Raw genomic sequence first — 72,089 nt, 5'->3', positions numbered from 1 at the left:
CCGTCTTCAGTCCCAGCTCCTGCCAACCTAGCAGGTGGAAAGCAAGAAATTGCAAGTAGATAAATAGGTACCGCCTCGGCGGGAAAGGTAACAGCGTTCCGTGCACCTCGGTGTTCAGTCATGCCGGCCACATGACCACGGAAGCGTCTTTGGACAGCGCTGGCTCTTCGGCTTAGAAACGGGGATGAACACCACACCCTAGAGTCGGACATGACTGGCTGGGGACACCTTTACCTTTATTAACTCTAGTGGGGAAATGGCTGAACAATAATTCTACAAGTCTGAGCTAAAATGACCAAAATACACCCCTCTCACCTTTTTGCCATCTTTTACCACCTACCTTGGTAAAATATACCTCCCCCAAAAAATGCTGAATGGTGCCTGTTCATAACCTGTAAAAAGCTGGGGTATTTCAGCAGAGCTGGATTGATGCATGAACAGCAAAGATTGGATTGACTCAGAAAATAAGCCAAGGTATTCCCAAGGGTTTGGGAAGTTAACTCTGCTTATTTATGGAGCCAATCCAACATGAACCAGGGGCAGTGGGTCATGTGTTTTTTTTTTGGTTCATCTCTATCCTAAACAGACCAGTGCCATCAGCTTCTCATTCAAGCAGGCATAGCAATATTTCAATGGCAGTTCATGCACAAGCACAAGATCAGCAAAATTGCTTACTTGTGAATTCAACTGATTAAAACCAGGGGTGCATCTAAATTCATGTGGGTTTTGAATCAAACACATTTTCTTAAAACACACACTGAAGGACCTTCCAGCCTGGTTTTATATTTAGTTTTAAAAGAAATGAAGTCTTTAACAACTGCAGAAGTTCTCTTTTAATCATTTCTCTAGGGTCAGCAGAAAAGGGAATTTTGAACAATTGACTTTTGCTCATTCGATATTGTTCCTTATGAAGCAATCTCAAATAAGATTTCTAAATGGACAAACTTTTCACTGGTTCACAGTAATTCCTCCTCCTCCTCCCAAAATGGAAGGCAGCCAACTTCATATTAAAAGGAGCTCTCTATTAGTTTGTAGCTTGCTACATGAATACGTCTGCTTTCTGTGGAAGGCATCCAGAGGATTTTAAAAAAGGGTTTTATTACATCATTTCATTTGTGGGTTCTACTCCACTGAAAATGTGTAATTGTCACTATTAACTCCAGTAAAATTTAGAAATCAAGCATATGAAGTTCAAGACATTTCATGAAACTTATATAGGTTCTTGTAACTTACCTTGAAATAATATGTACAAATGTTTCATCATAGTTAGACTCTCATGGGCTCCCCTGACAAGGGGACATCACCTACCACCACCACTTCCATCACCCAGTCCACTCCAAAAGGCAACAGTTAACAGGTAAATTCATAAAATAAGATTTCTTAGTTCCCCGAGTTACATCTCTGGGTAGTTTCAGGATAACCATACTTAGCTCCAATCCCATCAGAGCAAAGAGTCTCTCCTGATCCCTGGGGATATAGTCCGGAGCTGAGGGTTCCAACCTGGACAGGCAATGTCTCATCAGTCTAAGTTCCTTCTCCACTGGTTCCTGTTCCTGTTTGCCTAGTAAATGGCAAGAGTGTGTGCATTCCACAGCCTCCCTCACCCAGGGCGCCACCTCTGCCATGAAAGGAGAGTCACAAGCTGTTGAGGTTTTGAACCACCGAAGAACAACAGGTCCCTGGACATTGGGTTTTGACTCAGGGATGGGTTTGATAAAGTCAGATAGAATGGTGACTGGTTCCATCCTTGTAAGTAGGAGTTGCAGATTCCTGCATTCATTTGACTCCCCTGTTCTATCCTTGGGGTGTGTATAAACCCCACCTCCAAGGCTACCCACTCCAGGGACAGAGCCTGGGCCTCCCTGCTCTAGATCCTACCTCAAACATGGCTGTTTCTCCTCTGTGTTGGAGGTCTGCCTCCTTTTGTCTTGCCTCCATGCCTCTTCCATCTCTGAACCTTCCTTCACCCCTGCCCCATTGCACATGTCCGGGTCATTTAAATGGCCCAGGGTCCCTGATAGGCCCTGCCCCCTCTCCTCTGTGAACTTTTCCCTTGGCTCCAGCTAAGCATTAGGGGGGCTAGTGAACACTCAGAACCTATGCAAGTCATCAAGAGTGGGGAGAAACTCACAGCAGATAAGGAAGGAGGGGATAAGCCAGTGTACCCAGATATTTTTCTACAAGGACTTAAAAGAAACACACCTCACCTTAATTATTTTTAGGTGACTTTCTCTGGCAACTGGAGGGTTGGCCATAATCACTTGCTTTCTCTTTACTTGATAATTCACTTCTGACTGTTTCAAGTGACTCCAATGGAAAGCCTTAGGTTCAAGGTGATATGAGGTCTGCCTGTGGTATCACTTTTTTTCACACATGCAAGCCATTGCCTGGTGTTACAGCTGATAAAGCATGTATGAGTGAACCAACCTTCAGAGATGTGTATGCTCCCCAAGAAATCCCTGATGCATGTCACCAGGCTTCCATTCTAACTTGATATTTTATAGGACTTTCCAAATTCATCCCATATTTTGATTTGAGCAAACTTTTGTGGTAATCCACCACCACAACTGTCATGGTAAAATGGATGTAGTAACAATGAACACAACAAAAAATGAAATAAGAATTGATTTTGAGATTAATCTCTTTCATATCAATCCACAGCAAAACTGTTAGATTGTGGAACTGGAATCAAGCATGGAATCAAGGCATTTCTGATATCCAAAATATTTTATCCACCTGTATAATATGGACATTAATGAGGAAAATTGTTCAAGCTGCTTTAAAGTGGCAGAGCCTGGGATATTTATGTGCAAAATCAAATATTCATTTTTACATTCTGTGTTCCTTATTCACACAAAATCTACAGTGTAGGTGCTCAGCTAAGCATCTGCAGGCAAACCCCTTAATCAATACCTTTAAATAGCATTTGGTGGGGTCACTTTGACACCTAGCACCTTATGTACATGTTTTTTTCAGCAGTCATGACAGTCATTCCAACAGGGGTAGAAATGACCATCAGAGCCATCAAGGGAGGGGTAATATAAGTTTTCCCTCATATGGTACTTTATGAGGAAACTATATTTTAGCAAAGGCTGCCGTGATACAATTCCCGCTACTTCCTTTGATGGATGAGGTAAGTTTCCTTTGAAAATTCCAAGTCTCTATTAAGCCAAGATGTTCATCGGGGACATGGTTCTTATTACTGCAGCTTAGCGCTGATGATGTTTGTTGTGGACCAATAATACAGTTCTATCACTGTCTCCTTAAACATTGGCCTGACCATAATTTATGGGCAGCAAGTGAGCAATTCATCCTTGAGACTTAAGGATTTGATACATGCCTGTTAAATGTTTCTTAGCAACCTCTACAGCACATTTCCACAGTGTTAAATCACAGGAGCTGCTAGACCTTCATTAAAAGGCTTCCTTTCAATCAATACATCACCATCTACAACCAGTCACACAGAGAGGGACTGAGTTATTTATAGTTTTGTGTGTGTGTGTTTTTATTATTATTGTACCTCTCTTTCTAAAGCCTAGCATATAAAGGATCAGTGTGTGTGTGTGTGTGTGTGTGTGCATGTTTGTGTGTGTGTGTGTGTGTGCATATATCTATATCTATATACTGTATATATGGATATATGGGCAGTCAATGCCTACTTGTGGTGCTCAGACCCTGTGTTATTTATTTATTTATATTATTTAGACTTGCACGGAAAGGCCACAGTATCAACAGAAAAAAAGATACAGATGGGAAAAATAATAACCCAATCAAATAAATGCAAAAAGCACAGCAGCCAGAGGAGACAGCTTCAAACAGCAGGAGCTAATAATAGTAACGCCAAATGGAATACAAAGGTGTCTTGAAAAGAGGTATCTTGACAGATCTCCTTGGGGAGATAAATCCAGAACAGTGGTGTCCCCACCAAGATGTTCTCTCTGTTGTTCCCTTAATCAGTACTTACAATGATGAGCCAGATACGAGGTCTGAATCTACACATAGCAGTTATACTGTTTTCATACCCTTGTCATAACTATTGGTGCCCACTGATGTCATGTGTACCAATAGTTATGATAGGGTATGATAACGATATAACTGCTATGTGTAGATTCAGCCAAGAGCTGATCTCAGGGCTCAGGCAGGTTCATATGGGTGGAAGTAGTCCTTAAGGACTGGCACTACCATTAGGCAGAGTAAGGCCCAGGATAGGGAAAGGTGCTTGTCTGAGTTTTGGTCTTAGATGCCAAAATACCTTGTCTGGCCTTGAGTACTACCAATTGGAAAGTCTGGTGTGACTTACAACAGAGTTGCTTTATATAGAGAAAGTGTGGCAACACAGCATTTAATATCGGAGGCAATAAACACAGGCTAGAGCTAGTTTAAAAAGAAGTTCACATCAGTTTAGTGCTTTTTATACACATTGTCAGAGAAAGCTTTCTAACACTATTTAACTACAACCACCCCCAAAGCTGGGTGTTTGAGTGTAAGTGAGTGAAGGCATAGGATATGGTCCCTTGCTCCCTCTCTGTCCTTGCTGTAGACACAAGAGGAAAAAAAGGGAAGAAAGAAGAGGAAGGGAGGAAGCAAGAAACAGGAATTGATCAAGTTACGGGGCATTCTCTATTGCCCCCTAGGGCGTGGATGCATGCGGAGATATTCCTATTATCCAACACTACACACCTTGATTTGGAGGTGGAGGAGGGACACTATCTGCAGCTGGGCCTGAGGCAAGAAAATGTCTTGGACTGGCACTGAATCTGGCCCTAGGCTGTTTAGGATTTCAAAGGTTAATATCAGCCTATTGAGCTGAGTCAAGACACTACCAATGCAATTGGTATAGGATTGGTGTAATGTGCTCTCACTGCTGTGCTCCTACCATCATCCTGGCAGCCACACATTGAGCCTGTTCCACTTCTTCTGATTCCTCCTCGGAGGTACCTGTATTTCTGGCTATTATGTGGCCTTAAAAAGCTAACTACAGTGGATTAGGGATCCTGCAAGCATCTAGTTGGGGCTCTGGTCTCAGCAATTTCTCGCTGGCTTGGCCCCCTGGATGCCATTCCACAGACCCCTGTGCTTGCCTGACTCAGTGCATGCCAAACCGAAGTGTGGCAGTCCCCACTGGTCTGCCGAGCCACCATTTTCCATAAGAATGGCAGCTCACCCTTTTTGGAAATACCCATTCATGGAAATGGCAGCTGTAAAGTGGCCATTTATGAAAGATTACAGTCATGTATTTATGAAATGCCTGTAATCTTGCATAAATGGCCGCTTTACGGCCACCATTCCATTAATGGGGATTTAGGGAAAAGGCTGAGCCACCATTCCTACACAAAATGGTGGCTCTGCGAGGGATCCGGTGGCCACGCACCAGTTGTCGGGTGCCTGCAGACTGCCCAGCAGCTCGCCACATGCGGAGAACAGGGTCGGGTGGTAGGGAAGTGTCCAGCAAGCGCCATGAGGCAAGGACTGGGGCAAGTTCACCTATCCCTATAGTAAATTCTCCCCAAAAGCACTACTTTTGGGGTTATTATTAGTATTGTACTGTATTGTTCTGTATTTGTTCCGTGAACTGCCCAGAGAGCTTTGGCTAAAGAGTGGAATAGAAATGTGATAAATAAATACAAATAAAGTAGTATATGTATATATATATATATATATATATATATTCTCACAAAATATGCACTCATACATTTATCTCAAAAACTGATTTCTAAATGTATTTTATACCAAAATACACATTTTGAAATGCATTTCAGTACTACTTTTTTTGTTTTTGCTGTTTTTGAGGTGAGAACTGCATTGCAAAATTTGGAGAAGTGTGAAATCCAAAGGATAATTATGTTCTGATCTGACAATTAGTCCAGGAGGGTTGTATCAGGTTGGTTCACATCATATTTCATGACGTCTGAATTCTTCAAGCATCCCTAATATAGCTGTTATAATGAAGTCCCATGTGATCTAATAATGAAAGTGTGTATGAGCTATTTCCTGACCCACTCTACAAACTGTTATTCCGTGATTAACTATATTACTTATTCTTAAAGCAAGTGAAACAGGATCAGGGCAAACACTTTCCATTATCAGATGTTTTGCACTGGAGAACACATTTTTGGCACACATTAAAAAAAAAGTGCATTTCACATTGACTTCCTTTGCACGACTACGATGCCTGCGTGTATTTTATTGCAGAAGAGATGAGATTCTTCGAAAAGAAAATGTTCCCTGTTATCCTTAAGACTTCTCTGGCACTGAGAATAGAAAAGAAATCACTTTGATTATTTGATCCAAGCTATTTTTCGCAGATAGAGATTGGGTTTTTCATTAGCTTTGGAAAACAAGCAAATTAGAAGTGTTTAATGGTAGGGAAGGGGGGAAAAAAACCCAGTTCAATCCTGTGCTTGTCTACTCAGAAAGAATTAAGTTCCATTGGGTTCAAAGGGACTTTCTCCCAGGTAAATGTGATAGGATTAGGGATGTGGAAATTAGCAAAGTCCAAGTTCACCGAGGTTCTCTGAGTTCCACCTTGAAGTCTGGACTGACTCATATCTGTACCGGATTGTGACCTCTTCTCTTTCATGTGAAAATCACAGAATTCTTGGGTACATGCTTTAGCAGGGTGTTTGGCAGGGGCTCTGGAAGAAGGACCCCTGAAGATGATCTTAGTGTCTGGGCAGATGTATATGGGAAGAGATGATCCTTTATGTAACCTGGTCCCAAGCCATTTCGGGTGTTGTATATAGGGGTGGATGAAAGTCATTTACCTGTCCTCGAAGCTTGTTCACGGTGGGGGGGAGGCGCTTAGCTGCTCCCCCCGCAAAGTTCAGGCCGGGGGGGGAGGCTTCCCACCTCGCCCGGCTGAAATTCAGGCCGGGGGGGAGGCTTCCCACCTCGCTCGGCTGAAATTCAGGCCGGGGAGGAGGCTTCCTGCCTCGCCCGGCCGCGAACTCAAAAGTTTTTTTAAAAAAACAAAAACGCCCCCGTGATAGGCTACGTGACGATTAACGTAGCCTATCATGGCTAGATCTGCAAAGTCAGCCATGATAGGCTATGTTAATCGTCACGTAGCCTATCACAGGTGACTTTAAAAAAAAAAAAAAGTGCGTACGCAAATGGCGGCCCCCATAGGGAGCCACCATTCGCGTTCCTTATTTGGTCGCTGTAGTCTACGTAAATCTTTACGTAGACTACAGCAACCAAATAAGGAATGGGAATGGTGGCTCCCTATGGGGGCTGCCATTAGCCGTACGCGCTTTTTTTTTTTTTAAGTCACCCGTGATAGGCTTCGTGACGATTTACGTAGCCTATCACGGCTGACTTTGCAGATCTAGCCATGATAGGCTATGTTAATCGTCACGTAGCCTATCAAGGGGGCGTTTTTTTTTCTTTTATTGCAATGGCGGCGGCGGCAGCCGGTCAAAAGACCGGCTGCCGCTCCCGCCCCGGACGAACACCCACCGAACCGCCAGCCGGACCCGCCGCCGGGAGGGACATTCGGCAAAGGTAAGTCCTGTCCCGGGGGGGTGCGGGGTGTGGGGGGGTGCGGAGAATTTCTCCCCGAAACTTGTTCAGGGGGCCGAACACGTTGGCACTCGGCCCCTCAAAGTTTCGGGGAGAAATTCTCCGCCATCCCTCGACTTGTATATAATACCAGCACTTTGAACCAGGCCTGGAAATGGACTCGCAGCCAGTGCTGATGGGAAAGTATGGCATAATATTGGTGATGGCGGAGAATTCCGCCATGGACTCCAGTGAGGCCAGATTCTTTGGAATCCACCCCCCCCGGAGTCCGTGGCAGAACGGAGCAATCCCCCCCCGCCACCCCACAAAGTCTGCACAGACCGGATCCTACCTACCTCTGGCGGGTCGGGATCCGGCTGCTGCTAGCCACTGTCCAGGCTGCGGCCGCAAATGGCATCCTGCGTAGCGGACGTCATTAGTATGCCTCCCTTTGGCCATGATAGACTACATAAAGATTTACATAGCCTATCATGGCCAAAGGGAAGGACGCAAATGGCGTCCACTACGCCATTTGCGTGCCTCCTTTTTTGCTGTGATAGGCTATGTAAATCTTTACGTAGCCTATCTCGGCAAAGCAGGGACACAAATGGCATCCCCTATGTGGGACGCCATTTACGGCCGCAGCCTGGCTGCGGCCCGAAGTTAGGCTGTGGCGGGCAGCCCCGGCTAGCGGCTCCGGGGACTTGCTGCGGAGCGGAGCCGGCCAGGGAGGATTCCAGCGTGGAGGAATGGATCGCCTCCCCCCCGTCGAGGATTCCAGGGGGAGGAATGGATTGCCTCCCCCACCCGTTGAGGATTCCGGGGGGAGGAACGGATCACCTTCCCCCCCCGGCAGACCACCGTGGATGCAGGTAAGTAGGATCATACACCCCTACATAATATGATCACATTGGCCAGTCCCTGTTAACAATCTTACTGCCCTATTTTGGACCAAGTGATTTTTTCCCCCCACATGTTGTTTCTTTAAAAATGTATACAACAGGCAAACAAAGGTGCAATCCTATTCACGTTTAGACAGAAAGAAGTCCTATAACTCCCAGAATTCTCCAGCCAGCCATGCTGGCTAGCAACTGCTGGAAGTTGTAGAATATTTTCTGCCTAAACCTGTGTAGGATTGCACCCTAAAGAGCTTCTGCACAAGCCTCTGTCTGGATCTGCTGAAAACTTCTTGACTCTTCCCCTGTTCCAGAAGTATCAGAAATTTATTTTTTAAATCTTGTAATACAGTTTCAAAAACATAAACAACTACTGCTAACAATAACCCTATAAACATCATCATAAATTCATACCTTTCACAACAGATAATTTTCACAAGTACATTAGGATATATCTCAACTTTTTTCCAACTCAAGTGTTTTACTCTAATTGTCATTAAAAGTGATACTCTATCTAAAGGGATGAATGATCACTGAAAAATATCATTTCTTAGTGGGTCCTGTCTCCTTTGGGCATATGTTGTTAATTTCATTAATGTGGCTGTGCATTAATTGCACTATTCCATTATTAAAAAGGTGATCTGACCTCATTTCCATTTAGAAGCAATTAAGATCTTTTGTTAACCACATAGTCACAGCTAAAAGCTGATTTGAATTTTGCACATGTTTCCACGTAATATGATTTCAGGATTTAGACAAATGACAATAAGCTTTATTCTGGGAGGTGTGGATCAGGTCAGTTCATACTGGAATCCACAAATTCCTCAAGCATCCCTAATGTGCTTGCAGATGGCTAGGTTCTTGTATTTTCATGCACAGTTTCCCAAATGTATGCATCAATTGTGCACATTGTTGAAATGGACACATTTTACCCCCATTGACTAAAGAGTGTTTGACTGCAATTTTCAAATGGAGACATCCCCCCCCCCCGCATGTGCATTTTTGAAATAAACACATTTATCGAAGACATTGTTTTTTGGGTGTGTGAATTGTGTTGTGCAAGCTTGGAATGGTATAGACGTCAGACTCTGTTCAGGTCCACATTTGGTTCTGGGAGGTACGAATTCAATAAATTGTGGTCACAAATGGACTGAAACAAATTTCTCACCCATCCCTAAACTCAGGAAAGCCTGGTTTACTATCAACCTTTGTGGGCTTAAAATGGTTGCTAGCTAGCAGCTGTTGTTTCTTTAATTGATTGTTGACTTGTTTCTAAGTCTTCACATTGGTTATATTATATGTAAACCTTGGTTGACATTTTAATTAAATAAGGAAACAAATAAATACAGAAATAAACAGTTGAATGGCACTGCTTGTCATAGGCAAAAGAAAGCAATGCACAGCGAGAGCAATTAGCTTTCTCAAGGTCATGCAGCATGGCAGCTAAAGAGAGCCACAGAGAGAAATTCAGCCCTCTTACTTACTAGTGCAAAATATCTGATTCACTTGAACTGCTCTTTGTCCCTGAAACCAGCATAGCTGATTCAGCTAAGTTCTGATGAATTGCCACACTAAATCAAACCAGCCTTTTATCTCACCCAATATCCTATCTCTGGCAGTATCCAGTGCTAGCTACTTCAAAGAATGAAATCCTGCAGAAAACTATTTGAGGATAACTTGCCCTCTGGGCCTTTTTAACCTGCATTAGGAGGTTCTCTCATATCCTGAAGTGTAAGGATTTATATCTGTTCCAAATTTTTCATTTGCCATAACTCCTTTTATTGATAAACCTATGTATGGGCTTTAATCCACATAAGTATTCAGTCTTTTTTTTTTAGATCCTCTTAAGCTCTCTGATTACACAAACATTGTTTACAATACCTTGAGACTACTGAGTTTCCTTATTGCAATCTTGGAAACAACTGAGAATTCTGATATTTACTTATTTACTTCCACTATAGTCAAAGGGACTTACTCACAGGTAAGTATGTATAGGACAGAGGCTATACTTGCTTAAGCTGCAATCCTATACACACTTACATGGGAGTAAGTCCCTTTGACTGTAGTGGGATTTATTTCCAAGTAGATGCGTAGGATTGGACTGCTACTTAAGTATTTAGAGACCAATTCCATGGTCCTTGGGAGAACGTCCCAGGGACCATGGGATGGTGCAGGAAACCCCTCTGAGGTCAGTGATAGAACTCCAACCTCAGAAAGGGGAGTCAGTGATCCAACCACAGACATCTTCCCCTTGCAGTCAGCATGGAAAAAAATGCACCTTGGAAGATCCTTGGAGGAGGAGGGAAGGGGGCGTTCCAGTAGGCTGGGAGGGGAGGAAATTGGAGAGGCCAGGATCTGAGTTATCTTGAGCCTCCTCCAGCCTCCTTCCTCCACTTCTGAAGCACCCTTGCTAGATGGGCTAAAAAGCCTGTCTAGCAAAAATACAGGCATTCAGAGAATAGGGAGGTGAAGATCACCTCTGCTACTCCTCCAGCCCTGCTGGCTTCAGTCCAGCAGGACACATAAGAATCTCAGAAGCCCCCACCACCCCCAAGTTCAGGGACTTCTGAGTGGCAAGGGCACAGTCTATAAAAACAGGAAAGCATAAGAAGAGCCATTCTGGATCACTCCAGCATTCTGTTCACACAGTGGCCAACCAGCTGTCAACCAGGAAACCACAAGCAGGACACAAGTGGAACAGCACCCTCCTGCCCATGTTCTCCAACAACTGGTGTACATAGGCACACTGCTCTGATACTGGAGGTAGCACATGGCCATCAGCACTAGAAGCCATTGATAGCCTTAGTAGTGAAGGAGGGGTACCTGCATCAAAATCTAAACCATGCCCCCTTTTCAAAAGTGACAGCTGCCCTGCCCGCTTTGGAGACTGGAAGTCCTGCCCTAGCAGGAAGTCCCCTTTGGAGACCAGAAGTCCCACCCTAGAAAGAAGTCTCACCTCTGGAAGTCCTGCCCCAGAAGGGGCAATCAGCTAGTCAGGTCATATGACATTCAGAGTCATCTGACAGAGGTCATGTGACCCCTCTATGAACTCATCATGCCATCGTGGACCAATTGGATGAGATTTTAAAGCCATAAGAGGAACGGGTGTGGAAATGGCCCAAAGGGCCATTTCCAAACCCTTCCCGGATTGGCCCAGAGGAGACATGTGACCCCTCTAAAAACTCATCATGCCACTGTAGACCAATAGGAAGAGGTTTTAGAACCCTAACAGGTACGAGTGCAGAAATGCGTTGTCCTTATTTTCACCGTAGTCTACGTAAAGATTTACGTAGACTACAGCGACCAAATAAGGAATGCGAATGGCGGCTCCCTATGGGGGCCGCCATTTGCGTACGCACTTTTTTTTTTTTTAAAGTCACCCGTGATAGGCTACGTGACGATTATCATAGCCTATCATGGTTGACTTTGTAGATCTAGCCGTGATAGGCTACATAAATCATCACGTAGCCTATCACGGGGGCGGTTTTTTTAAAACTTTTTATTTTGCGGCTGGGCGAGGCGAGGCGCCTCCTCCCCGGCCTGAATTTCGGCCGGGCGAGGCAGGAAGCCTCCCCTCCAGCCTGAATTTCGGCTGGGCAAGGAAATAAGCCTCCCCCCCCGGCCTGAACTTTGGGGGGAGCAGCAAAGCACCTTGCGTTGGGAATTTGCGTTCCCCTTATTTTTGCTGTCTTAGTCTACGTAAATGTTTACGTAGACTAAGATGGCGAAAATAAGGAACGCAAATGGCGGTGCCCATGGGCGCTTTTTTTTTTCTTTTAAATCAGCCATGATAGGCTACATAAACTTTTAAACTTAAAGTTAAAAGTCAAAACAGCATTTTTATGTTAAGCTGTCTAGCAGCACCCCACCCTTTTTTATTTCTTTCTTCCTGCAGAACACTTGTTTTTATGTTTAAAACTTACTACAAGCTTACCTGCAATCTGGTCCTTCACCCTAGACACATTTAAAATGGTGTCAGGGTTTCCCAAAATCTATGCTCACCCCTGTAAAGTGACTTTTGAGATGACAAAGTCGAAGACACAGATCAAGCAAAGGAGTCCACAGAATATCAGGATCCAACCATGACGTTCCCCTTTGTTGTTAGAAAGTTTTATGCTCTTTTTATATTTAAAACCTACTATAAGCTTACCTGCAGTCTGGTCCATCGCCCTAGACTCATTTAAAATGCTGCTAGGGTTTCCCAAAAACTATGCTTGCTCCCCTGCAAAGTGACTTTGTATCATTAATTCCCATTTTGAGATGTAGAAGCCACCCCCACAGATCATCAGGGTTATATTATTCAAAGTGTAACAGCCTTTTATTTTCCCCACTGAGAAAAGAAGGAAGCATTTTATAAAAAGCAGGAAAACAAAAGTTGCAGCATTTCAGATCTGAAGCAAAACAACTCTGTAAGGAAAAAGTTGTAAAACAACTTGTTGTAAAACAACTTTTGCAACAACTGTGTAAGGAAGACAAAATTAATCATTTTGTAAAATCCATAAAAATAAAAGTCACAGGGGTTACAACAGCCCCTCAAGGTAGACATGCTCTAAATACAGCTAAGATTTTGTAAATAAAAAAAAATGAAATATCGGGGGTGGGGGTGGGAGGAGGGCAGAATCAAGAGGTGCTGTTTAGCAAGAGTTGGAGTAGGGGGACTATACTTTAAAATGGAAATAACTTCTAATTTTTAAATGTGCTTTGCCTGTTTTGCTTGTACTAGCTGTTAGCAGCATGGTAAATTTAGTAATCCAAGCATCCAGTCCTGGAGATTGTGGAGACAAAGGTATCTCCAGTAGCTATGCCTTAAACCTATCAACTGTATTCATGGATGCTTGGGAGGTGGATATGGTGGTAAAGTTGAAATAAAGCATTTTTGTAAGAATCACAAGGGTTGCAACAACTCTGTAAGGTAGACACAATTAAAGGCTGCCAAGTAAAGTCTATTACAAACATCCTGTGCTGGAATCCAATCATCACCCCCTGTCTATTCCAAAAGGTGGGGGTATATGCTGGTAGAGTTGAAGGGGAAAAACTATTTTTTTCTTTCTTTCCTTAAGAATCATTTTGAAAGAATCGACTTTTTTATCACTAATTCCCAAAGTGGAACTAGATCCCAAAGGGTGGTAGAGTTGAAGGGGAAAAGTAAGCTTTTTTATAGGATCATTTTGAAAGAATCATTAAACATAGAAATCACAGGGGTTGCAAGTAAAACCTTCAAGGGTCTTTAAAAAGTAAATAATTCTTGAAGCGCCACTTAGATTTTGTAAAAATCCTACATGGGGAGCTAAAAAACAGGGGGTGCCCTTTAGAAAAGAGTAGGGGTCGATGGTCTAGACTTCTAAACGGAAATACATTCTCACATTTGCTGTTAGCAGCTTGGTAAAATGTATTAATCTGAACATCTGATCTTGGAGAACATGGGGTGCCCTAATTCTTGAGAGACAGAAGATTTTGCAATAGCAGCAGCCTTTTAAGCTGCTATGTACACAGGAAACAAAAGTGAAATTTTAATTTAAAAAATAGACTGTTTGCATCCTATCTAGGCAGGGGGAAATTGTACTGCTAGTTGTAGATGTTAACAGCAGTCTTGTAAAGTAGGAGTGCAGTCCCCATTGTGGGGCACCTTCTGTTTTTAACTCTAGAAGTAACCCCACAGATCACCAGTGTTATATTTAGGGATGGCAGAGAATTCCGCCATGGATCTCAGTGAGGCCGAATGCCAGTGCATTCGGCCCCCTGAAATCCGTGGCAGAATAACCCCCCCCCGCGAAATATGCGCAAAATGGAACACCTACCTGGTGCCGTTCGCGCTGCTTTGCGAATGGCAGCCATGTCTGCGGCCGCCATTCGCTTGACGATTTTTGCCGTGATAGGCTACGTAAGTATTTACGTAGCCTATCACAACTAACGCAGGCAAAAAAAACACACTGGCGTATGCAAATAGTGGTGGCTACGGCAGCCGCCCTTTGCGTTCCCTATTTTTTGCCGTTTTAGCCTACGTAAATATTTATCTAGGCTATTATGGCAAAAAAAAGGGGGAACGCAAATAGCGTAGTGGGCGCTATTTGCGTTCCTTTTTTTCCCACCGTAATAGCTTACGTAAATATTTACATAGGCTAAATCGGCGAAAAATAGGGAACGCAAATGGCAGCTGCCATAGCCTCCGCCATTTGCGTACACTGTTTTTTTGTGTGTGTTTTTGCTTGGCTTGCCGTGATAGGCTACATAAATACTTACGTAGCCTATCACGGCAAAGACCAGGATGCAAATGGTGGCTGCGGTAGCCGGTTGGAAGACCAGCCACCGCCGGAGCCGCCACCACCTGGAACATCTTCCCCAGGTAAGCTTCGTCCCAGGGGGAATCTGCGGGAGGTGCAGGGGGTGGCATTCCATTCCGCCATGGATTTCGGGGGGGCAAATTCCAGTGGATGCCATTTGCGGAGGCCATGATAGGCTACGTATTTATTTATGTAGCCTATCACGGGAAACAAAAGGGAAAGCAAATGGACATGTTTTTAAACACCACCAAGATTTTGTAAAAATCCTCTGTCTGTTTTTCTTTCTAAGCCAGCTGTTAGCAGATTGGTAAAAGTATTGATCCAAACTCCTATTATTGGAGAGTGTGGGATGTCCTAATTCCTGAGAGACAGAAAATTTCACAGTAACAGCCTTTAAGTTGTAAGGTACGAAGTAACCATTAAAGATGTATGTAGAAAGTGCTGGCAGCCCCCAGCACATTTATACATAGGGGAAATATACGGTTGTAGCCCTTAACAAGAATGTTGTAAAAGTTCACTTGCAGTTTCCGGTGGTACTTAAAATAGGGTTCTTAATAGTTTTTAAATGTAGAAGCCACCCCATAGATCATCAAAGTTATATTATTGAAAGTATAGCAGATTTTATTTTCTGTAGGGAAAAGTAAGCATTTTGTAAAAAAGTATAGAACAAAGATTTCAAGGGTCAGCAACGTTTTAGGTCTAAAGCAAGAGGCGTCCTTTACAGCAAACCTGTAAGGTAGACATACACTTCATTTATCTTGTAAAACACAAGGAACATAGAACTGAGAGTATGCATAAAGCTAGTTTTGGGCCCCAGAAAGCCATGTGCTTTGAAATGGCCAAGAAAGAGGAAGGTGTGGTGGTAATTAAGCTCTTGCATAATTTCCCTGCAAGTGGATAACACAAAACATCCTCGGAGCTGGAGAATCCCTGGCTGTATCCGATCACGGCCCCAGAGCTCATGCAACAGGATTTGGAGATATAAAAGAAAAGTGCGAAGCCAGCTCCTTTCTCCCCTGCCCCAGACAGGCAGTCACACTTTCTCTTAAAAGTTAAGTATATTTATCTTTCTCTCTTTCCAGAGTCAGCCCAGTGATAGGGCATGGAAATGGCGGCCGGCCGTTTCGCCAGCGATGCGGACCCGGTGGCAGGCTCTGCAGGATCGATGCATGGAGGAGTCGGCCCAGACAGATTCTGGGGGGAGGCAGAGGTGAGTGCCCTGTTCTGCCACAGACTCCAGAGGCTGGGGTCCGTGGTGGAATTCTCCACCATCCCTAGTTTTTTCCCCAAAATGTGTTCCTGACATTCTTGCAGTTCTGCCAGAAGGAAAGTAGCTTTTTTCTCTTTTGAGGAGATTTTGTATTTTGCTAAAAGGGTGAGAGAAATTCTTAGTTCTAAGGGTTTTTAGATGGAGGATTTGAGGAGGGTGGTGGTTGGGCCTTTGTAGAAACCTAAGTATTTGCAGAAGCTTTGTTAGTTTGTTTTGCTTTGATTCAGCCTCTAATCATGCAGCCTTTTTGACAGGGCTATAGATTTTTAATCCTCCCTCCCCCCCAATCTCAGAATTTTCAACTATTGAGAGATCTGGGTAACTAAAAAAAATAAATAAATCCACAGACCCTGATACCACTCTTGCTGTGTATCACAAGATAGAAACTCATGAGACCTTTGGCCTGAGTAATTTTTAATCTACAGGCCATCAATTCAACCCCAGCCTTGCAGTGTAAAACAGCAATTAGGGATGTACGAAACACTTACCTGGTTTCATCCAGGGACATCTGCGGTGGGGGGAGGCGCTCCGTCCCTCACCTCGAAATTCTCCACGGCCGGCTCCACTCTGCTGCGACTCTGCGGAGCTGCCAGCTGGGGTTGCCCGCAGCCAGACATCCAGCCGCTGGGCTGCGCAGGGATGCAAATGGTGGCTGCCATAGCGGCCGCCATTTGCATCCCTTTTTTCGCCGTGATAGGCTATGTAAGTATTTGCGTAGCCTATCACAGCAATAATGAAGAAGCAAATGGCGGCCGCAGATGTGGCCGCCATTCACAAAGCGGCACGAACGGCACCAGGTAAGTGCTGTTTCACATGCCTTTCGTGGGGTGGGGTGGCAGGGGGCTTCATTCTGCCATGGATTTCGGGGGGCCGAATGCACTGGCATTCGGCCTCACTGAGATCTGTGGCGGAATTCTCCAACATCCCTGAACAGCATTGGCCCTTTTGGCCAGGCATTCGTACTTCCACAGAGTTCTGTTTTGAAAGGTGTGATTTGTAATCATTCTCTGGAAATTAGGCTTTTAAGACTTTGTACAGGCATAGTTAGCATCTAAATGCTATCAGTCTTACAATTTTTACTTTTGACCCCTCATCCGAGAGAGGAATTTAACTTTTCTTTTTACAATGATGCTTTGAAACCTTTAAGTTTTAACACTGAGCCCCGATTATCTGCGGGACAGGTTTTTAATAGTGTAACTTGCTTTTACACATGTAGCCCTCCTGATTTCAAATGTGCCATGTGCTTTGTCAATTAACCCCCTCTGTCAAAACATTATAGTTATACTGGGGTTGCCTGCAATCAATTACTTTGCCCAGAGGTTTGGAGGCTACTTCCTGTAGAGATTTTGCAAAAAGCACCCCCACCATTATATATGGCCCACAACCAAGAACCCCCTACCCCAACCAGCCACAAATAAATTGAGGCTCATATAGATAAAATGTCCCATGGATTATAATAAAGTCTTTTAAAGTAATTGATTACTTTAAACTTCAGGAGCTCTTAATTCTGCCCTCCCCCACCCCACTTATTATTATTATTATTATTATTATTATTATTATTATTATTATTATTTTACAAAATCTTAGCTGTGTTTAGAGCATGTCTACCTTGAGGGGCTGTTCTAACCCCTGTGACTTTTATTTTTATGGATTTTACAAAATGCTTAATTTTATCTTCCTTACAGAGTTGTTGTAAAAGGATCCTTTTGCTTCATATCTGAAATGTTGCAACCTTTGTTTTCCTGCTTTTTATAAAATGCTTCCTTCTTTTCTCAGTGGGAAAATAAAAGGCTGCTACACTTTGAATAATATAACCCTGATGATCTGTGGGGGTGGCTTCTACATCTCAAAATGGGAATTAATGATACAAAGTCACTTAACAGGGGAGTGAACATAGTTTTTGGGAAACCCTAGCAGCATTTTAAATGTGTCTAGGGCGAAGGACCAGACTGCAGGTAAGCTTATAGTAGGTTTTAAATATAAAAAGAGCATAAAACTTTCTAACAACAACAAGGAATTTTGTGGTTGGATCCTGATATTCTGTGGACTCCTTTGCTTGATCTGTGTCTTTGACTTTGTCATTTCAAAAGTCACTTTACAGGGGTGAGCATAGTTTTTGGGAAACCCCGACACCATTTTAAATGCGTCTAGGGTGAAGGACCAGATTGCAGGTAAGCTTGTAGTAAGTTTTAAACATAAAAACAAGTGTTCTGCAGGAAGAAAGAAATAAAAAAGGGTGGGGTGCTGCTAGATAGCTTAACATAAAATGCTTTTTTGACTTTTAATTTTTTTAACTTTTGTGGCAGTACATCTGTATAGATGTAAAGTTCCTTTCTTCCTTAAAATTTTATTGAACTGCTTATTGTGGATGGTCTTCATTGTTTTAACAGGCAGCTTACAGCCTCCTTAAATTTTCCAGGGATTCTGTAAAAATGTCTACAGGTATGTTCTCTGCCACAACTGCATCTTTCCTTCTTACATTCACAGGAGCTATAGCAGGCTCTCCCTTTCTAGTTCTTTTTAAAGGTATGTAGACATGACTCAGCTTACAGCCTTTCTGGGGTTCAGTATTCAAGGGTACCTGGCATCTCCATGTTCTCTATGCAGGAAACATGGACAAGCTAAATGGCTACTTTGATCAAGTCTGGCTACACCCCTTCTGACTGGCTGATGGGGTAGGAAAGGTTGTTTTTCTGGGGGAAAAACTGTCCCTATTGGTCAGTGGGGTGGGGAGTGACCTTACAGGGCCAGGTGGGCCCTACCGGGCCAATCCGGGGAGAATTTGGAAATGGCCCTGCAGGCCAATTCTGCACCTGTACCTGTTAGGGTTCTAAAACCTCATTCAATTGGTACACGATGGCATAACGAGCTTGTAGAGGGGTCACATGACCCCCATCACTTGACCCTGAATGTCATATGACCTTACCAGCTGATTGCCCCTTCCGGGGCAGGACTTCCGGAGGTGGGACTTCCTGCTAGGGTGAGACTTCTGGTCTCCAAAGCGGATGGGGCACCTGTCACTTTGAAAAAGGGGTGTGGTTTAGAGTTTGATGTGGGTACCTCTCTTTCACAGCTAGTCTTCCCCTCCAGGAATTGGTCTAAATCCCATATTATGCCATCCAAGTTGGTGGTCATCACTACATTTAGTGGCAGCAAATTCCATAGTTTAACTATGTGCTGGGTGAAAGAGTACTTCCTTTTATCTGTCCTGAATCTCCCACCAATCAGCTTCAGGGGATGACTTTGAGGTCTAGTATTATGTGAGAGGGAGAAAAAGGTCTCCCTATCCACATTCTCCACACTATGCATAATTTTGAATGCCTCTATCATGTCTCCCTTTACCCTTCTTTTTTCAAAGCTAAAAAAGGTCTGCACCCTTAATTTAGGACTGCACCATAGGACTGCACCCTTACTTTTTATTTATTTATTTACAGTATTTCTAGGCTGCCCTATTACAAAGTTATCAAGGTGGCCCACATCAATAAATGAAATAATTACAAATTAAAATAACATTTATTTAAAGTAAAATGTAAAATAAAAGTTAAAATATCAATAAGATTATAAATACATCATAAAAAGCACAAGTCATGGAGCAGGGGTGGGTAAACTTTTCTCCCCTGTGGGCTATGAGTGGCAGCCACACACCATGTGCACATATATATATGCACACTTTCAGCTGTGCACATGCACACATGTATCGTGTGTGCACATACAGAAAGACACCCTCTCTCCCCACCCCAGCAATCTTCATTGGGATCACACTGGGGGAAGGGAAGAGGACTTGAACTTCACTACCTCTTCAGCGACCCTTCTCAAGATCATTCATTGCTTCCCTGCTGCTATTGGCAGTGCAGAAACAGCTATCATGATGAGGGATCACTGGAGGGGGCAGGGAGAAAAGTTAGAGCCACTCTCCCCACCAAAATCCTGATCAGGATTAGCTGTTTTCCTGCTGCTAATAGCAGCAGGGAAACAAGGATCTGTGTCCTACTGTCCAAATGCGTGTGGGCCACAGGTTGCCCACATGTGCTGTAAAGAGTAAAAATAGCTGAAAGTTAAGATCGATTAAAATGCCTGGTGGGGGAGTGTAGAGAAGGTTTTCCCCTGCTGACAAATTACACTAAAGTAGATGCCAGGAGAGCTGCCCCTTAATACAGGAATGGAGATGTAGGAGACATGTGTCATGTCTGGATTTTTGTACAAACTTACCAAATTTGGATCTGCCAAATGTATATGTGAAGTGGGATACATTGGCAGGCCAAATAATCACTTTTTGGAATGTTGCAATCTGGTTCATAACTCAAAAAATTAGCAGAAGAAGGTTTACATTAAGGAAATGTGTACACTAAATGCATATATTAGAACTTACGCAGAAATATGTATTATATTCAGGGGAAATGCTTGCAAAAGGTGTGCACACTAGGAAAAGTGTGTACAAAATTGTGTATATCAGGAATGTTTTAGAACACACAACATTTTGTGTGCACAGCAATGCATACACTGACTTTATGCTGACTTTTTAAAAAAATGATTTTGCCATATTTGCAAACTGATCTGAGTGCGGGATGAGATAAATTTGCAATTGGTAAAATGAGAAATTTGGCAAAACCAAACATCGTAGATTCACACATGCCTAGACAGGAGGCCTCTCCAAAGTTGACTTTGGCATTGTTCTTTGCAGTGGCTGTGGAAATATTTTGAAGATGTTAAGAGCACGATCCTACAGTATTAATACTTGATAGACAAAGGGATTGGATCTTGGAGTCCTCAGTCTATCCTAACCCTGCTGGTAAGAGCCAGTCAGGGTGGGAGAAATGACAGAGGCCTTTTGCCTCCCACCTATTCCTCCTTTGTGCTATTTTGAGGTAGCACCCATCTAAGCCCATCTAGCTTGCTTAGCTTCCTGGGGGTGGGGATGGGAACACAGAGGCTTATGGAACTGGTGCATCAATAGCCTCTATTCCCCCCTTCCCACACCCTACCCGGAACAGCTGGGATGGGTGGGGAGGGAAAATTCGAGTGAGGTTTTCCACCCTAAGACCATAGCTCTGTCTATGACCTCAAGGGTAGGGAGGAATCCACCATATCCTATGGATGGGATGTTAGAGAAATCTCAAATGGATTCAAATGGGTTCAGATTTTTATGAATCTAATCTCTGGATTCCACAGAGGACCAGCTTTTTCCAAGTCATGAGGATTCCATGGACTTGACTTGCAGACTGTTTTTTCACTGGGGGGGGGGATTTCCACTAATGTACACTTGCACTAATGCACACTTGTGCAAATGCACTAATGCTCATTAGTTAATGTGAATTAGTGCTAATGAACATTAAGCAGTCACAGTAGCATTTGTTTGCGTAAGTGCACATTAGCACTAATGCAAATTATTGCAAGTAGGACAAAATTCTGGTAAAAAAAAATCCTATCCCATCTGTGAGCAGATGACAGAATGAAAGATGCCTGACAATCTCCAAAACACAGACAGATATCCCTATCCTATGTCCCCTGGGATATTCTTCCAGGGACCATGGGATTTCTCTCTAAGGCTTCAGTGTTATATTCACCTACCAGAGTGAGCCCCATCAAACTCAATAGGCTGTACTTCAGAGTAGAGATGTGTAGGATTACATTATAAATTGTTTCGCAGGGAATGGGATGGAGAACAGCCAGAACACCACTGTGACTAGGATACAATGCTGTGCAATGTTGACTAGGTCTCTTATTGGGAGGGGGGTATTTACAGTATTCTAATGAATGTGTTATTAAAATTCTGTCACTGATGTACTCAGACCACTTTAATTAAAGTGTTCAGAATAAGAAAATCAGAAGGTGCACTTTAAATGGAAATCACCTTCCAGAACCTGGCTTTATAAAATTAACTTTATGAGAAATATTGTCTTCTGCACATCCCTCTAACTAAAATTAGACTCTAGTGTCACTGTGTCCTGTGTTGCAGGAATCAATTAACAAACTGTCAACAGAACTAATCCTGCCCTCCTGTAGTTGAAACATTTCACATTATTAATTGACTCATGTACAGTGGGTGAGACACATAATCTTCAATAGGCTTGAAGTGCCAATTCCTCAGAAAGCTGAACCTTAAGCCATCTAATGGCCCTCATAACACTAGCACATAATGAAAATGTTTCCCTTTTTGGAACATAGCCAGAATAAAAGCTTTGAGAACATACCATTTGCACGATAAGGAGCAAACTGGTGAGGAAGGATTTATATTACATTTCACATCTAGCGTGTATGTTCTCCTGGAGTTGTGCTGCCATTTGGAAGCATTAAGAAATTAGTTGTTGGAAGATATCCATGAAAGGAGACCTTTTGTCCCCTTTTGAAGAGAGGTCAAAATTAAAACAGAAATGAATTTGTGAAATGGCAAAGCAAAGATCATACAAGTTGTTTTGTTTTAAACCAAAAGACTCTCTAATCCAACAGTCTGTCTCTGACAGTGGCCAACCAGATACTCTCAAGCTCACTCTCAAGTCTTGAAGGTGATGCCTGTAAAGGTGATAGCCCTAAGTTATGGGAATGTGTTGTTGTGGGAAGATGTATTGTGGTAGAGCACATCCTTTGTATGCAAAAGGTCTCAGATTCAACTCCCAACATACCCCTGTCTGAAATCCTGGAGAGTTACTGCTAGTCAATGTAAACTAGCAACTTGTGGCCCTACAGATGTTTTGGCCTACAGCTCCCATCAGCCCTAGACAGCATAGCCAATGGTGATGGGTCATGGGAACTGTAATCCAAAATGTCTGGAGGACCACAAATCACCCACCCCTGGTGTAGACCATCCTGAGCTAGATGAACCAATGGTCTAATTCAACATTAGACAGATTCCTATCTAAGAAGTACTTCATTCTTCTTATCCTGATCAATCTGATTTCTAGTATTGACTGTAAGAGATCATAATTTCTCTATATTCTTCATATTTTCTTGTTGTTGTTCACCACCACCACCACCACCACCACCACCGTCATCATCACCACATCATTGTTCAGGGTGTGGCATAAAGGCACATGATGCACCAACATTGCTTAACCTGAACAACTCTGAATCCAGTCAGCAGCTGGTAGCGATGGACACAATCTCTCAATTTCACTTTCTCCTGAAATATATTTTGTTTTTACTTCTTCCTGTTCTGCTGATGAAGAGAGTTGTGAATTTTGGTAAGTTCTTATTAAACAATGAACCGAATGAAATCGTTTGTTACAGGAAAATGGCTCTCTTAGTGAAAGAACAGTGTTCCATCTTTAGAGGTAATAGTATATTTGTTAATTGTTTTAAATAGGGCTGCAACTGTCTCCTCTGATACCCAGGTAATATTCAGCAATGAAAATCACCCATGGCTGCATCTCTGCCCTTTATTCAGCATAGTACTCCTATATCCTATTTTCATCTTGGTTCATTCATTCATTCCCCAGCCCAGCCCACTTCCTATCCCTCATGAAGAATGGCACATTTCCTCTAGGTCTCAGCAATCTGTCAGAAGGAAGCTTTTATTTGGACCCCGTGGCTGGGGAAAGAGATAAGAAGCAGACACAAGTCAACTGAAGTGGTTTTAAGGGGATGCAGAAGGTGACAGCAGTCATGCTCATGCAGAGCTCTTGAAACAGGAGGCAGTGGCCGTTTGCAATACAATATCCAGGCACTATTAATAGAGTAGCATTTGTCAAGCTCTGTTCTAGAAGTTAACTCTGGGATCTGACATTAACCCCAATCCATACCATAGGAGCCACTATTAGTTCGTTGTTGTTGTTGTTGTTGTCATTATCCACACATCTCCATTGTTCCCCTTTTCATTTTACCTATTTTTCCTCAACCTTTTTCCTGCTGTCAAAACAGAATGCAAAGAGCAAAAAGAAAACAGTGGTAGTGATGCTGGCATTAATCCACCTGTGTTGATTACACACTTGGTACACCCCCCCCCCTGAAAATCAGTGCTCTATTCTGGCACATATTTGGGGGTCACTGTACAGATGATCAATAATATTCTGGTGAAATACTTCAGGGTAAGAGCAAAGAAATTCTGTGTTCATGGCAACACGGAGGTTCCCCAAACCTATTAATCAACCCATTAAGTGATCATTATGATGATCATTAGAAAAAAATGACAGCACAAATTGGCAGATAGAATTCCAGCAGAACTGCTGAACAAATAGAACAAGGAAGATATATGTCCATACATTTCCGATAACATCTTTGTAATAATATTTCACGGTTCAGTCTGTGAAACAGCCTCGAACTCTTCCAACGTGAGCTGGTAGTATGTGATAGAGAGGAGTGCATTTTCACTAGGGTTGGCTTGAATGTTTGTGCACTGGATGTGTGCGCAATCTTCTTAGCATCAAAGGGCATTCTTTTATTGGGGATAAACATTTTCTCAAAAAGATAAACACTTAGAGCTAAATTACGCATTACACTAATTGCATAGTGTGTCACTTAAGGTTACCTTTTTATTTACTCTAGTGTACGTGTGCATGGCCCCAATTTGGACTGGGACCACTGTGCACTGAGTGGGGAGGATTAAACCTTCTCCTGCTACATTTTTTCCAGAATTCTAGACACACCCTACCCCTTGTCACCAATGGAACCTTCTCCCCCCACCCTTTTTAACTTAAACTTTCCTTTCAGGGGGAGAGGGAAACATGGAGAGAGGTTTAATGCTCCCTTCCTAGAACACGGTGGTCCCAATCCAAATCAGAGCCACATGCACGTACACCAGCATAAATAAAAAGCTAACTTCCAACTACACACTACACAATTAGGATAATATGTAGTTTGGCTTTTAGATACATAAAGCTGGATTTGTTCAGGGTATTTAATTGGCAGCTTCCCAGTCTTGCAGCTGTGACATGCTTGAGCAAGCTGCAAGGGGACATTCCATAGAAGCTCTGCAGCCTCAGTTTACCAAGCTGTACATTTCTGAAAAACTGGTTAAAAAGAGAAGTCCATCCTGTGAGGCAGAATCACATGTTGCACTTGGCATGAGGCTGCCACTTAAACTGGCATCTCTGTGTTGACCTCAATCTGTTTCTCCTGACATCATCACCTCATATGACCCTTATGTTCAACACCAGCAGCCAATGATGTGTGTGTGGGTGGGGAGAAATCCACATGGTAATGATGTAAGAACATGGGCGTAAAATTTAGGGATGGACGAAAGTCCCTTACCTGTCCTCGAAGCTTGCTTCGCGGTGGGGGGGGAGGCGCTTCGCTTCTCCCCCCGAAGTTCATGCGAGGGGGGGAGGCGCCCCGCCTCGCCCGGCTGAAATTCAGGCCGGGCGGGAGGCACCCCATCCCTCGCCGGTGAAATTCAGGCCAGGTAAAAGCGCCCCGTCTACCCGGCCGCGAAATAACAAAACAAAACAAAACCACCCCCGTGATAGGCTACGTAACGATTAACATAGCCTATCACGGCTAGATTTCCAAAGTCAGCCATGATAGGCTACATAAATCGTTACGTAGCCTATCACGGGTGACTTTGGAAAAAAAAAAAAGCACGTACGCAAATAGCGTTCCCTTATTTTCGCCATAGTCTACGTAAATCTTTACGTAGACTACAGGGACCAAATAAGGAATGCAAATGGCGGCTCCCTATGGGGGCCGCCATTTGCGTACGCACTTTTTTTTTTTCCAAAGTCAGCCGTGATAGGCTACGTGATGATTAACGTAGCCTATCACGGCTGACTTTGGAGATCTAGCTGTGATAGGCTACGTTAATTGTTACGTAGCCTATCACGGGGTTTTGTTTTGTTTTTTACTGCACTTGTAATGGCAGCGGTGGCAGCCGGTTGAAAGACCAGCTGCCACCCCCACCCCTGTCGAAGACCCGACGAACCGCCGGCGGGACCCGCCGCCGGGAGGGACATTCGTGAAAGTTAAGTCCCATCCCGGGGGGGGTGACGGGGGCGGAGAATTTCACCGCCGATTTCGGGGGGCCGAATGCGTTGCCACTTGGCCCCCTGAAGTTTCGGGGAGAAATTCTCCGCCATCCCTAGCGTAAATGATACTCTAGGGAGAGAGGAAGGAATGCCATTTCAGCAGCAAATGCTTGCTGAATGTAATGTGTTTCTCTGCTCAGAAACGGAGTCATTTTTGGGAGGTCAGCACTAATTTTAATAACTAAGTTTATTGCCAGACCTCAAGACCATGTGATTTACCTATTTGTTTGCAATTCCCCTTAAAGGAACATCAGCATGAGTTTCTAATAAGGAAAAGAAGCCACCTTCATTTAGTGCTGCACATTGTGAAGAATGTCTCCTCTCTGGTCCAATTACACCACCTAATACAACATTATCTGCAATCAGAAACAAGCTGGTAATACTTACTCAGATTCTGTTAACAAGCCTTCAGACTTTCCCTTCTTTCCTCTGCTTACCTTCAGGCAAAGATGGGTTAGAAAACACATCTGATCTGGTTAGTAATAACTCTGTGCTTTAATAGTGAATGTAACACAGTGAATTTAATAGTGAATGTAACTCTGCTCACCGATCCCCTGCCAGCTGCCCACCCCTGTTCAGCTTCCTGGATGAGCTGCCACATTATTTGTGGGAGTCTGGCAAGCAGCACATGGGCACCCAACCCCTCCATGAGCCACTATTTTGCATAAAAATGGACCATTTACACATGCAATCTTGTGCAAATGGCTGCTTTGCAGCTGCCATTTATGTAAAAGTCCTTTTACAAAACAAACAAACAAACCCCAAGCTGCCATTTTTGCACAAAATGGTAGGTGGCCATGCAGCACTCACGGGGCACCCACAGACTGTGCAGCAGCTCACCTTGGGAGCTGAACAGGGGCAGGTAAGTGGCACTGTCAATGGACTGGAGTCTAGCTAGGATGTTGAGCAGGGTGGAGTCCACCAGACTCCACCCCGCTCTCAGACTCCCATGACATCCCTAGTTCTATTTGCCTTGAGTAGTATCTTGGTCAATTGTAGCTTGACAATGCCACCCAGTATCTTGAGCTATTGGTTGGGGCATTAACTGAGGTCTGCACCACTGCTGGCCCTCAAGCTAAAGTCCACCAAGTCCACTATCCACAAGAACATTTATTTTTTTATGTATTTATTTAATTTATTAATCATCCATCTGGCTGGTCACCCAGCCACTCTGGGTGATGTACAATAATAGGAACATCAATAGGAACAGTTTAAAACAATAAAATTCTACATTAAAAACATCATATTTCTAAAAATACCCTAATCCATCCCAAATGCCTGCCTGAACAACCACGTTTTTAATACGTGGCAGAGGCTCATTAAAGAGGGGGCGTGGCGGAGTTCCCTTGGGAGGGAGCTCCACAGAGTGGGGGCCACCACAGAGAAGGCCCTCTCCCTCACCTTCACCAGTTTCCCTGTCCTGGCTGATGGGACAGAGAGAAGGCCATGCAACATAAGAAGACCCCTGCTGGATCAGACCAAAGGCCTATCTAGTTCAGCATTCTGTTCCCTCAATGGCCAACCAGATGCCCATGGGAAGCCCACAAACAGGACATGAGTTCAATAGCGCCCTCCCACTCATCTTGCCTAGTAACTGGTATTCCTAGGCCTCCGGTATGACAGCCCATCAGGGGCTTGATAAATGTTGTAATTTTCCTGCTTGACTGAGACTGCAAAAATGGGAAGGGAAGCCAAATACATGGCCACACCACAGTACATGGCTAATGGCTTATGTTGAGTTTGGTGAATTATAAATTGTGCAGGACTGAACTAAACACTAGGGATGCTTGTGTGGCATATGATCTTTGCAAATACCAAATTGAACTGACCTGATCTGATCCACAACTCCCAGACTGTAGTGTGGGTAGGGATGGGGAAGAATTTCTCCCCGAAACTTTTGGGGGCTGAGTGCCAATGCATTCGGTCCTCCGAAGGTTGTTCGGGGAGAAATTCTCTGCGCCCCCTGCCCCCCCCCCCGGGATGGGACTTACCTTTCACGAATGTCCCTCCCAGGAGCGGGTCCCGGTGGCAGTTCGGGAGGTCTTCGTCAGGGGTGGGGGCGGCAGCCGGTCTTTCGACCGGCTGCCGCCGCCGCCATTACAAGAAAAGTAAAAAAAAAAAAAAACGCCCCTGTGATAAGCTACATAACGATTAACGTAGCCTATCATGACTAGATTTGCAAAGTCAGCCGTGATAGGCTACGTTAATCGTCACATAGCCTATCACGGGTGACTTTGAAAAAAAAAAAAAAGCGCGTATGGCTAATGGCGGCCCCCATAGGGAGCCGCCATTCCCGTTCCTTATTTGGTCCCTGTAGTCTATGTAAAGACTTACGTAGACTACGGCGTTGCCCTTATTTTCGCCGTAGTCCACGTAAATCTTTACGTAGACTACAGCGACCAAATAAGGAACGGGAATGGCGGCTCCCTATGGGGGCCGCCATTAGCGTACGCGCTTTTTTTTTTTTAAGTCACCCGTGATAGGCTACGTGATGATTGACGTAGCCTATCATGGCTGACTTTGCAAATCTAGCTGTGATAGGCTACGTTAATCATCACGTAGCCTATCAGGGGGCGTTAGTTTGTTTGTTTTTTAAACTTTCGCGTTCGCGGCCGGGCAAGGCGGGAAGCCTCCCCCCGGCCTGAATTTCAGCCGGGGTGAGGCGGGAAGCCTCCCCCCCGGCCTGAACTTCACAGGGGGGGCAGCAAAGCACCTCCCCCCCACCGCGAACAACCTTCGACGAAAGGTAAGTGACTTTCGTCCACCCCTAGGAGCCGGGGCGCTTCTCCCCGGCCTGAATTTCGGCCGGGCGAGGCGGGAAGCCTCCCCCCCGGCCTGAATTTCGGCCGGGCAAGGAGGGAAGCCTCCCCCCCGGCCTGAACTTCAGGGGGAGCAGCGAAGCGCCTCCCCCCCACCACCAAGCAAGCTGCGAGACCAGGTAAGTGACTTTCGTGCATCCCTAAGTGTGGGATCAGAGCTTAGTTATCCACTAGCATTTGCACTTCCTGGCTGTTCCAATGCAGTTCACAATTTTTTTAAAACAACAACAACAACCTTATCAAAACACATTTTAAAATGTGTATCAGAAATCTGTATTCTGATAGACAAAAAGGGATGTAACCCAATGCCCCTGCCATGGTCTTGATTTATGGCTGCTATTTGCATCAGGAGGAAAAGTCCCAATCCAGATCAGGTCCATGACAGAGGCAAAGGGTGAACTTTCCTTTCATATATATTAAGGTAAACGCTCAATGATTAATTGGGTGATTATCATCACATCTATTTTGGCCCTTAAATGCAAATCATTTTAGGTGGTTGGGGGCCTTCCAATGAAAAGAGACAAAATATAATTATTTTTAAGGTATATGGTTTCTTGGGGTTGTGACACTTTAGGCCAGCCTTCCCGTAATCCCAAGCTAACATGATGGGATTTGTAGTCTAACATATCTGGGGGAGGATACCAGCTCAGGAAAGGCTACCTTAGGTTAAAAAAAGGTGTTTTCAAATAAGAGACATCTGGCAAACCATATATGTTGAAGCAATGTGCATAAACTTCAGTGTAATCTATACCAAGAGCATTCATTATGACTTTATTAACAGATTGAGTAAAATTGTTATTCAAAATCATATATACAATACTTGGGGGATTCTGCCAATTTGTATTTCCCCCAAAAGCATACTGCTTACAATTTAATTACTTTTTTTCCTCTGCCCAAGGACCATTTCTTTGACTAAGAAGCTAATACTGCTCCCATATGGCTTGTAAGACTTAACCTAATTTAACTTTTAAGACTTTTGCAGCTCCTTAATATTCCACCACTCGATAAACAGAAAATGTTTACCTAATTTTTACTTCCATACCTTGTGACACAAAACTTTCATTGTTGTTGTGGGAGGTTAGGTTATTCCCTTTCAAAATCACTTATCACGGAAAAGTCGAACATCAGGGTTGGCAGCAGATTGTATCATGTGCAAGCAGAGATGGGTTAAAGAAGACGCAGACAACAAGCTTGGGTTGAAAATTGGGCCACATTTATTGAAATAGCTGCAAAGGGGTAACTAGGATGGGCATCTAACTGTGTCAGTGGCTATCTGGCACTTCTTGGGCGAAAACTCACCCAGCCTGAGGGGTGGCGGTGATCTCGCCATCCCTCCGGACTGCCCCTTCTGGGGAGGTAGACCTTCCGGTGTCACCCCCAACCCCGTGCCGCACAACACCTGGGTGAGTGAGTAGGGTTGGTCTCCCAGGCAACCCTTATCCCCCCGCCGAGCCACACAACCCATTCAGGGGGCCTCAGGCGTCACCTGTCACCATAAGGTGCCTCTGCATGCACACCATCCCTGCTTTTCTTTTTTTTCCCATCCTAGCCGCCACAGGAGTCACAAGCCTAGAGCTTGTGAAACTCCCCCCACCTGCGCAGAAGAACATCCCGCAGGCCCCTTTGCAGATCAGACAGAAATATGTTATACACAACATGAGATAGGCGGACACCGTCCATCCTGTAACACTCCCTCCATGTCCACAGAATTTCCTAGCGGGTGGTGCATCCATCACCTCATTCGCATAGGCCATAAGCCATTTCTCTGTGCACTTTCGGACGTGCCCTGCCACTGGCAACGTCATTCCATTCCTTCCCATTGATCCATGGGAGCAGTGAGGGCTGCAATAGGCTACTTCCAGCCAGGTATGCCGGACCACCTGTGTCTCAACCAAGGCCTGTTCGATCATGTACTCGCCTGGCTTACAGCCAAAGTCATTCCTTTCAATGTGCAGCACCTGGACCTGCGGAGGAAGATTGACAAACTTTGGTAGAACAGAGTGAGGAGAGGACTCCCACCGTGTGCCACATCTGTGAAGCCACTGAATCTTAATGTGATGGGGTGACAGAAGCTGAAGTCTGAAGATGACTTAAAAGCCCTTCATGCAGCTCCATACATCATAACGTGCCCATGTAAGAGCACCCGTACCGGTGTATGATGAGTCTGCTGGTCTAAGGAATAAGCACATTAGGGCAAGCAAAGCAAAAATTGTGTCAGGAAGAAGCGGACAACTCATGAACGCAGGCCAGAACGCTGTGAAGCCCCCATTTTCAAAATGCCATAACATGCCTGAGAGAGAAACCTCCAGTGGCTACCATGGAGACTGCTTCAATGTAACAACAGTGGGTTCTGAACTGCAAATTACCTAGGCCTAGCGGGGTAGAGCTAATGTAGAAACTGCCCAAATTGCCTTTATGTCAACAGTAAGCCGTTGAAGTGATAAAACGGAGGCCCCTCCTCAGACCCGCGGCATTCCATAAAACCCATAAGGTGCCGATGGGGCATAACCCATTGACTTGCATTTGGCCATGGGCCACTGCCGTGCCCTTGGCATACCGATCAGTTTGATCACCAAATATGTAAATGGGTTACATTGGACCAGACCTGTACCTTGAAGCATATCAAGGCCCTCCGGGACAAGTCGGCCTTGGGAGCCCAGACAACCCTGAATTCCTAAGGGGGGAGGGGTTGAAGAAGGCCGTTAAGGCTGCTACGTGGAACAGGGAAACGTCTTACTGGAAAGCTCAAATGGAGGGCCATTACCCCCAGAGCCTGAAAGGGGTATCTGGAGACAGAGGGTGGCTAATTTACTAAATCAGGCAACATCTAGGGATGTCAGAGAATTTCTCCACGAATCTCGGGGAGGCCGAATGCCAGCGCATTTGGCCGTCCGAAATTGGTGGAGAAACGGTCCCCCCCCGGGATGGGACTTAACTTGCTCAAATCTCCCTGGCAGCGGAGGCTCCGCCAGCGGTTCGGCGGCAGTTCAGCGGCGGTGGCGGCCAGTCTTCCGACCGGCTGCCACCACCGCCATTTCCAAGTAAAAAAAAAAAAAAGTGATAGGCTACATAATGGGCGCCGCCATTTGCATACGCGCTTTTTTTTTTCTTCAAAGTCAGCTGTGATAGGCTACGTAAACTTTTATCATGTTTACCTATCATGGCTGACTGCAGGGATGCAAACGGCGGTGGCTACGGCCGCCACCATTTGCGTCCCGGCAGGACTAGAGGATTCACGTCCAGAGGGATGGGGCTCCTCCCCCCCGGCCAGAATTTCAGTGAGGAGGGACGGGGTGCCTCCCCCCTGGCAAGAATTTCAGAGGGGAGGGACAGAGCGCCTCTTTGTCCCTCTCTTCCATTTCTCTGGAATTCTCCACCGAACCAAAATAAACGTTGCTTCCACATATTATTGTAGATTTAATCAGCAATCTGCAATTGATAACAAATGCTTTCTCCAAGGTCCTTGTGACTGGTTAATTGGGCTGCTCATGCCAATTTGAAGTCATAAGAAACTTTCCAGCAAAAAACAACACTGCTATTAGGTTACATTGCAGAAGCAGGACTGTTCTCAAAGAAAATGCATATGAGGATCAGATATTTATTTGGCAACAAGAATCTAAGAACTGGCTCCATGTAATCCAGTCCTCTATAAGCTTACAAGCAGGGCATAAAGGTGAGAACTTTTTCTGATCATGTGTAGGGGATGGATGGATCTCACTGAGATTGTTGGGTTTTTGAGTTCAAGCTCATTTAATCTCATTTCTGCATGAGCTTGTGATTTTTGTAAGAAAGAAGAAAAAGAAAAACCCACATGGAAAATGCCTTAACCCTGGCTCCAGCTTGTCTTGCAAAAGGGGGGCATTGCAGGTGGGTGGGGTGAGAAGAGGTGGCTGGTGCCTATTTGGTACCCCCCATGGCACCACCAGGCAGGGGAGGGGCGAGCAGACCCTCTTAAGCTCTGTGCCCCTCCCAAACCAACTCTCTCACTCTCGCGGCTCCCGCCCACCCTCCCTCCAGCAGAGATGGTCATCGCTTCAGGGGCAGCAGCACTTGCCTCGTGCAGCATGCATCTCCTGAGCCCCTTCTCCTTCAGCGCTGCTGCTTCCTCTACGCTGTGGTGGCCGTGGTGGCCGGCTTCGGCTGCTCCTTGCCTGCGCTTGCGGGCAGGGCTTGCGGCCACCTCTGGGGGTGGCAGCGATCGCACTGGGTGGCGCGCGGATCCTGCACCCCTCCTTCTCCCTCCACACCGCCACTGGCTCTCGCACTGCATTGGGCAGGGCAGCCAGATCCTGCTGGTCCCCCTCACCTGCGGGCTGGGGATTGCAGCCACCTCTGGGAAGAGAACCTCTCTTCCCCAAAGGCCAGTCTGTTAAAGACGACATCCCTGATCATCTGTGCTCAGTGTGATTAGGGATGGCGGAGAATTTCTCCCTGAATCTTCGGGAGGCCAAGTGCCGACGCATTTGGCCCCCCGAAGTTGGTTGGGAAATTCTCCTCCGGCCTCCCTCCCCCCCCCCGAGACAGGACTTACCTTCAGCGAATGTCCCTCTCGGCGGCGGGTCCCGGTGGCGGTTCGGCGGCGGTTCGGCGCGGGCGGGAGCAGCAGCCGGTCTCCCGACCGGCTGCCACCGCCGCCATTGCAAAAAAAAAAAAAGTAAAGTAAAAAAAAAACACCCATGAGAGGCTACGTAACGATTTACGTAGCCTATCACGGCTAGATTTCCAAAGTCAGCCATGATAGGCTACGTAAATCGTCACGTAGCCTATCATGGGTGACTTTGAAAAAAAAAAAAAGTGCATACGCAAATGGCGGCGCCCATGGGGCGCCGCCATTTGCATTCCTTATTTTGGCACATCTAGTCTACGTAAAGACTTACATAGACTACGGCGAAAATAAGGGCACGCTATTTGCGTTGCCCTTATTTTTGCCGTAGTCTACGTAAATCTTTACGTAGACTAGACATGCCAAAATAAGGAACGCAAATGGCGGCGCCCCATAGGGAGCCGCCATTTGCGTTCCTTATTTGGTCCCTGTAGTCTACGTAAAGATTTACGTAGACTATGGCGAAAATAAGGGAACGCTATTTGCGTACGTGCTTTTTTTTTTTTTTCCAAAGTCACCCGTGATAGGCTACGTGACGATTTATGTAGCCTATCACGGCTGACTTTGGAAATCTAGCCGTGATAGGCTACGTAAATCGTCATGTAGCCTATCACGGGGTCTTTTTTGTTTTTTTTACTTTTTGTTTCGCGGCCGGGGAGATGAGGCACTTCTCCCCGGCCTGAATTTCGGCCGGGCGAGGCGGGGCGCCTCCCCCCCGGCCTGAATTTCGGCCAGGCGAGGCAGGACGCCTCCCCCCGCTAGCCTGAACTTTGGGGGGAGAAGCGAAGCACCTCCCCCCCACCGCGAAGCCAAGCTGCGAAAAGGTAAGTGACTTTCGTACATCCCTAAGTGTGATGCACCTCTTTCAATGAGACAGTTGTCTCAGTCCAGGATCCCGGCCATGGGTCCCTGATGGGCATGTGCTACACAGAGTCCAAAGTAGGGATGGTGGAGAATTCCATCACGGATTTCAGTAAGGCTGAATGCACTGGAATTTGGCCCCCCGAAATCCGTGGCAGAATGGCCTGCCACCCCCCACACCCCCCATGGATTCCCCCTGGGACGAAGCTTACCTGGGGAAGATGTTCCGGACGGCGGTGACTCCGGAGGCGGCTGGTCTTCCAACCAGCTGCCGCAGCCGCCATTTGCATCCTAGTCTTTGCCGTAATAGGCTAGATATGCCATGATAGGTAGCCTATCATGGCAAGCCAAGCAAAAACACACACACAAAAATGGCATACGCAAATGGTGGCAGCTACGGTGGCCGCCATTTGCGTTCCCTTTTTTTCGCCATTTTAGCCTATGTAAATATTTACATAAGCTATTATGGCGGGGAAAAAAGGAACTCAAATAGCACCCACTACGCTATTTCCATTCCCCTTTTTTTTTTGCCATAATAGCCTACATAAATATTTACATAAATACTTATGTAGCCTATCACGGCAGCCTAGCTGGATGCAAATGGTGGCCAATTCTGCCAATTTGTGCCATTTCCCCCATTTGCGTCCGCACCAGCCAGTCCGCGGCCGGAACTCCGGCTGCAGATGGCCTTGGCCAGCTGCTCTGCGGAGCCGCCGCGGAGTGGAGCCGGCTGGGCAGGATTCCGGGGGGGAGGACCAGATCAGCTCCCTCCCCATCAAGGATTCCGGATCGCCTCCCCCCATCACGTATCAATCCGCGAAAAGGTAAGTGACTTTCATACATCCCTAGTCCAAAAATGGTAGTCAAAGTTCTGACTTAATGCAAGCATTTGTTTCCCTTTCCTTTGACCTCGGTGTCCCTTTGGCTCACGAAAAGACAGACAGCACGTCTACTACGTCAAGATTCCAGGAAATCGAGTTAGATACCCTTAAGCAATGTCATCGCCTTCTCAGGACAAATTTCTGGTCCTTCAGGCACAGCCACCACAGGTGGCTTCACATCTTCCTAGGGTCTCCCTTGTGGGCCCTGCAAGAAGTTGTCGGGCATTTTCAATTCCCATGCAGGGTAGTGGCCCCTGGCTGTGCCTTCCTGTGCCAGCTCTGTTGGGTGATGCAGGGACTGCAGCTGCCACATCATCAAACCAGGGTCATTTCTGCTGTGCGCAGGGATCTGCGGGTATGGCTTCAAGTTTTCAGGACTTTAATGGCGTCTCCTTCTGGAGGCGTGAGCTGCTCCTCAAAGATAACCTGCAGATTCACTCGGATGCTGCCGTTACCCTGGGTTTCGGAATCATATGGCAGGTTCTGTCGTGCTTCACAGAGTGGGCTGAGAGTCGAGCTGCTGCTGGAATTTGCCAGGACCTTACCTTTTTGGAGTTCTTCCCTATTTACCTAACCATACACATTTGGCCAACCTCATAGCATCACAACATCTGGGTCTGGGCCCACCATGGGCCGGGTGTGGCAAACCCAATTGCCGATGCTTTGTCACGAAATCCGATTGACAGGTTCTGGGCTTCAACCCCATGGGTGCGTCCGTTACCTGATCCCATCCTTGGGGAGACTGGTGTACTGAAGCCGAGCATGCCATCCTGAATTCCATAGCTCCCATTACTGGAGCCGCCTATGACTGATGGCCCTTACCTATAGATCATTTGCCACAATTTTGCATCTCCCTAAGGAACAAGGGGCTATCTGCCAGGACCATAAGTGGCAAGCTGGCCGTTTTAGCCCTCTGGGCCACAATGATGGGAGTTACTGACTCCACGTCAGATTTCAAGGTTAGGCATGCAGTGTAGGGTTGTGGCTCAGATGTCACCTGCTTTAGCAGATTCTAGGCACCCTCTCTCTCCGGATACCCTTCTTGGGCTCCGGAGATTATGGCCCTCCATTTGTGCTTCCCATTATGACATTTCCCTGTTCCACGCAGCAGCCTTAACAGCCTTCTTCGGAGCCCTTGGGATTTCAGGGTTGGTTCAGGCTCCCGAGTCTAACTTGTCTAGGAGGGCCTTGAGATACTCCGATGTACAAGTCTGTCCCAATGTAATCCACCTACTCATTCAGAGGTCAAAAACTGATCGCTACAGCAAGGGCATGGCAGTGGCCCATGGCCGAGCGCAAGTCGATGTGTTATGCCCCGTCTGGGCCTTACGGGTTTTTGCTGGAATGCCACTAAAAAAAATTTTATTGGTCTGGGGAGGGACCCCTGTTTTGTCCCTCTGATGGTTCACCATTGACAAAATTTCAGTCTGGGCAGTCACCGCATCAACTCTATCATGCTGGGCCTAGGTAATTTTTGATTTGGAACCCACTCTTTTCGCGTTGGAGTAGTCTCCACGGCAGTTGCTTTAGGTTTCTCTCACAGGCACATTATGGCGGTGGGAAGATGGCACTTTGAAGCATTCCAGCCTTGCATTCACAATTTGTCTGCTTCTTCCTGATACAATTTTCCCTTTGCTTGCCCTAATGTTCTTATTCCTTAGACCGTCGGACTCGACGTGTGCCAGTACGGGTGCTCTTATGTGGGCACAGTATGGTGTTTTGGGCTGCACAAAGGGCTTCTACGTCAGCCTTCAGATCTCAGCTTCAGTTACACCGACACGTTACGACCCACCCAGTTCCACCAAAGTTTGGTCTGTCTTCCTCCGCAGGTCCAGGTGCTGCACGTTGGAGGGAACGACTCAGGCTGTAAGCCAGGCAAAGACCTGATTGAACAGGCCTTGGTTAATTTGCAGGTGGTCCGGCATACCTGGGTGGGAGTAGCCATATTGTGGTCCTTGACGTTCCCGCGGATCAATTGGAAGGCTTGGAATAACACTGCCATTGGCAGGGCATGACAGAAAGTTGACAGAGAAATGGCCTGGGGGCTACGTGAATGTAATGATGGATGCACTACCCACAAGGAAATTCTGTGGACAAGGAGGGAGCTCTACAGGCAGGATGGTGTCCACCTGTCTAATGCAGGGAATGACATATTTCTGTCTGATCTGCAAAGGGGCCTGAGGGAAGTCCTTCAACGCAGGGGTGTGGGGGGGGGCTTACAAGCTATAGGCTTGTTCCTCCTGGTGGCGGCTAGGATGGGCAAAAGCAGAAAGAGATTCGGGATGGTGTGCATGCAGAGGCACCTTATGGTGACAGGTGATGCCTGAGGCACCCTGAATGGATTGTGTGGCTCAGCGAGGGGATAAGGGTTGCCTGGGAGATCAACCCTCCTCACTCACCCAGGTGTTTGGTGGCACCAGGAGGGGGTGACAGGGGAAGGTCTACTAGGGATGTATGAAAGTCACTTACCTTGAATGAAATTTGATTCGTGGGGGGGGGGAAGCGCTCCGTCCCTCCCTCGAAATTCTGGCGGGAGGGAGGCGCTCTGTCCCTCCCCCCCCACATTCTGGCTGGGCGGGAGGCGCTCCGTCCCTCCACCCCCGAATCCTGGCCGGCCAGGCCGCAAATGGCGGCGGCCATAGTCACCGCCATTTGTGTCCCTGCAGTTAGCCATGATAGGCTACGTAAATGTTTACGTAGCCTATCACGGCTGAGTGAAAAAAAAAAAACAACAACCGCGTGTATGCAAATGGCAGTGCCCATGGGGGCCGCCATTTGCATTCCTTATTTTGGAAAGTCTAGTCTACATAAACATTTACGTAGACTACGACAAAAATAAGGGGAACGCAAATAGTGTAGCTGGCATTCGGCCTCCCCGAGATCCGTGGCGGAACTTTCGTACATCCCTAGTCCTAGGTAACCCTTTGCAGATATTTTCAATAAATGTGGCCCAATTTTCAACCTAAGCCTTATTGTTTGACTCTTCTTTGACCCATCTCCACTCGCAATGTGTACCTTTTGTACACATTTTCCCTAACATACACATCAATGTACGCATTTTTGTGTGCATTTTTAAACATTCACTTTTTTCCAAAGTGCTTTGCATTGCTGAAATGCTGTTCTGAAATATAAACACTTGGTGTGCACTGTTCCCTAAAATGCACATTAAACGTTAAATATAAACACTTGGTGTGCACTGTTCCCTAAAATGCACATTTTTGGTGTGCCTTTTTCTTGAGACAAGCTGCATTCGGAAGTTCGCAAAATTGCAGGTTTTGGAACACAACTCTGTCTCAGCTTGCTGAAAGGCTGGGGGGGGGGCAAATCAGGTAAATCTTTAAAAACAACAACAACACCTCAATAGAACTAATTTCTCACCCAACCCTATTTGTTTGTCCCAGGCAATACAGGAGGGAAATTATGACTTGATAGGCATAACTGAGACATGGTGGGATGACTCCCATGACTAGAATACAGCAATTGAAGGATACAACTTGTTCAAAAAGAAAAGGAGGAACAGAAAGGGAGGTGGGGTTGCACTATATATTAAAAATGCATATCTCTGCAGAGAAATACAGGAGGGTGGGCTTGGTAGCCCCATCGAGAGCATCTGGGTTAAAATAAATAGAGCAAAGAATAAAAGGGACCTGGTGGTCAGAGTCTACTACTGGCCACCCAATCAAGGACAAGATGAGGATGAAACTTTTGAAATAGCAAATAGCCAATGTTTCAAGGAAGCATGATGTAGTAGTAATGGGGGACTTCAATTTCCCCAGTATTTGTTGGGAGACAAATTCTGCAAAACATGGCCCCTCCAGGAAATTCCTGACTTGTGTGGCAGATAACTTCCTCCTACAGAATGTAGAGGTAGGAACTAGAGGATTGGCTATCCTTGACTTGATCTTCTTAACCAACAGAGATGGACTTAGTGGGTAAAGTAGCAGTTACACAAACTCTGGGGGAAAGTGACCATGTTATACTCGAGTTCTTGGGTCTAAACTCTAAAGGAAACAAAAGCCTAGTGTAGCCAAACGTGTACCCTGGATTTGAGGAAAGCCAATTTTAATAAACTCAGAACAATGATCAATAAGGTCCCATGGTGAGTGACTCTAATGAGAAAAGGAGTCCAAGATGGGTGGGAGTTTTTTAAAAAAGGAAATTCTAAAGGCAGAATTATGTATGACAGTCACTTACCTTTTTGATGGGCTGATTTGTGTGTGGGGGGAGGCACTCCGCACCTCCCCCCGAAATCCTAATCTGGCCAGCTCTGCTCTGCGGAGATTCCGTGGAGCCTCCGGCCGGGGCCACCCACAGCCAGACATCCAGCTGCTGGGCAGCCTGCAAGGAAAAAAAAAACAGTGTACACAAATGGTGGCGGCTTCAGCGGCCGCCATTTGCGTTCCCTTTTTTTCGCTGTTTTAGCCTACGTAAATATTTACGTAAACTATTACAGTGAAAAAAAGGGAACGCAAATAGCATAGTGGGCGCTATTTGCGTTCCTTTTTTTTTTTTGCCGTAATAGCTTACGTAAATATTTACGTAGGCTAAAACAGCGAAAAAAAGGGAACACAAATGGTGGCTGCCGTAGCCGCCGTCATTTGAGTAAGCTGATTTGTTTTTTTTTAGCTTGCCGTGATAGGCCACGTAAATACTTACGTAGCCTATCACGGCCTCCGCAGGGATGCAAATAGCATCCCTGCGTTAGCTGTGATAGGCTACGTAATTATTTACATAGCCTATCACAGCTATGATGAGGAAGCGAATAGCGGCCACAGAGCGGCCACCATTCACAAGTCAGTGCAGACGGCAGCAGGTGAGTGCTCCAGGGGGCAGGGACTTTGTTCCGCCACAGATTTCAGGGGGCTGCATGCACTGTCATTCGGCCTCACAGAGATCCATGGCGGAATTCTCTGACATCCCTAAGAATTACAAAAAATTCCAACAAGAAAAAAAAGGTAGAAGACAACAGAAGAAGCTAATGTGGATTCACAAAAAGCTTAGATATGACCTGAAAACAAGAAAGCAAACATATACAAAGTGGATGGAAGGCAAAGCAACAAAGGAAGAGTACACACAGATAGCACAGAATTGCAGGGATGGTGTCAGGAAGGCTAAAGCTGAGAACAAGCTGAGGTTAGCAAGGGAGACTAAAAGTAGGGGTGAGCGGATCACTCACCTGGTTCCACTCTGGGCCATCTGCTGGGGGGGGGAGGCGATCTGTCCCTCCCCCTGGAATCCTCCCCAGCTGGCTCCGCTCCATGGCCTGTGATAGGCTACATAAGTACCATTTGCGTCCCTGCTCTTTGCCATCATAGGCTACATAAGTATTTATGAAAAGAGTAGCAACGCCAATGGCTTAGCAGATGCCATTTGCATCCCTGCTCTTTGCCAGGATAGGCTATGTAAATACTTACATAGCCTATCACGGATAAATCAGGGATGCTCATGCTTTTGCTGCACTGCCACCTTCTCCATTGCTCTGTCCTAAGGAGACAGCAGCCATTTTCCTCTGCAGACAGAGCAGCGGATGGCTGAGCACAGACCAGACCAGCCGATGACCAGGTAGGGTCCATCCTGGGGGGGATTCCACGGGGTGGTGTTGGGGCTAGTCTGTTCCGCCATGGACTCTGGGGGGCTGGATCCTAAAGAATCTGGCCTCATTGGAGTCCATGGTGGATTTCTCCGCCATCCCTAATCAGAACCACTGTCTATTATCTTTGTGAAATCATGGAGGATGGGTGAAGTGTCAGATGACTGGAGGAGGGCTAATGTTGTCCCTATCTTCAAAAAGGGCAAAAAGGAGGAACCTGGGAACTACAGACAACTACAGACCAGTCTGACATCAATCCCTGGGAAAATTCTGGAGCAGATGACAAAGCGATCCTTCTGTAAGCACCTTGAAAACAATGCAGTGATTCCTCGAAGCCAACATGGATTCATCAAGAACAAATCCTGCCAGACTCATCTGATCTCCTTTTTTTTAATCAGGTAATATCCATTGTGGACTGTGGGAATGTTGTGGACATAACATACCTCGATTTCAGCAAAGCTTTTGACAGAGATATCCTGATTAGTAAAGTAGCTCAAAGTGGGCTAGATGAAATAATGATCCGGTGGATCCACAGTTGGCTACAGAATCAGACCCAAAGAGTGCTTATCAATGGGATCTTCTCAAACTGGGGAGAGGTAATGAGCGTGGTACCGCAGGGCTCAGTCCTGGGCCCAGTGCTCTTCAACATTTTTATTAATGACTTGGAGGAGGAGGTGCAGGGAATGCTGATCAGATTGGCAGATGACACAAAATTGGGCAGGATAGTACCCTGGAAGACAGAAACAAAATTCAAAGTGATCTGGATAGACTGGAGCGCTGGGCAGAAAACAACAGAATGACATTTAATAGGGATAAATGCCAAGTTCTGCACCTAGGAAAAAGAAACCAAATGCACAGTTACAAGATGGGCGATACTTGGCTCAACAATACTACATGCAAGAAGGATTTTGTAATTGTTGTAGATCACAAGCTGAATATGAGCCAACAATGTGATGTGGCTGCAAAAAAGGCAAATGCTTTTTTTTTGGGGGGGGGTGCATTAATAGAAGTATAGCTTCCAAATCCCGGGAAGTACTAGTTTCTCTCTACTCAGCACTGGTTAGGCCTCATCTGGAGTACTGTGTCCAGTTCTGGGCACCACACTTTAGGAAGGATGTAGACAAACTGGAGAGGGCTCAGAGGAGGGCAACAAAGATGGTCAAGGGACTGGAAACAAAGCCCTATGAGGAGAGACTGAAAGAACAGGGCATGTTTAGTCTTGAGAAGACTGAGAGGAGATATGATAGTGCTCTTCAAGTACATGCAAGTTTGTCACAGATAGGAAGGCCAGGATCTCTTCTCAATCATCCCAGAGTGCAGGACATGTAATAATGGGCTCAAGTTACACTAAGCCAGACTCCAGCTGAATATCAGGAAAAACTTCCTGACTAAAGCAGTACAACAATGGAACCAATTATATAGGAGGTAGTGGGCTCTCCCACACTGGAGGCATTCAAGATGAAGCTGGACAGCCATCTGTCAGGGATGCTCTGACTATGGATGGCAGAGAATTTCTCCACGAATCTCCAGGAGGCCGAATGCCAACGCATTCGGCCCCCCGAAATTGGTGGGGAAATTCTCCGCCGGCCCCCCGCCCCCCCCAGGATGGGACTTACCGTGGCCAAATGTCCCTCTCGGTAGCGGGTCCCAGCGGCAGTTCGGTGGAATTTCGTCGGGGGCAGGGGCGGGGGCCGGTCTCCCGATCGGCTGCCACCGCTGCCATTGCAAAAAAAAAAAAACACAAGTAAAAAAAAACAACAACACACCCGTAATAGGTTACATAATGATTTACGTAGCCTATCACGGCTAGATTTCCAAAGTCAGCTGTGATAGGCTATGTAAATCGTCACGTAGCCTATCACGGGTGACTTTGAAAAGAATGCCCTTATTTTCGCTGTAGTCTACGTAAATCTTTATGTAGACTAGACATGCCAAAATAAGGAATGCAAATGGCGGTCACCATGGGAGCCGCCATTTGCGTACGCGCTATTTTTTTTTCAAAGTCACCCGTGATAGGCTACGTGACGATTTACATAGCCTATCACAGCTGACTTTGGAAATCTAGCCGTGATAGGCTACGTAAATCGTTACGTAGCCTATCACGGGTATGTGCGTGTTTTGTTTTCTTTTACTTTACTTTTTTTTTCGTGGCCAGGTAGACAGGGCTCTCCTAATGGCCTGAATTTCTCCAGCGAGGGATGGGGTGCCTCCCCCCCACCGTGAAGCAAGCTTCAAGAACAGGTAAGGGACTTTCGTCCATCCCTAGCTCTGACTTGGATTCCTGCATTGAGCAGGGGGTTGGACTGGATGGTCTTGTAGGCCCCTTCCAATCCTACTATTCTATGATTCTGTGATTCTCTGAAATACACTACCATTGAAAATGGAGGCTCCATTTAGCTATTAGAAGGAAATGTTCCATGGACAATTGAAATACTGAACCACTGTTAAGACCACCTCAGACTTTCCAACTTTTTTGTAGGGATGGACGAAAGGGACTTACCTCATCCTGCAGCTTGCTTCGCGGTGGAGGGGAGGAGCTTCACTTGTCCCCCCGAAGTTCAGGTGAGGGGGGGAGGCGCCCCGCCTTGCCTGGCCGAAATTCAGGCTGGGGGGAGGCGCCCCATCCCTCACTGGTGAAATTCAGGCCGGGTAGGATCGCCCCGTCTACCCGGCTGCGAAAAAAAAAGTAAACACACACACACACACACCCGTGATAGGCTGCATAACGATTTACGTAGCCTATCATGGCTAGATTTCCAAAGTCAGCCGTGATAGGCTATGTAAATCGTCACGTAGCCTATCACGGGTGACTTTGGAAAAAAAAAAAAAGCGTGTACGCAAATGGCATCTCCCATGGGGACCGCCATTTGTGTTCCTTATTTTGGCACGTCTAGTCGACGTAAAGATTTACGTAGACTACCGCGAAAATAAGGCCAACGCAAACAGCATGCCCTTATTTTCGCCATAGTCTCCGTAAATCTTTCCGTAGACTAGACATGCCAAAATAAGGAACGCAAATGGCGGTGCCCCATGGGCACCGCCATTTGCGTATGCGCTTTTTTTCCCCCCAAAGTCACCAGTGATAGAATATGTGATGATTTACGTAGCCTATCATGGCTGGCTTTGGAAATCTAGCCGTGATAGGCTACATAAATAGTTACGTAACATATCATGGGGGTGTGTGTGTTTTGGGGTTTTTTTACTTTTTTTTTTTTTGCAATGGCGGCGGCGGCAGCCGGTCGGGAGACCGGCCGCCGCCCCCGCCGAAACGCCGCCGAAACGCCGTCGGAACCTGCCACCGAGAGGGACATTTGCCGAAGGTAAGTCCCATCCTGGGGGGGGCAGGGGGCCAGCGGAGAATTTCCCCAACACTTTCGGGGGGCAGAATGCGTCGGCACTCGGCCTCCCGAAGATTCGTGTAGAAATTCTCCGCCAACCCTACTGTTTTGTTCTGCTCCTTGAAGGCAACTTGAAAAGTCCAGTTTGCTCAGTGAAGTGGCTCTAAACTTTTGATTCACACTTAGGTCAGACATTGTCCTACTGTTAAAGCATGCTGAGATTTCTAATATTTTTGGCCCTGTGCTTTTTGCCTTCAGCTCTGCCCACCACCGTAATGCAGTGCCTGGCAGCTTCTCTTTCTCTCCTGTTCACGCCCTCAGGTTGAAAGGAGTTCAGTGCCCCTGGGCTAGTGTTTGTGCTCAGACAGTTCAAAAAGAGATACTTATAGTATGCAGTCACACAAATATTGGCATATTACGTTCCAATATTTATTTAGGGTAAAGCACTATTTCATTCTAAGGTCAAAACAAGAGGATGTGTTAAGTGCCATACTGCATTTTATTTGTCTAGGGTTTAATGTTATTTTCAGTCACAGCTGCGGGAGCCCTCAAATTGCTCTTTGCCTCTAGAAAGAAACCGCCATTGGCTCTAAATAGCAGCTTCCCTCCTGGGTTTAAGGGGCAAAATAGCAGATTCAGAGGATGGGGGTTGCCAGCTAAACCCAGCTGCTTGGCACTAGAGCTGTGCACAAATGGCCTCTAGAAATCTTCCACCTTATTTGTAGGCAGAGGAATGGAGAGAACCATTTAATTGCATTTTTCCAGGAGGAGGAGAAATTCTCCAACAATTCCTCAGGGGTTGGGCTCAGCAGTAGTAGTGACAATGGCAGTTTCCTTCTTTTCACCCCAAGGCATTCTTTTGCTGCTGCTGCAAGTTGGTAGCCTCCATTTCACTCTCCCCCACCCCATGTCTTGAACCTAGCATTACTCCAGGGCATTGTGCAAGGGCAAATGGCGTCCACCTAGTAGAGAAAGCTATTTAACTTACATGCAGAGCACATCATGAGAAACGCCGGGTTGGATGAATCACAGGTCGGAATTAAGATTGCCGGGAGAATTATCAACAACCTCAGATACGCAGACGATACCACCCTAATGGCAGAAAGCGAAGAGATCTAAAGAGCCTCTTGTTGAGGGTGAAAGCGGAGAGTGAAAAAGCTGGTTTGAAACTCAACATTAAAAAAAGAAGATCATGGCATCTGGCCCCATCACTTCCTGGCATATGGAAGGGGAAGAAATGGAAGCAGTGACAGATTTCATTTTCTTGGGCTCCAAGATCATCGCAGATGGTGACTGTAGCCATGAAATTAAAAGACGCTTGCTCCTTGGGAGGAAAGCTATGGCAAACCTAGACAGCATAGTAAGAAGCAGAGACATCACCTTGCCGACAAAGGTCTGTCTAATCAAAGCTATGGTTTTCCCAGTAGTAATGTATGGCTGTGAGAGCTGGACTATAAGGAAGGCTGAGCGCTGAAGCATTGATGCTTTCAGACAGTGGTGCTGGAGAAGACTCTTACGAGTCCCCTGGACTGCCAGGAGGTCAAATCAGTCCATCCTAAAGGAAATCAACCCTGAGTGCTCATTGGAAGGACAGATACTGAAGCTGAAGCTCAAATATTTTGGCTACCTAACGCAAAGAGAAAACTCCCTGGAAAAGACCCTGATGCTGGGAAAGACTGAAGGCAAAAGGAGAAGGGGACGGCAGAGGATGAGATGGCTAGATACCATCACCGATGCAATGAATATGAACTTCAGCACGCTCCGGGAGAGAACGGAAGGCAGGAAGGCCTGGCGTGCCATGGGTCATAGGGTCATGAAGAGTCGGACATGACTTAACGACTGAACAACAAGTGGAGAAACTCTGCAAAGTGGCCTTCTTTTTCTAGGCACTGAAGGCAGAATCCTATGGCCACTAGACAGTGGCTAGACAGCCACAGGATTGGTCAGTTCCTAGGGATGGCGGAGAATTTCTCCCCGAAACTTCGGGGGACCGAGCGCCAATGTGTTCGCCCCCCCGAACAAGTTTCGGGGAGAAATCCTCTGCACCCCCTCCACCCCCCGCACCCCCCCCCGGGACGGGACTTACCTTTGCCGAATGTCCCTCCCGGCGGCGGGTCCGGCCAGCGGTTCGGCGGGTGTTCATGCATGGCGGGAGCGGCAGCCTGTCTTTCGACCGGCTGCCGCCGCCGCCATTCCAATCAAAGAAAAAAAAAACACCGCCCCCGTGATAGGCTACGTGACGATTAACGTAGCCTATCACGGCTAGATTTGCAAAGTCACTATTTTGCTAGATTTGCTAAATCGCTATTTGCGTTGCCCTTATTTTCACCGTAGTCTACGTAAACATTTACGTAGACTACAGCGACCAAATAAGGAACGCGAATGGCGGCTCCCTATGGGGGCCGCCATTAGCGTACGTGCTTTTTTTTTTTTAAGTCACCCGTGATAGGCTACGTGACGATTAACGTAGCCTATCATGGCTGACTTTGCAGATCTAGCCGTGATAGGCTACGTTAATCGTCACGTAGCCTATCACGGGGGCGTTTTTTTTTAAAGAAAAAAACTTTGGAGTTCGCGGCCGGGCGAGGCGGGAAGCCTCCTCCCCGGCCTGAATTTCGGCCGGGGAGAGGCGGGAAGCCTCCCCTCCCAGCCTGAACTTTGCGGGGGGAGCAGCGAAGCGCCTCCCCCCCACCGTGAACAAGCTTCGACGACAGGTAAGTGACTTTCGTCCACCCCTATCAGTTCCTCCCCACCCCCTCGCCCCCTCCTTGTAGGTGGTGTGGATTGTCCCCAGGCTCTACCCTTGGATGAGCAGTGTGGAGCAGGGCAAAAGGGGGCATTCCTGGGGACATTCCCTGGGGCAGGGAGGGCTGGGGAGTGTGGAAGTGCTGGTACGAAGCTTCATGTACATCATCTGGCCTCTCTCCCCCCACTCCAAAGTCCTGCAGCTAGACCACTGAAATAGGCCATCTAGCTGTGAATGCAGGGTGGCTGGAGCATGGAAGATCTCCTCCATGCTCTGCTCACCCTGCATTGGAGAGGTGGTCACCTCCAAGTTTGGAGGTGGCCACCTATCCTGATAGGATTGCTCCCTGAGAAAAAGAAAAAGCTGAGAAATTTCTCAGGGGGGCAGGGGAAGTCTTCTGAGACATTTTGGCTTATGTCTGGTGTTTCTTGGAGCCCTGCTACTGCCCCTTGTCACTGGCAGGCAGGCCCATAAGGACCCAATGAGGAAGGAATGGGCCCACCAGAGAGCAGTTTGGAGACCCCCAAGTCTACTTTAGTTTGGTGGGTCACAAATTCTGCAGACTTGCATTAAGTAGTTTATATGACAGGATGACTGACAACAGTTAACAGTTGAGAGTTCTAACATGTCTACCTCAAAGGGATTATAGCTGAACAATTTCTATGTTGCCCTTTCCCCCCCTAAGGCCAACCTCAATTTCCTTCTCATTAAAATGTGCAATGTGAGGTAATACTATAAATATTCCACTCTAGGAAGAATCTCACTTTCTGAAATGTTGAGTATTGCATTTGAATCCTTCATCCATTAAGTGTGGGAAGCACCTTCTCATCTCAAAGGTGCTCTGAGTGTTGTGATGTCTTTAAAAAAAAATTATCAGGCTTTGGGCCTTAAAAGCATAGATGTAAACCACTGATAACAAAATCAATACAACTGAGCTGAAAAAGTTCAGCATGGGCAGTGATCAATTCAATGCTGCCTTTTTGCTCTTTTATTGTTGCACATCAGTTCTCATTTGGGGCAGGCGGGGGGGGGGGCTTTCCACAGAGCTAGCATTACAAAGTTGTATCATTTTAAAACAACTTTTACTGCCATGGTATGGCTTTTCCCAAAACATCTGGGCAATTGTAGTTTGGCCAGTGAGAGCATTGAGATTTCTCTGCAAGAAATCTGCAGACCTCCACACAGAACTACAACTCTCAGGGTTCCCTGGGGAGAGGGATTGATGATTAAACATGTTTAAATCTACAGTATAGCAATGGCCTTACACTGAACCCTCACCAAATCCCTACCTCCCATGCTCAATTCCCCATCTGCAAAAAGGGAACATTACCTTCCATTGCATAAAAACTGAGTTTAATGCTTGGTATGCTAAACGTTCCATGTAAATGATTAATAAGAACTTGCGGGGACATTGCAAGCGGAGATGGGTCAAAGAAGAGTCAGACAACAAGGCTTGGGTTGAAAATTGGGCCACATTTATTGAAATATCTGCAAAGGGGAACCTAGGACGGGTATCTGACTGTGCCAGCGACTAGCTGGCACTTCTCGGGCGAAAGCACACCCAGCCTGAGGGGTGGTGTCGATCTCGCCACCCCTCCGGACTGCCCCTTCTGGGGGAGGTAGATCTTCCGGTGTCACCCCCAACCCGGTGCTGCACAACACCTGGATGAGTGAGGAGGGTTGGTCTCCCAGGCAACCCTTATCCCCCCGCCGAGCCGCACAACCTGTTCGGGGGGCCTCAGGCATCACCTGTCACCATAAAGAGCCTCTGCATGCACACCATCCCTAATCCCTTTCTGCTTTTGCCTGTCCTAGCCACCACAGGAGTCACAAGCCTAGAGCTTGTGAACTCCCCCCACCTGCGCAGAAGAACTTCCACAGGCCCCTTTGCAGATTCGACAGAAATATGCTATTCCCTACATTAGACAGGTGGACATCGTCCATCCTGTAACGCTCCCTCCTTGTCCAAGAATTTCCTGTGGGTGGTGCATCCATCACCCCGTTCACATAGGCCATAAGCCATTTCTCCGTTCACTTTCTGACGCGCCCTGACAATGGCAACGGCGTTCTGGGTCTTCCAATTTATCCAGGGAGCAGTGAGAATCATAATGGCTACTTCCGGCCAGGTATGCCGGACCACCTGCACATTCATCAAGGTCTGTTTGATCGGGTCCTTGCCTGGCTTACAGCCCAAGTCGTTCCCTCCATTGTGCAGCACCTGTACCTGCAGAGGAAGACTGACCAAACCTTGGTGGAACAGGGTGGAGACTCCCACTGCATGTTCCATCTGCTAAGCCACTGGATCGTAGTGTGTTGGGTAGCGGAAACTAAGATCTGAAGTCTGGCATAGAACGATACGTGCAGCCCAAAGCACCATACCGTGCCTGCATAAGAGCACCCGTACCGGCGTACGTCGAGTCCGGCAGTCTGAGGAAGAAAAACGTTAGGGCAAGCAAAGGGACATTGCAACTAGGGTTGGCGGAGAATTTCTCCCCGAAACTTCGGGGGGCCGAGCGCCAACATGTTCGGCCCCCCGAACAAGTTTCGGGGAGAAATTCTCCACACACACCCCCCGCACCCCCCCCCCCGGGACGGGACTTACCTTTGGCGAATGTCCCTCCCGGCGGCGGGTCCGGCCGGCGGTTCGTCGGGTCTTCGTCTGGGGCAGGAGCGGCAGCCGGTCTTTCAACCGGCTGCCGCCGCCACCATTCCAATAAAAGAAAAAAAAAACGCCCTTATTTTTAATTCCAATAAAAGAAAAAAAAAATAGCGTTGCCCTTATTTTCGCCGTAGTCTACGTAAACATTGACGTAGACTACAGCAACTAAATAAGGAACGCGAATGGCGGCTCCCTATGGGGGCCGCCATTCGCGTACGCGCTTTTTTTTTTAAAGTCACCCGTGATAGGCTACGTGACGATTCACGTAGCCTATCACGGCTGACTTTGCAAATCTTGCCGTGATAGGCTACGTGAATCGTCACGTAGCCTATCAGGGGACGTGGTTTTTTTTTTTTCTTTCATTGCAATGGCGGGGGCGGCAGCCGGTCGAAAGACCGGCTGCCACTCCCGCCCCGCTCGAACACCGGACGAACCGCCAGCCGGACCCGCCGCCGGGAGGGACATTCAGGGAAGGTAAGTCCCGTCCCGGGGGGGGGCGGGGGGCGGGGGATTTCTCCCCGAAACTTGTTCGGGGGGCCGAACACGTTGGCGCTCGGCCCCCCGAAGTTTCGGGGAGAAATTCTCCGCCATCCCTATTCCAGACGCAGTATCCCAGTAAAACCTGTGATGACCCTACCGGGCCTTAACCTCTGAATGGGTAGGTGGAGTACAGTGGGAAAGACCTGTACATCGTAGTATCTGAAGGCCCTTCTGGACAAGCCAGATAAGGAACCCAAAACAACCCTGAAAATCCCAAGGGCCCCGAAGAGAGCCGTTAAGGCTGCAGTGTGTGACAGTGAAATGCCATACAGAGAGGGGCAAATGGAGGGCCATATCTCGGAACCCAAGAAGGGAATCTGGAGAGAGGGTGCCCATCATCTGCTAAAAGGTGGAGACGGCCGTGCCACCACCTCACAGTGGACGCCTGGCACTGGAAGTTAATTTGGCGTCAGTAACTCTCCTTGTTGTGGCCCAGACTAAAAATGGCCAGCTCGGCCCTCCTGGCTCTAGCAGATATCCCCCTTATTCCTCAAAGAGATGCAGAATTGCAGCAAGGCTCTATAGGGAAGGGCCATGAGTCCTGACTGACGTTTGCTCCTAAGGTGCGGGACCTCATACCCACCATGGTGGCACCAGTACGTAGAGCTATGTAATTTAGGATAACATGTTCATCTTTGGTACACCGGTCCCATGTAGTCTTGCAAGCATGGTACCTAGTAACAGACAGATCCATGAGGGTAAGGCCCAGAGCCTGTCGTGTCGATCTGATTCCATGACAAAGCATTGGCAACTGGGTGTGCCAAAACCCAGCACATGGTGGGCCTGTAACCAGATGTAGACACCCAGACACTGGGGCATGGATGCTCTGCCCAACGACCTGATCCCTGATTTCTGTGGGATAGGGACTCAGTAACTCGCACAGTGGCCATGTTGACATACAGAGAGGGTTAACTATGAGGCCAGCCCCAATGTGTATGGCAAGGTGAATGGGGAAGAACTCTAGAAGGCTGGTCCTGACAAATTCTGGTGGTGGACCAACTCTCAGGCTGCTGCCCGGGGCACCACCCAAACCAGCCGTGCGATTCTAAAACTCATGGTACCAGTGGCACCCGGTAAGACTGCGGGTTGGCATTGAGGAGCAGCTAACGCCACCGGGAGGAGATGCCATTAAAATCCTGCAATGTTGAAGCTGCAACCACATATCTAGACGCACAGCGTGAGTCACCTTGGTCCGATGGTGCGGCCGCTACAGTCCCTGCATTGTTGAACAGAGCCAGCCCAGGAAGGCATGGCCAGGGTCCACTACCCTACCAGGGAGATTGAGAAAATTGCCCTACAACTTCATACAAGGGCCCCCGAGGGAGACCCCAGGGAGATGTAAAAACCACCTGGAGTCAGCCTGAAAGCCAGAGATTTGTCCAGGGGCGGGGGAGAGAACACTGCCCAAGGGTATCAAACTTGATTCCCCAGAATGTAATGCAGCATACAGGCCCACTGTCCTGTGGGCGAAAGTGACATCGAGGTCAAGAGGGAAGGGGACAAATGCTTTGATTAAGTAAGAACACTGCCCCCGCTGCTGGACTCCATGGAGCAACATGCCCAGCAGGGACCAGGGGTCGGTCTATCAGACCAAAACAACCATATCTTCAGAAGAAGTGTTTCATACAGGGCCCAGATACCCAGGGGATCTCATCATGAATGGGCTGGCCTATGGGAAAGAGAGGCTATGGCTTAGCCTGGACTCCCAAAGGGATGTCATGGGGGATAGCATTTTAAAAACTGAAGGAGCGGCAGCCTTCTGATCAGGCTGGGCCCATTGGGAGGGGCAGTAACCTGCTACAGGCTTCCCGCAGACTTGGCCCCCCCTGGGGGGGACCCTGCCACCCCTGGGCTATTAGACAGGAGGTGGATGGGTGCTACCTGCTACCAAGGGAGCACATGTGACAGAAAATGGCAATGGTTTGGGAGCATGTGACCATGGGGCTGTACTCACAGCTCAGCATGCAGTGCCAAAACACTGGGCCCGCAATAGGTGGAGGCCACTGTCAGACCTATTGCCGCAATCCGGCAGGGAAGGAGAGATAACTAATAGCCCAAAGGCCCTGGTCTCTCAGGTCCCAGCGCATAGAAGGTTAGGGGCAGCCCTTCCACAGATGGCCTTGACATAAGGCAGCTGTGCCACTCCCAAGTTGAAGGCCAATTGCAGAAGAAGCAGCCTGGATGGGAATTGCTCCTCTCACGGGATTAGCGAAGGAACCTACTATTGCCACGTATGTGGGCGTCTGGGGGTAGGGACAAGAGATCCTAAGTTAACCCTGCAGGACTCAGCCGGACGCTAGTGAAAGGGAGTGAAGTGCTACTGGAAATATGTCTGACAGAGCCGCATGTCGCCTGGGAGTCGTATATAGGGTGTGTGGTTGTCTCACCCATACCCAGGGCAGCCGTGCCAGGGTCCCTTATAGGTAGGGGGGATGATACTGCTTACGGTGCTGCTAACAGGATGTCCCAGGAGGGTGAACCGTCTCCAATGGTGGTGTGCCGCCTGGGAGACCCTGCGAAGATGGGGCGTAGCCTCAATGGTGTACAGACGTGATGGATCGGGGGCCGCAGTGCCTTGATCCCCAATGGACCAGGGGAATGATGCTACTTGCGTTGCTGCTGGCGGAGCTGCCTCAGGTGGGCAGGCTGCCTCCAGCGGTGGCGTGCTGCCAAGGTGAGCCTGCGAAGAAGAGGTGGATGCCGCAGTGGCGCCCAGATGCGCTGCAGACAAGGTGGCTGGGCGATGCTTCTATGGCATCCAGATGCACTGAACCCACTGTGGCCATGTTCTGATCCCCAACCGGCAAAGTGGGTGGCGTCGCTTGGGTGACGGGGGATGGGGAAGTCGCAGGAGGAAAGAGCCCCTCTGGGGGCAGTGGGCTCTCGAGCATAGCCGGTGAAGAGGAGGTGGAAGCTGCAACGGCATCCAGACGTGATGAAATAGAAAATAGCCGTGTTGGGTCTGCTGTCGCATCCTATCAAATTGGACCGCAGAGGTTTTCTTAGGCCTGGCCAGGGGAGGGGGAGGGATTCCTGAGGAATGCTCAGAAGCCTCCAGGCGCGCAAGGATTAAGGCCAGAACTGGGCCCGCCTCTGCCTCAGACCTGGAGTTGGGCCCAGGCTGAGGTCTCCTGGCGGGGGGGGGGGCGGGGGGCCCTACCCTTACCCCTCCTTTCACCATGGCCCTTCTTCTGGGGCATGATGTAAGAAGGTGGAGTTCCGGGTCAGTGCTTGGTATCAGGCTGCTAGAGGCCTAGTGGCAGGGAAGGTAACAAGGACCTAGGCCCCAGTGCAATACTCCAACCACTACGCAACAATTCCTGTAAGCACAAACGCAGACAGGGGCGTAAACCCACAGGAGAGGATATCCTAGAGAGGGCTACCAGCAGGACCCCAGATCAACCGAGGCAGCACCTATAGCCCCTTACTGTAGGGCGGAGGCAGGCTGAGGGTATGAGTGGGCTGAATGCCTGGCAAGCGCAGGCAGGACACTGCCCACCACTCCAGGTAGGGCAACGCCAAGGATGATCGGCCAATAGGACTGCCAGATATGAATGGGGGAGGGTAGAGAAGATACGCGCTGAGCGCGTTGCTCTCTGGAAAAGGTATTGCATTATCTATATTTATTATTTCTTATTATTTATTGCATTTATATTATCCTCCTCTACAATTCCACAACAACGACCCTGTGAGGTAGGTCGGGCTAAGAGTCCATGACGGGCCAAAGTCACTCAGTGAGCTTCCATGGCTGAGTGGGGACTAGAACCGGGGTCACCCGGCCCCCAGACCAATGCACTCACAACTACATGACTTGGGTCTCCAATGCTGATGCCTCTACAGCAGCGAGAACATCTGCAGAAAGGAACAGGGGCCATGCACCGAGGCAACCAGCGGGCAGGGAGGCGAGGGGTGCATGCACCGCTGAAGGAGGGCCGGCACACCCGGCAGCACAGCAAGAGGGCTGCGCCTCCCAGCGAACAAGAAGCGAGTGCACCACAGCAATGAGCGGAGTCACAACCAGACCGAGAGACTGCACCTCCCAGTGAGCTGGAGGGTGTGCGCGCCGCAGCCGCGAGTGTCGGCGCCCCACGAGGCACGGCAAGTTTTTGTTGTTGTTGTTTGTTTGTTTTTTGTTTTTGTTTGGGGGGGGCGTTGAGAGGCCAGCGAGCAAGAGGCGAGGGGCATGCAGGCCACCGAGGGAGGGCCGGCGCATCCAACAGCGCGACCAGAGGGCCGCGCCTCCAGCGAGCCAGAGGCAAGGGGCAGGCGTCTGCAGGAGTGGGCGCGGACGCCCCCGGAGCCGCGGCCAAACCCAGCTCCGGGCTGCGCCTCCCGGCGAGCCGGAGGGCGCGCGCGCCGCAGCCGCAAGAGTCAGCGCCCCAAGAGGCGCGGCAAGCGCCGGGGAAAGGGCTGCCCCCCCCAACCACCAGGAGGCGAGAAGCATGTGCGCTGCCGAGGGAGGGCTGGCACACCCGGCAGTGCAGCAAGAGGGCCGCGCCTCCCGGCGAGCCAGAGGTAAGGGGCGGGCGCACGCAGGAGCAAGCGCCGATGCCTCCGGAGCCATGGCCAAACCCCGCATGGCGCCATGCCTCCCAGCGAGCCAGGAGACGGGGGGCGCTCGCCCCCCAGCCGCGAACGTTGGCGCCCCGCGAGGCGTGGCAAGCGCCAGGGAGAGGGCCGTCCCCCCCAACACCAGGAGGTGAGGAGGACGCATGCTGCCGAAGTAGGGCCGGCGCACCCGGCAGCACGGCAAGAGGGCCGCGCCTCCCAGCGAGGTGGAGGAAAGGGACTGGTGCACGGAGCAGCAAGCGCTGACGCCCCCAGAGCCGCGGCCAAACCCAGCGTGGGGCCGCGCCCTCCGGCGAGCCGGAGGCGAGGGGAGCGTGTGCCACAGCCGCGAGGGTAGGTGCCCCCCGAGGTGCGGCAAGCGCCGGGGAGAGGGTCGCCCTCCCAACAACGAGGAGGCAAGGGCCGGCCCACCTGGCAGCACAGGGAGAGGACCATGCCTCCCAGCGAGCCGAAGGCAAGGTGCACCACACGCGGCATGAGTGCCGCTCGAGCGAGCGGCCGCTGGCGGGGGAATTGCATCCTGATGAGCCGAGAGGCAACGGCTTAGCTTCCGAGATCAGATGAGATCGGGCGCATTCAGGGGGCACGTGCGCAGCCAAAGCGAGCACCCGTGCCATCTCGGCGGGAGCGACGAGATGGCTCTGATGACAGTCAGGAGTCGGTCGTCGTTTCCCAGTCAGTGTCTCAAGCCGTGAGAGCGAGAGAGCTGGTTTGGAGGGGGCGCAGAGCTTAAGAGGGCTCTGCCGACTCCTCCCCTGCTTGGTGGTGCCATGGGGGGGCACCCAATAGGCAGCAGCCACCTCTTCTCACCCCCCCGCCCGCAATGTCCCCCCCCCTTTTGCCAGTCAAGCTGGCGCCCGGGTTAGGGCACATCTCTTTACACATTCAAGGCTGTAGTTCTTATGCCACTGACTCCATACTAGAGGCAATGAAATCAGTGTGGATTCACAAAATAAGGGTGCAATCCTATGCAGATAGGTGGCTGGCTCTGAACTTGGAACTGAGTACCATTCCCTCCATGCTGCTCCTGCCGTGCATTTTTGGCTAGACAGCCGATTTCATCTGTCTAGCCATGGGAGGGCGGAGTCGGGGAGGAGGATGCTGGACAACACATAGGATGTGGCATACTAGCATTTCTGCCCTCCCCACCTTGGAACACCCCCAGCACGCCCTATTTTGGCCACTCCAGGCTCCTCTTGTGAGCACAGAGCACAGGGCTGTTCTGTGCTGCCTGAGAGGCATCACGGGGGGCGGGGAAGGTTGGTTCTCTGGGAACCGACCTCGGAGCCAAATATCCTATGGCCATCTAGCTGCTGACTAGTGGCCATAGGATTGCTCCCTCCATTGTTTAAAGATTTCTTCTGATAATGCCCACTGCAATGTGTCCATCCAATTAAAGTGTGCCCTTTGGGCCAACAGTGGTCCATAGTTCTTTTTCAGCTGGTCCCCACAATCACAAGAAAAAAACAAGTGTGGGGGAAACAGAAAGTGAAGGGCCAAATTAATACCTTTTGTACTCTGATACAGCAGTATTGGATACTTAGTCAAGATGCATCAAAGTATAAAAGGAACTGGGTTGTAGGTTGTAAGGGCTCAGTCCAAGAGGACAGATGTTCACTAGATGGAGGGCTCCAGCCTTCGAGTCCTCCTTCAATTCTTAGCCCTGCTGGCAAGAGCTAGCCTGAGCAGGAGAATAACAGAGGTGTCTGTGCCTCCTGTTCCTCCTTTGTGGTATTTTATGCTAGATCAGCCTCTAAGCCTGTCTAGCTGGCTCACCTTCCTGGGAGTGGGGCCAGGAACTGAAAGGCTTGTGGATCCAACACTGACCTTGGGAGAGGAAGTCACTACTTTCCAGGGGTGCTGGGAGGGGTAGGGGGAAATCCTGAGCAGAGATTTTCCCATCCAAGTCTGTAGCTTTGTCTGTGGCCTCAGACTCAGAGCAGGAAATCCCCAACTGTCTTGAGGCCACAGGGATGCTCTCTAGGTCTTTTAAGCAGCTATATATTGGGATTCAGAATTATGTGTTTTCCAAATGTGCACAAGTCTCAGTCTTCTGAAGAAGTCCCTTTGACTTTAAACCATGTACCAAACTATACACTCCTTTAATCCATTTGGTACATGCCCAGTAGGGCCTTCTTAGTATCCCACTTGGTTTTATGCAGGGGAGGCTGGTGGATATGATTTTGGTGTGGTGGAGATTCCATTCTGGGTTTTAGTTAGAACCACACAGAAGCCTAAATGAGCTATCCAAGGTGCTGGGCCCATTTTGATGATAGGGTTCTGCACCTTGGATAGCTCCTTTACACTTCTGGCCGGTTGAAACTAAAACCCAGAATGGAATCTCTGTCCCACTGAAATTGGATCTGCCAGCCTCCCCTGGCTTAATGGAATTCCTTCTGCAGTGACATTCACAGATGCCTAATTCTATTAGATAAGAACTGCAACCTAGATATGTTTACTTGGACATTGAATTCAGTGGAGAAAGAAATCACAACACCAACAGCCTGGACTTACATTTGCTTACTCCAAAGTAAGCTCCATTTACTTCAGTGGAACTTTATTTCAGTGTAAAGTGTCTTCGAATTGCAGTCAAAAGTATGGAAGGGAGGGAGAGCTGTTGGTTTAGTGACTGAATGATGAGACAATGTTTATGGGAAGACATTTTATGGAGATTTTTACTAGCCATTTCCTACAAAAACCTCACTTCACGTTACTTGTCATTAGGCCCATAAAAGTAAATTATAAAAGAGTAGAAATAAAATATTCTTCCTGGAAGAGTTCAGGTAGGTCCTCCGAGAATCATAAAAACATTCCCTTTTCTTAAAGAGCAGAACATTACATCAGAAATTCAGCAGCTGGGATATTCTGAAAGAGAGAAAGAAGATACTTTTGTTCCAATTGTATATAGCAGTAAAGCTGCAATTGTATGACCACTTCCTTCAGAGTCAACATGTATAAGATGGTACTTAGGGTTCATCATTCATGCTGTAGCCCAGAGGTAAGAAAACTCTTTCAGCCCAAGGGGGAAATCCAATTTTGGAGAAGCTGTCTGGGGCCACATTCCAGTGGTGGGTTGGGATGTGCGAACCACCCCCGTTCGGGTTCTCTAGGTGCTCGAGCCCTTCCTGTGCTTGGCAAGGGATGGACGAAAGTCCCTTACCTGATCCCAAAGCTTGCTTCGCAGTGGGGGGGAGGCGCTCTGTCCCTCCCCCTGAAATTCTGGCCGGGGGGGAGGTGCCCCATCCCTCCCCACCGAAATTCTGGCCGGGGGGGAGGTGCCCCATCCCTCCCCCCAAAATTCTGGCTGCGGGGGAGGCGCCCCGTCCCTCCGGCCACGAAACCTCCTCTCCTGCCGGGATGCAAATGGCGGCGGCTGTAGCCGCCGCCGTTTGCGTCCCTGCAGTCAGCCGTGATAGGCTACGTAAATGTTTACGTAGCCTATCATGGCTGACTTAAAAAAAAAAAGTGTGTATGCAAATGGCAGCGCCCATGGGCGCCGCCATTTGCGTTCCTTATTTGGGCACGTGTAGTCTACGTAAACATTTATGTAGAGTACAGCAAAAATAAGGGGAACGCTATTTGCATTCCCCTTATTTTCTCCGTAGTCTACGTAAATGTTTATGTAGACTACACGTGCCCAAATAAGGAATGCAAATGGCGGCACCCATGGGCGCCGCCATGTGCATATGTGCTTTTTTTTTTTCATAGTCAGCTGTGATAGGCTACGTAAACATTTACGTAGCCTATCACGGTGTTCTTTAAAAATCTAGCCATGATAGGCTATGTAAATCTTTACGTAGCCTATCACGTTTGTTGGTTTGTTTGTTTTTTTACTTGGAAATGGCGGCGGCGGCAGCCGGTTGGAAGACTGGCCACCGCGGCCACCACAGCCACCGCCGAACCGCCGCCGAACTGCCGCCAGAGCTGCCGCCGCCAGGGACAGTCGAACAAGGTAAGTCCTGTCCCGGGGGGGGGGGGGCAGACCGTTTCTCCACCAATTTCAGGGGGCCGAATGCGCTGGCATTCGGCCTCCCCGAGATTCGTGGAGAAATTCTCTGACATCCGTACAAAAAATGTGCATAATTGCATATGCACGAATATGTGCATTTCTGCAATTGCCATTTTATATTTCAAAAAATGGCAACCGCATACCTCGACAAGGCTGCTGGAGTGAGTGTGGGCCACTCACCAAGTGTGGGCAGGAAACGAGCAAGGGCAGTGGCTCAGCAAGCAGGGCTTGGGGGTACGGGAAGGGGGGGGGTCTGTTCTGCTGGATTCCCGGATGGAATTGGGCACCATAGTGGTGGGTGATGCTGAAGTAAAAGGGGCCAGACCCAAAGTACTAGTATATTTTAGCTTAAAGCTAAGAATGGGGAAATAACTGCAAAAGCTGGGAAACCACCAAATTATTGGTGATTGGGGGAAAGAGGGTGAAGCCAGGGGAAGGGGGGTGGTTATCTGGGGGCAAGGAGGGCTAGATTTTGCCCCTGGCCTTGAGGTTCCCAGCCCCTGGTTTAGCTTAATTGTATACATTATTTAATATTATTTAAAAATAGTTAACAGAAGGGGAGCTCTTTCAGGGAGAGATGATGCATGTTACCAATGGACTAGCTCAGTACTGCAAGTGGCTCACACAGAGATCTTCCTTGAGGTCAACAAAACCCAGAATGGATGAATGGAAAGCATATGGTATAGCTACCACAACATTTCAACTAAGGAGGCAGTAAAGATGAATTCGAGTTTCCTACAAAGAGAAGATGGAATTTCAGCAGGGTCAGATACTCTTCTCACCCCTGCATGACAGTCTTCATAGCATACCTTCTTGGGAGTTGTTGGCATCCTTTGGCTTCACTCCAAATTGCTCTGCAGAGTTCGCCTGCCCCTTCCTGATCTTCCTCATCTTCTGCTGTGCTTCTTTGTGGCTTCTCGAAGCTTGCTGGGCCTTGTGCTGCTTCTCCTCCAAGAGCTTCCGGTGCTTGTCCAAAATTTTTTCCAAGACCTCTTGATGGGATCCATAACTCATGTCAGATATAGCTGGATGAGAGAGAGTGTGTCATCACTTATCTGGGGAAGGGCACATCCAAAGACCCATTATCCATTCCTTAGCCTGGAGTGAAAGGCATTCCAAACAGATAAGTATTTGAAGTTCACATTATTATTTCTCCAGCTAGTCACTGGATTTCCTGGTGGTTAAAGAATCAGCAAATAGGTCAGGGCAGAGTCCCTGTGGTTTCCCAGACATTGGGAGCCTGGTAAATAGCTTCCACCTCTGAAGGCAATGCCACATGCAGTCACACATAGCTCATTTTCTGTGGACTCCTGTTCATATTGTTCAGATCTCTCCAGGGGTCCTTCTCTGTTCCATGTCTTTCCTCTTTCTCAGTGCCAACATTGTCATGGAGGGGGAAGAAGTGGGAGTGGCTGGGCAGCTTCACCAGGCATAGCTTGGAGCATTAACAGCTCCTTGGGCAAATATTCTTGTAGTGTGCATTCGCTGATAGGATTGAAGTCAGAGTCTGCTTCTAAGAGTCCTCCCCTCTCCCTCACTGAAACCCCCCTCTGCAGGGCAGCATATCCTAGGAAGGGTACTGTGGAGTCACATGAGTTAATCATATGACCCTAAGAACCTAAGAAGAGGCATGCCAGATCAGACCAAGCGTCCATCCAGTCCAGCATTCTGTTAACATAGTGGCCAAGCAGCTGCCTTTCGGAAGCCCACAAGTAGGACATGATGGTAATAGATCCAGCAGGCACTAGTGATCTTCTTGCACAAAATGTTAGTTTTGCCCCCTGGAGGCTAGTCCAATTTGCCCCAAAGAGGAGAATCAACTTCAGGCTGGGTCCAACTCGATTTTATTGTTTGCAAACAGTTCGACAGAGGAGCTCACGCTCAAAAGCAGAGTCGACCCTAGGCAACTCCTGCGCTACAGTTTTATCACCTCAGCTTGCATTCCTTAGCCAGCATGTCACTTTGATTGGTTGCCAGCAGTTTGCCAAGCTACCTTATCTTAGGGTTACTGCTCACTCGTTCCAGGCATGTGCAGCTCTCACAATACTACATGCTGCTTAAGGCACACAAAATGGCTTTTAGGTTACATTTTTACTACAATCTCACAGGGTTGGGAGTAAGGGGGTCACACAGATGAGTCTCTGGGGCCTTCTATACAGTGCAAGTACAGCCAATAGTTTACCAAGTGCTTCCTTACCCCACCACACCTGAAACCCTACCTTTATGAAACATGAGGGGGCCATCTTGAGGTGGCAGATGTTGGAGTACCATTCCAGGACCACCATTTGTCAGTCATTCAATGTGTTATTGTATTTTTACTACCATTTGGATTTTCTGCTTTAGGCAGCAAAATGTTTAGGCCCATCTTGGAAGCATGTGACTATTTGAGAGGCCAGTCATCTTGTATCATACTGAGATGTGGTGAGGGGAATTATATCACTCCCTTTTATCCCCAGATTTTCTGATCAGGTGGAATCAAACTCCACTTAGCACTAGGGATGTACGAAAGTCACTTACCTTTTTGCAGCTTAGCTTTGCGATGGGGGGGAGGTGCTTCGCTTCTCCCCCCAAAGTTCAGGCAAGGGGGGGGAGGCGTCCCGCCTTGCCTGGCCAAAATTCAGGCTGGGGAGAAGCGCCCCATCTCCCCGGCCACGAAACAAAAAGTAAAAAAAAAAAAAAGACCCCGTGATAGGCTACGTGACGATTTACGTAGCCTATCAAGGCTAGATTTCCAAAGTCAGCCATGATAGGCTACGTAAATCGTCACGTAGCCTATCACAGGTGACTTTTGGGGGGAAAAAAAAGCGCGTATGCAAATGGCGGCGCCCATGGGGCGCCGCCATTTGCGTTCCTTATTTTGGCACGTCTAGTCTACGTAAAGATTTACGTAGACTACGGCGAAAATAAGGGCACGCTAAATCTTTACGTAGACTAGACGTGCCAAAATAAGGAACACAAATGGTGGCTCCCCATGGGCACCGCCATTTGCGTACATGCTTTTTTTTTTCCCCCAAAGTCACCCGTGATAGGCTACATGACGATTAACGTAGCCTATCATGGCTGACTTTGGAAATCTAGCCGTGATAGGCTACGTAAATCGTTACGTAGCCTATCACGGGTGGTTTTTTTTTTTTACTTTAGTTTTTTTTTGCAATGGTGGCGGCGGCAGCCAGTCGGGAGACCGCCCACCGCCCCCGCCTGCGACGAAATGCCGCCGAACTGCCGCCGGGACCCACCGCCGAGAGGGACATTTGCCGAAGGTAAGTCCCGTCCCCGGGGGGGGGCAGGGGGCCAGCGGAGAATTTCCCAACCAACTTTGGGGGACCGAATGCGTCGGCGCTCGGTCTCCCGAAGATTTGGGGAGAAATTCTCCGCCATCTCTACTCAGCACTTATCAGGGCAATAGAGAAATCACCAGCTTACATGCACAGTCAGCTTAGCAACAGTTTGACAAATGATTGCTTGTCTTCACCCAAAATTGGTTACAGTTTCTGTGAGCTGCTTGACCTCACACCATAGAAAGCTAAAACATGAACAGAGGACTAAATTCTCCCTCCCTGAGCCTTTCAGTTCCTCTAAAACTGTATATTCAAGACGTCTTAAAATGCACACATTTCCGTCAGTTACCATCAGGCAGGCTGATGTAGCATGCCTCAGGTGGCAGAGTTTGATGTACTTAGGGATGTCAGAGAATTCTACAACAGATCTTGGTGAGGCCAAATGCCAGTGCAGTCAGCCCGCTGAAATCCATCGCGGAATGAAGCTGCCGCCCCCCCAACCCACAAAAGGTGCGCGAAATGGAGCACTTACCTGCTCCCGTCCGCGCTGCTTTGCAAATGGCTGCTGTCCTGCGGCCGCCATTCGCTTCCTCTTCATAGCATATCCGTGATTGGCTACGTAAACACTTACGTAGCCTATAACGGCTAACGCAGGGACACCATTTGCATCCCTGTGGAGGCCGTGATAGGCTACGTAAGTATTTACATAGCCTATCACGGCAGGGGAAAAAAAACCAGCATATGCAAATGGCGGCAGCTACCACCATTTGCGTACGCTGGTTTTTTTTCCCCCCTGCTGTGATAGGCTATGTAAGTATTAACATAGCCTATCATGGCAGGGGGAAAAAACCCAGCGGACTCAAATGCGGTGGGTACTGCCATTTGCGCACGCTGGTTCCCCCCCCCCCCGCCGTGATAGGCTTTGTAAATATTTACGTAGCCTATCATGGCGAAATACAGGGACGCAAATGGCAGCAGCTACAACAGCCACCATTTGTGTCCCTGCAGGGCTGCCCAGTGGCCAGATGTCCGGCTGTGGGTGGCCGGAGCTGGCCAGTGGCTCCGTGGCTTGGCCGCGGAGCAGAGCCGGCCAGGCAGGATTCCGGGGGGGAGGACCAGATAACCTCCCCCCCCATCGAGGATTCCTGGGGGAGGGATGGAGCGCCTCCCCCCCAACCAGGGAAACAGAACGGAACGGAAGGTAAGTGTTCCGTCCATCCCTAGATGTACTATTGAAGGGTAGCAAAGAGAAGAGATGGCGGAGAATTCCGCCATAGATTTCAGTGAGGCCAAATGCACTGGCATGCGGCCCCCCGAAACTCATAGCGGAACGGCCTTCCCCCCCCCCCATGGATACCCCCCCCATCAGACAAAGCTTACCTGGGGCGGATGTTCCGGAGGCGGCAGCTCCAGCGGCGGCTGGTCTTTCAAAATGCTGTAGGGATGTACGAAAGGGACTTACCTTGTCCCGCAGCTTGCTTCTCGGTGGGGGGGGAGGAGCTTCGCTTCTCCCCCCAAATTTCAGGCGAGGGGGGGGAGGCGCCCCGCCTCGCCCGGCCGAAATTCAGGCCAGGGAGAAGCACCCCGTCTCCCCGGCCGCGAAAGAAAAAGTGAAAAAAAAATACCATGATAGTCTACGTAACATTTAACGTAGCCTATCACGGCTAGATTTCCAAAGTCAGCCGTGATAGGCTATGTTAATCGTCACGTAACTTATCACGGGTGACTTTGGGGAAAAAAAAGCACATACGCAAATGGCGGCGACCCATGGGCACTGCCATTTGAGTTCCTTATTTTGGCACGTCTAGTCTACGTAAAGATTTACCTAGACTACAGCGAAAATAAGGGAACGCTATTTGCTTTGCCCTTATTTTCGCCATAGTCTACATAAATCTTTACGTAGACTAGACGTGCCAAAATAAGGAACGCAAATGGCGGCGCCCATGGGCCACCGCCATTTGCGTACGCGCTTATATTTTTTTCCCAAAGTCACCCGTGATAGGCTACGTGACGATTTACGTAGCCTATCACAGCTGACTTTGGAAGTCTAGCCGTGATAGGCTACGTAAATCGTCATGTAGCCTATCACGGGTGTGTGGTTTTGTTTTGTTTTTTTCTTTTTTCTTTTGTAATGGCGGCGGCGGCAGCCAGTCGGGAGACTGGCTGCCGCCCCCGCCCCCGATGTACCGCCGCTGAACCGCCACCGAGAGGGAGATTCGGCCACAGTAAGTCCCATCCTGGTGGGGGCGGGGGGCCGGCGGAGAATTTCCCCAACACTTTCGGGGGGCAGAATGCCTCGGCGCTCGGCCTCCCGGAGATTCGTGGAGAAATTCTCCGCCATCCCTAACCGGCTGCCACAGCCAGCATTTGCATCTGATGTTTGTCATGATAGGCTACGTAAGTATTAATACGTAAGTAAGTAAGGAAATTCTCCACTGGCCCCCTGCCCCCCCAGGATGGGACTTACCTTCGGCGAATGTCCCTCTCGGCGGTGGGTCCCGGCGGCGGTTCGGCGGCAGTTCGGTGGGGGCGGGGCCAGCGGCCAGTCTCCGGACTGGCTGCCGCCACCACCATTGCAAAAAAAAAAAGTAAAGTAAAAAAAAAATACACACACGTCTAACCGTGATAGGCTATGTAAATCGTTACGTAGCCTATCACGGGTGTGTGTGTTTTTTGTTTTGTTTTTACTTTTTTTTTCGCAGCTGGGTAGATGGGGCGCTCCTACCCAGCCTGAATTTTGCTGGTGAGGGATGGGGCGCCTCTCCCCCAGCTTGAATTTTGGTCGGGCGAGGCGGGGCGCCTCTCCCCCCTCGCCTGAACTTCGGGGGGAGAACCGAAGCGCCTCCCCCCCACCGCGAAGCAAGCTGCAGGACGAGGTAAGTCCCTTTCGTCCATCCCTAAATAAAATGCATGAAAAAGTGTGCTTCTGAAAAATATGCAGAAATACGCTTTAATCAATGGGAGAAGAATGCATACATTTCAGAGATGTGCATAATTGATGCATACATTTGAGAAAATAAGCACAGAAATACACATCAATATCCATTCAAAAAAACCCAAAGCAAAGAAAGCTTGCAATCTGATCCGGGTTCGAGTGAGAACGACCTTCAAGATGGAATTCGGAGAACTTCAGTGACCTCAAGGTTTGCTGATTTGCACACCCTCTACTGTTAACCAACTGAGTCTGGTGCACAGCTACATGTGTATGAAATGTGTATGAATTTGTATTCAGACTTTTTTTAAAAAACTTGCAAACTGATCTGGAAATGGGAAAAAACAAACATAACGTTGGAAAAATGAGAAACTGAGCAGAATCGAACTTGGCAGATTCATCTGTCCCTACCAAGACAGTTTTTGTTGTTGTTGTTTGCTTGAGGCAGAAAATCTAAAGGGTGTCCTCCCCAAAGATGATAAAAATAGAATATATGAAATGATTGCCTCTTTGCTAGGGATGTCCTGTGGCCGCCATTCGCTTCCTCTTCATAGCATAGCCATGATAGGCTACTTAAAAATACGTAGCCTATCACGGCTAACGCAGGGACGCCATTGGCATCCCTGCGGAGGCCGTGATAGGCTACGTAAATATTCACATAGCCTATCATGGCGGGGGGAAAAACTAGGGATGTACGAAAGTCACTTACCTTTCTGCTGATGTTTATGGGGGAGAGGCGTTCCGTCCTCCCCCCAGAATCCTTGACCGGGGGGGAGGCAATCCGTTCCTCCCCCCTGGAATCCTCCATGGCCAGCTGTGCTCCACGGCAGCTCTATGGAGCAGCCGGCCAGGCCCAGCCCAGCCCAGAGCCATCCGCAGCCGGATTTCTGGCTGCGGAGGGCTCTGGGGAAAAAAAACCCAAAAACCCGCATACGCAAATGGCGGCAGCTACGGCCACCGCCATTCGCGTTCCTTATTTTTGGCCTTCTTAGTCTATGTAAATATTTACATAGACTAAGACAGCCAAAAATAAGGAACGCAAATGGCGGCAGCCGTAGCCACCGCCATTTGTGTACACGTTTTTTTTTTAACCCAGACATCATAGGCTACGTAAATCTTTACGTAGCCTATCATGTCTCTGTAAAAGAAAACCCCTCCAGACTGCAAATGGCGGCGGCGGCGGCCAGTCAGAAGACCAGCTGCCACAGCCGCCACTGCTGCAGCCACCGCCGTAGCCACCACCATTTGTGTACGTGGGTTTGTTTGTTTTTTAACCCAGCCATGATAGGCTACATAAATATTTACATAGCCTATCACGTCGTGTTTTTTTTGTTTTACAAGACAAATGGTGGTGGTGGCAGCCGGTCGGAAGACCAGCTGCCGCAGCCGCTGCCGCCAAAGCCGCCGCTGGAGCCACCGCCTCCCAGAACACCCGCCCCAGGTAAGTCTCGTCCCGGGGGGGATCCGCGGGGGGGCAGGGGGGTGGCAGGCCGTTCTGCCACAGATTTCGGGGGGCCGAATGCACTGGCATTCGGCCTCACCGAGATCCGTGGCAGAATTCTCTGACATCCCTACTTGCAGGTGTTGGTTGAGTCGTGACTCGCCCAGCTCCTGCAAGTCCAAGCTGAGAGCACTCCACTCTTCCTCCATTTTTCCCATACAGGGAAGGTGAAAACGGAGTGGGCTCTTCAATTGAAGCACTGCCTAGAGAAGCCCCTGAGACCTCACCCGTGACTTTATGTGGCCTATGGGAGTGGGGGATGGGGGGGAGGCAATCCAGCCCCCAGACATAATCCAGCCCCCTTCCCTGCTATAGAGGATAGGAATGGATGAATCTGTCCGGTTCACTTTCTCTTACATTCATTAGGAAAGCACCCAATTGGTGAACAAATTTGGAAATTTCCATATGTTCTTATAAAAAACAAAACAAAAAACAAACCATCCCTAGTAGATAGATGTACCACATCTCCTAAGAGACAGAGGCAGAGTAACCTGAGTTGGGTCAGGTACACATGGGTATTTCAAAGATGGATATGAACCTTTGATTACATGTTCTGACTTTCATCAGACACATTTGAAGGCTTCTGAGTTGGAGAGTTATTTTCTCTTGTAGCCTACAGAGAACCTTGAGATAGACACACACACACACACACACACACACACACACACACTTTCCGGACATTTTCTATTACCGGCGCTCATTTTTCCATCTCCATGTTTTGTCTTGCTTTATTTATTTATTTTTGTTTCTTTTCCCAATCAAATCATTTAAACTCCAGGCAGGTGATTGGGCGACATTCTTCCGCTTCCACAAATGTATTTATAACCCCATCCGTTACAGGGTTTGGTTTTGAAGATGCTGCAAAGACGCAAGCTTTTGGTTAAGGCGGGAAATAAATGACTCTATAAACCATGGAGATAATAAAAGATGTTCCATACAGAAGCAAGTTTCTCATTAAATAGACCTTCAGACTGAAATCCTAGAAAATCAGGAAAGTAATCATACAGCCACAGAGCAGCCCAGACAACCCCCACCCCCCGCCCCCTGCCAGACTGAAATTGTAGGTAATAAAATGTGCAGGTGAAAATTATATCTCCCAGAATAAATTCCTATTAAAAATAGGAATTCCTTGGATGAACTAGCAGAAGTAAAAGCATGGAATTTAATTTTAAACTCCACAATGACACACTTTTTTAACTATTATATCTTACCTATGGAGTGATCAAACTCTGGAGCTTATTATACATTATCATGCTGATATTTCAATGTGCCTTTAGAGATCGCAACTCTGTGTCAGTCTGTAGGCTCAACTGCAGTAGAATTAATTAAACTAGTATGGCTATCATCAATGTGGCTATACTCAGTGCTTTTAAAAACATCATCAACAACTGCACCCTTTCATCTGCACCAAGTTAACCCAAATTATGTGCCAAGGAACCTGAATCCTACAGTCTGATTTGCATAACTGTGTTTTAGGGATGTTGCGAGTGGCTGACAGTGGGGTGACGTCCAACAGACTCCCCCCAGCTCACCCCCCCCCAGATGCCACTTGCTGAGCCATAGGGTGCATGTGGACATGCTCATGAGCACCGCGCAGTCTAGAGTGCCCTGCAGCTGCCCGCCTCACTGCAAGTCACTATTTTTATAGAAGATCGGGGCTCCATAATTTCCGTATATTTAATGTTGAGCCAAATGGCACCCATATAGGGCTATCTCTGCAACGGTAGAGGCGTAGGTTAGTCTGTCCATCCCTACTGTGTTTATTTTGCATAATTTATTCACCTGTTGCTAGTGATAGGACAGACAAGGAAAGAAGCAGGGCACAAAACCCCTCTAATTACTGGAAATCCCATTCAGCAACACCTCTCTGGCTTCTAAGATTTTGTAAGGTATTTCCCACAGATGACTATGCAAAGCATCATTTAACAGCTGTAAGGGCTTGAGGCACCCCATAAAGACTTATGGACTTAAGACTTAAGTGCTGCTAACTTTCCATGTGTAGGAAGATTTTGAAGTCCTGCTGCTTTCAAAAACTTGATCTCCCATGCACATTCTAAGATGATGCCATCTGGGAGAAGGACTGTATCAGGTTTATCTTGTTTCCCATAGTGTCCAATCAGATGCCTTTGGGAAGGCCCCAAGCAAGATATGAGGACTTTGATGTGCAGGAACAGCTTGCCGCTGCCGCTGCCTCCTCCTCCTCTGTTACTGATATGCACAAGTATATAGGCATATAGATCGCACGTTGATACTGTGATTGCATCAGGATTCCCCCTTTTTTTTTTACCCAGTTTTCTAATTGCTGTGTTTTAATTATAAGTTGTGAATTAAAAACTGCAGCAAACTGCACATTCACTAATTGAAAAAACTAATTCAACAAATTATCCAAGTGCAACTAGAAGGCAGGTGGAATGGAAGACAGGGCAGAGCCAATCCATAGAGCAGGGATGGGGCACAACTTCCTCTCCAGAAGTTGACAGGCTCTAACTCCCATCAGCCCCAGCCAACATGATGATGGGAGTTGGAGTCTGATAACATCTGGAAGGTCACAAGTGTCCCACCCCTGTCATGGAGCAATAATGGGAATGGAACAGGACAGCAGCCATTCTCCCTAATTATTTCTTGTTTTGTATGCAGGCTGGGCACCACAGATTGACAAAGTCAGGCATATGTTAGGTGTCACACATAGGTAAGGGGCCCATCACTAAGTGGAGCTCCCCAGATACTGTGTCTTGGAAATCTGACTAGGGAGGACGGACATACAATGGAGGAGCAATGGTTCAGGAAAGGTTCAACACTCCTCTCCTGCCTGCCATTTCTCTCCTCCAAATCACCTTTCCCCTTGTTGCTTTGAAATTCCCAGTTCCAGACTCAGGTCTTCTATCAAAATTCAGGTTTGACTCTATGAATAGCAGTGATGAAGGACAGAAATGAATCTTTCAAAGACTGGGCACTAGTTACTAGTAGATATGAGTCTAAATTTAACTCCATCATATTAATTGTTGTTCTCTGTTGCAATTGTCTGCTGATGAGTCCATTTTTTTTCTTTCCATGTACAAAGACAATACAATAACCATCCTTCTTTCATTGTTCTGTAATGAGTTATTAAGTTTGCACTCATTAGGAATATCAGCTTTAGCTCTATCTCTGATATAAGACACACCAGTTCCTACTTACAAAAAAAAATAGTTGTCATAAATTTGAGGAAGTATGATCCTTTTCAAAGAAGCTTTGTAAAGATGCCATATATTCTTACCTGGATCATAATGTTTCTTTAGTTTTGACTTAAAAGTTGGAACTAACTTTCTGTTATTTATAAGCTCATATATCTATACTGCAAACATATATTAGTTTTAAAATTCTAACTGTCTTGGCTTCCCTGAAATAGTAACAACCTTTTACAATCTAATATACACACACACACACACACACACACACACTCTTTCTCTCTTTATATGCACCACTAAGGCTGAGTGAACTCGCCCAGGTCTGCCTTGTGTACCACTTGACAGACCCCCACCAGCTGCCACACCCTGTTTGCCATGCTGTGCAAGCCACCAAAAAATCTGTGGGTGTCTGGCAAGTGGTGTACAGCCTCCCACTCCATTGCTGAGCCACCATTTTGCACAAACTGGGGGCTCATTCTTTTTACATAAAGGGGCTTTTTATGCAAATGGAGGCCATTAACTCAAAATTATAGGTGTAAATGAGCATTTGCATCTGTAATTTTGTGTAAATGCGCCCTTTATGGCCACCATTTGCATAAAAATCCCCTTTACATAAAATAACAAGCCACCATTTTGTGTAAAACAGTGACTCGGCAAGGGAGCAGAGACCGCCACATTTGCCTAACTTGGTGCAGGCAAGTGCAGTGGTCTGCAGACTGGAGTCCAGGAGGCTGAGCGGGGGAGAGTTCACCAGACTCCACCCGCTCTCAGACTCCCATACACCACTTTTCCCTATGCACCACTTTTCTGATTGCTCAAAGTGGTTTACAGTGCCCCGTTGTGCACTGTAAAGGATGCTAACCTATGAGTATGATTCATTTACTGGGAAGCCTTTTTTTAGACCCTAAACCACTGATTCATATGTGCTCCATGTCTACATTCCTCATCTGGCTTGATAGAGGGGGAAAACACTTTCTTTTTTGTTGATGATGTTCAATTCTGCTCAAGCTAAAATGTGATTATTGAGTGAATCTGGAAGGTATGTATTGCCAGTGGGAGTAAGTAACACATCTGTCAATATTTTCCATATGGCAGGAATTCAAGAGATACCACGTCTTTATTCCTTTAGAATATATGTCTGGCATCTAAAAAAACTTGATTGCAGCAACAAAATTACTGAAGTAGAACTGATGCGAACAGTGCCTTTGAAGCCTTACAGCAAGTATTTTCAGAACAATGGCTCCTGAAAATAAAAGATCATTAGCTGTCAGTCTTAATGTTTCGTTTTTGACATCTCCAGAAACGCAACTGCTTACTTGGCACAGCTAATATATAAAGTCTGTTCATCTTGTTGGGTACTGTCTGTATGACTGGCAGCCGCTCTGCAGGGTCTCGGGCAGCAGTCTTCTGAGCTCTGCTCCCATTTAACTGGAGTTGCTGGGGACTGAACCTGTCTGCAAAGCATTTGCTCTGCCATTGAACTATGATGTGCAGCCTTGCTGTACAAGCTCTAGTGAAGGTGGTGTATTGATCTGGGTCCGGATTCTTTCAGGGCCCAGTCAAAATAGATTATTTTGGATTGCCAAAATGAAACAAAGACACTTGTGCAAAATGATGACAGTTTATTGATAGAAGCTGGATGCAGAATAAATATGCAAAGAAAGCCCACACCTCTCATCAGCCAATGAAGCTACCACAGCAAGGTGTCTATCTGGGTCCCCAACACAGATGAGAAGTCATTCCTCTAGGACCAGCAAAAGTTATTCAGGCTGGTAGCATGCATATTCCCCCTTGGAGCAGGACCGAAGAACAAAGCCTACAGAGTAAATTTTATAGATGTCTTCTTCAGCTCAAGAGCCTGTCATGAGAAACACACTCTCCTTGGGGCGGGGCAGGGGGCTTTCCTTCCTGAAGGTGCTCGAAGCATCATAGGCTGGGAAATCAACCAGTCTTTCCCTGAGAACAGGGCCCCAACATTGCAAATGGGAGGGGGGTTACTCAGCTCTTCCATGAGAATCAAGGTACAACACCCTTATATTTAGAATGATGAGGTGGCTTGTTATAGGCCAAACCAGTGTGACTGTACTTACCTGGTACTAATTAAGGTGTGTGAAAGGCCTACTTAATTAACTATAAAATAGTGCTGTGCCAAAAATTTCTCCCACATTCTTTTAACCATTCTCATGTAATTTGATAGAAAAGAAATTGCTTTCGAAAAGAAATTCAACGGAGGAGAAATTTCAGAGAAATTCTCACGGGTTGAGTTTGGGGTTCTCAGGCTTACCTTACTTATGGGGTGGTTGAGAAGTGTGCATTGTCTGTCATTGTAAATAGGGGTGGACGAAAGTCACTTACCTGTCCTCGAAGCTTGTTCGCGGTGGGGGTGAGGCGCTTCGCTGCTCCCCCCGCGAAGTTCAGGCCGGGGGGGGAGGCTTCCCGCCTCGTCCGGCCGAAATTCAGGCTGGGGAGGAGGCGCCTCACCTCGCCTGGCCGCGAACTCAAAAGGTTTTTGGGTTTTTTTTTAAACGCTCCCGTGATAGGCTACGTGACGATTAACGTAGCCTACCACGGCTAGATCTGCAAAGTCAGCCATGATAGGCTACGTTAATCGTCTCGTAGCCTATCACGGGTGACTTTAAAAAAAAAAGCACGTACGCAAATGGTGGCCCCCATAGGGAGCTGCCATTCGCGTTCCT

This window comes from Heloderma suspectum, chromosome 4, assembly GCF_057233095.1.
Source record: "Heloderma suspectum isolate Gila_16-S chromosome 4, 16-S_ref, whole genome shotgun sequence".
Lineage (NCBI taxonomy): Eukaryota > Metazoa > Chordata > Lepidosauria > Squamata > Helodermatidae > Heloderma > Heloderma suspectum.
Note: the sequence above shows the minus strand (reverse complement) of the source record.